The 65,252-nt window shown below is 30.0% G+C and overlaps 2 protein-coding genes across 2 annotated transcripts; both read right to left on the bottom strand.

Moving 5' to 3' along the window:
- Positions 1 to 24,154: 24,154 nt before the first annotated feature.
- On the bottom strand, positions 24,155 to 28,833 carry LOC117176960. The gene is made up of 2 exons (XM_033367381.1): positions 28,763 to 28,833; positions 24,155 to 24,884 (listed from the first exon to the last, which is right to left on the bottom strand). Exons 1-2 carry the CDS (start codon positions 28,815 to 28,817, stop codon positions 24,457 to 24,459), a joined length of 483 nt encoding a protein of 160 aa, XP_033223272.1. The 5' UTR covers positions 28,818 to 28,833; the 3' UTR covers positions 24,155 to 24,456.
- Positions 28,834 to 32,862: 4,029 nt separating this feature from the next.
- LOC117176913 lies at positions 32,863 to 39,005 on the bottom strand. Its single transcript, XM_033367302.1, has 2 exons — positions 38,913 to 39,005; positions 32,863 to 33,831 (listed from the first exon to the last, which is right to left on the bottom strand). Exons 1-2 carry the CDS (start codon positions 38,965 to 38,967, stop codon positions 33,401 to 33,403), a joined length of 486 nt encoding a protein of 161 aa, XP_033223193.1. The 5' UTR covers positions 38,968 to 39,005; the 3' UTR covers positions 32,863 to 33,400.
- Positions 39,006 to 65,252: the final 26,247 nt, after the last annotated feature.

Consider the following 65,252-nt stretch of genomic DNA (forward strand, 5'->3'; position numbering starts at 1 on the left):
GGATCTGGGCGAAAGATGGTAAGAAAGGAGAAATGATTTCGTAGCTCAGTGATTGATTTCAATTTTGACTATTACCCTAGGAAGAAACAGATGGGTTCATTTTTTTAGTAAAAAGGGGGGACGGTATGAAGTAAGTAAGCCTGACGCCTGACAGCTCTGTAATGCCAGCTGCTTCAGTGGAACCGTGCGGGCTGGAATGCTAACTTTCCAGCCATTGGAGGAGACAGATAAGGGTGTAGGATCATTGAAACAAACAGCGAGAGAATGGACGTTTTCAAAGATATTCAGAGATATTTTTTGCCTGTAGATACTGATGGTGGTGTAGCTTAGTGAAACCTGGGTTCAGCTCCCTAACAAGTAACGTTCTGGGCTAGTGCGCGCTTTTTTATAGTAAACACCGCGGGTGCATAGAGGAGTAGGGGCGCAGAGAGGGGATTTTTTATGAAGGCAGGTGAAAAATATTCTACAAACACACCGAGAAGTGTGCGTTATATGGTCGATCTGTTGCTCTTGCCATGTTCCCTCTCGATCCACTTATCAAGTCGGCTTATGAGTTTGGCTCTCCATCTGCTCATAGTGTCTTCCCTCCATTTAATTCTCCATTGCTACATGGTACAAGCTCTAGCTTGCTTCTTTGCTTCCAGTTTGCGTGCTTCTGCCTTCTTTTGATAAATGTACTTGCGCTTCCTCGCTTGGAAATAGATTGGTATTCTCCAGCTGCCATGAGTATACCTGGCTCCGATATTATGCGATAAGAGGAAGCTATCCTGAACGCTCCCAGCTTTTGTACATCTGTTATCCGCTTCCTATACTTTCCTATTCTGAGTACATGTGCCTGGATTTTAGCTCCACACAAAAAACTGGTGAAGTCACATACATGAATAGGCGGCGCTGGCTAGGTTTTGGACCTATCACGTTGGCGATAAGTCTGCTTAGGCTCGTGGTTACAGTTTAAAACCTTTTTCAGATGCTTTCTTTATCTGCTCCAAGAATTTGAGATTAGTGTCCATTAAAAAGCCAAGTTGTCTCACGGATATATTTGTGACGATCTCCTGATTTTCTTCCTGCAAAGAAATAACGGTGTCTATTGTTTTGTTGTTATTACGACATTCTTAGCCTTCTGGAGAGCCAGGCTGAGAAAATGTTCTGCCATCCATCCACAGATGCGCATCATCACCTGATGAAGTTTCCACTGGGCTACCTGTATATTTCAGAACGCAATAATCGCAGCGATGTCGTCTGCGTATTCCACCCGGGATGCATCCACTTCCATCTTTACACGAGGAGTGCTATCGTATGAGATTTTCCACAGATGCGGCCCTAGTATGGACCCTTGTGCTGCTCGCGCAGCTTTCGTTATCTCATACGCTGCTGCTGGTGTAGCTGATTGGAGGCGGAGCTTCCTAAATTTCTCTACTAACTTACTAGCAGTTTCGAGCATATATAGTGGTCTATATGCTAACGGGGAATTAAGGTCACCTTTTCCCTTGCTAATGAGTACCAGTCTCTGCGTCTTCTGTTTCTTTGGAAACAATTCTTCTTTCAGACAGCTGTTAAGCATATTCAAAAGCAGCTTTGGATGGCTATGCGTAAATTCCTTCAATGGTTCCGATAGTATTTAATTGGGGACTAGAGCTTTCTCACTTTGAAACAATCTAACAGACTCTTTAAGTACCTTCTCAGTAAAGAGAGAGATACTTCTGCGTTGTCAATTTCCACTGTATCCTGGTTTCTGATTTGGGGCGCGGGAAATAGCGTGTCCGCAATATGTGCTATATTTTTCTGGTGCGCGAGCGGTGGACAATGCTAAGGCTCTAAATTTACGTCTCACAATCTTGTAGCTTAGCCCCGAGGTTAGTTTTCAACTTCTTTGCAGAGGGTATTCGATCCAGATTTTTGCTTCGCTCAATAGTAGTTCGAAGATTTCTGCACTTTTCTGGAAAGTTATTGCCACTAATCCCCCCGTTGCAACAGAGATATCGGGTATAGATTCTCTGTAACCTGCTTGCCTAACTGTTGACGTTCTTTCGGTGTTCAGAACTACTAATACCCTCCTGGCCGTCATTTCCACAATTTTTTTCCCTCTTGAGTTTTGTTTTGACATACCGCATTCCAGAGCTCTTGCATTGAAGTCGCTAGCAACCATCACTTTTCCTTTCACATTCTAGATAAATTCTTCTAAATGGCACAGTTTATCCTGGAAGTCCTTTATGGATTCGTTTGAAGTAAAATAGCAGACATATGTGATGCCGTTTCACTTAACCCACACATATCCACATCCAAAGCCTCCTTTGTTGACTGGTGTTTTCATTAAATCTGAAGTGTAGATAGCAGCAGTGCCCAACTCGTCGGTGAACCATTTGGGATCACTCCTGTCTTGGTACTGCTCACTGCTTATCAGTATTTCCGCCTTCTTTTCATACCTCATATGTATAATAAGGTTTTGGGTCGTTTTGCTCCTGTTTAAGTTACCCTAAGGTACCTTAATCATTCTGTTCTCACATTTCCTTTAGCCTGGTTCAGGGCTTGTCTGAACGCTGCGCAGTCAGCTGATCCAGAAAAATATTACAGTTGTTCCGGCGTCTCTCTATCTGCGCGCATAAAAGGCACTTTGGGTCCGCAGTACACGCAATTCCTTTGCGTCCTCTTTGCCCGAATTTGAGGCAGACATATTTTCTATCCGCTCCTTTGTAGCTACCGGTCTGGTGGACAAATCTCAGACACCAGAATAATCTAAATATTTGGACCCTTTTCTTCCTGTAATCGTTTTAAGTTCTTGATTCAGAGCATCTTCTACTTCTTCTTTGGCAGTGTAGCTATCGAGGTCTCGGATCTCTAAGGTGTTTCTCGACGTTCTGTTATCTTCAGAAAATATCCGGACGTTGTGTAATATGTCTGACAAAACTGCAAGTATCCTCTAGCTTGACCTTTTTTCTTATGTCTCCCAGGACCTGCGCATATGTTTTGCCTCCTGTTGTTTTGATAAGCACTGCTCCTGGTTTTCTTTTTCCAGCCTTAGCTGCCTTTTCTGACTATTCATTGGTAATTTTTTTCCTTTCAACATTTTCTGTTTTCGTTTTCTTCTGCGTCTTTTTCCTTAGCCTTGATAAAATTTAAAGATAGTTGCCTACTGATTAAATAAGCGTCACCTGCGAGAGTGTTTTTTAATCTGACAACAAAATATTTTCGCTCTCTGCGAGCCGTGTATAACAAAATAGTCATTGTTATTCATCACGAATGGTTCGATATTATTATTTATTTGGTTATCTGTTAAACAGCTGCCCCCAAAAACATCTATTACCCTAGCAATTTAGCAATGATATCATATTTTACTATATAGTAATGGAATCAATCTCAAAGCACAGTGTCGAATTTGAATGCTGCTACAATAAAATCAGTGTAAAAATAGTAGCGTCACATTTATTAGAAACTAATTTTTTCTACATAAGTGTATTGGGAAAATAATTTTGATTTTGTAGTTACTGTTTAATAAAATAAGGATAAACAAATGAATTTAGTTTTATTGTTTTCCGCTCAGCAGAGCCTAATGAACTTGCTGTGCCAAGATGATACACTAGACGACGGTCCGTCCAGTACTGCCACTCGCCATTGGTAGTAGAACTACTGCCTTATGTTGCTCCTGCCAGGCCGACGGTTTCGATAGCCTCCTTGGTTGGTAGAACCTGACCGCCGGATGAGACGGTGTTCGTGCGTTGGCATTTACTAAACCCACCCGATAAAAACAGATATTTCGCGTTTAAATCGGATACTAAACTATGAATTTTGTTGAAATTCCGTGAACATTGCAGTTCACTTTTTCAGGGCTAAGCTGACACAGAGTTATCAGGTCACATTGTTTTTTATGTATACTCTCTACGATGTCTCGATTGGGTAAAGCGCCCCACTAATGGGACTGGTCGAAACCGTGTGTTACGAACTGCAGAAACCTGGTGAAACGATTACTAGAGAACGGTAATTTTTCAACATCACAATGCACGGCCTCATGTTGCGAAACCAGTCCAAAGCTATTTGGAAAACATTAAATGGGACATCCTACTCCACCCGCCGTATTCACCAGACTTGGCTCCATCAGGCTACCACTTATGTCGATCGATGCAGCACGGACATTCAAAGAAAAATTTCCAGTCTTACGAACAAGTGAGAATTTGGATCGATGAATTGTTGGCCTCGAAAAATGAACCGTTCTTTTGGGAAGGAATATCTAAATCAAAATTAATTCTGCATCATACAAATTATCTTATTTCGGAGGAAAGAATAAAACTTACCTAATTTGACCTTCACACTACCTCTGAAAAACTATTATAACTTTACTTTTTCCTATCGAGCAGCCTGAGATTTAACATTCCAAAATCCTGGAAAAAGAAATCAGCAGCAATTTAGAATCCACGATATAAGCGCTTCCACGCAAAAAAGCGAATGGCACACGACGTAGGACAGCCAACATTTTACGCCAAGCTGCAGTTCCCTCCAAAAACTTAACGAAACAACAAAACTAAAATTAAAGAAATCAGTCGAAATAAAGACATCATAATATTGGCTAAAGACAAAAGCAACGCAACAGTAATAATAAATAAATAAGACTATAACATAATGGACCTTTTAACTGACTATACATACAAAAAATTAGGAATGACCCCACAAAAACAATAGTCAGTAGAACAAAAACCCTTCTCAAAGACTTTCAACTTGAAAACCAAACAGTACCTGAATTAAAGCCTGCTAATTCCATCTTTCCAAGGCATTAAGGGCTTCCAAAATTCCACAAAAATAACATTCCACTCAGACCAATCGACATCGCAATAAACTCAGCAACATACAACCTAGCACGCTGCCTCGCTACAAAACTAAATCCTTTTACAGGAAACTTTATCACTCACGTATAAAACTCATTAGACTTTATCAGAAAGGTGTAACGGATTCACATTCAATCCCAAGACATCATAGTAAGTTTCGACATAGTACCTCTCTTTACTTAAGTGCCAAGCTCTGATACAATTCATGCTATTAAGCCTTTTACAAATTTCCCTTCCAAGCTCATACATTTGATAGAACAATGTCTCCAGAATACTTACATCTTAATAACTAATTCTACGAACAATCCTCAAGAGCAGTAATGGAATCCTTGATCTTACATTATAGCCAACATTTTAAACTTCACTTTTACCGGAATTTTGGTTCCGCTACGTTGATGACACTTTTGCAATCCTGCGTCATGTACTAGATAAACTTAATAAGTTTTCCGATTCCATCATTGGATTAAATCCTGATATCCAGTTCACCATAAAAGTTCAACAAAACGGAAAATTACCGATCTCAAAAACAATCGGTCATCAACAAACACAACATCCAGACTATATTTAAACCACCTTCGAAAATAGGACAACTACTGAATAAACCCAAGGACAGAAAGGCATCCTCAGTTATCCATGACTTATAAAATCCCGTGTTTTGTGGTGAAGTCTATATTGAAAAAACTTGAGCCAGCGTATAAAGGAACATGAGAGTAAAGTCAGGCTAAAGAATTTCACGCAATCAGCATTAGCTAAGCATTATATCTTTATTCGCAGTCGGTAAGGTGTATCGACATGATTTTGGTGTCAAAATATTAAGAAGAGCTCCCTCTTTCATGCTTTTTGATTTAACATTCAGTTTGCTTTCAATTCTCATCTTGTTACCACGTTACAAAAAATGAGTTCCATATACGCTTCGCGCTTCGAGGCTGTGTTCCTTTGTTCCCACCCAAAAGGTCCCAAATTAAAATTCTATGCATAAGAAACAATTTGTGTTGAAGAAACCACCAAAAAATAGAATTAGTGTTCAAATCTCGCAAAACTTATTTTTTCATATATGGGTTTCTTTGGGACCCTATAAAACAGATTTATGGGCTGATTTTTTTAAAGTCATATTTTATTCGTATTCTATTATTATAATAATATGTATTTAAATACATCGTCTTCTTTTTTAACTGTGTGTTTCAACGAAATTGATTGAATTGTGGAAATTTAAATAATATTATTAGTGGAACAGTTAAAAATATCAGAAAACTTTATTTAATTTAAAAAATTAAAATTTGAGTAAACACATTTTTTGTTGCAATTATGATTCTTTTATTCTTATTATAAAAAGAATTGTTAGTAACTTTTTTTTAAATTCATGTAGTTTTATTTGTTGATATTATGCCAGTTTTAAACAGCAAAAGATTTTATTATATAAACCTTTTAGTTTTCCCACGAATAATATCTATAAGGAGATCGAAATAATTTTCTAGTTACATAAAAAAGAGAAAAATAAGAGAAAAGTAGCAGGTTAATTTTGGTTGAATTTTTACCTTTTCTTACCTCTTTTTTTTTGTTTATTATCTATTTGTCTCTAATGAGACGAAAATGAGGTAGTTTAAAAATCGAATGTTAAATTGTTAATTATACTCATACTTAGATTCTCTTGCGTAAAATCATTAATAATAAAGTAGATTTCATTTGAATTAAAAAAAAATCGCACTTCTCATTGACAAAGTTTAAAAAAAAATTCAGAACTCTAATCGCAAACAAAGAAAAAGTCCAAGAAAAAGTTGAATTTTTTTGCCCAAAGAAAATATATTTTTGTATTTTTTTTTCATCGTCTTAATTTATTCACTTATCTGGAAAAATGAAATCATATTAGGATACCATTTCCCATGCATCAGTGAATAAATACGAACTAGTGGAACCACTCTCTCTTCGGACTGCCGCATAAGGCTTCGTCTGACCAAAGCCAGTCACCACCACTGGCGAAAGGTGGAGATGTTACCGTCTGAAACCGAATTCAGTTAAAAATAGTTTTAAGGTAGTTGCCATGCCAAAAGCCAGATATCTGAAAAAAAATTTTTTCTATGATTTTAATCCTTTAGTGTTAGAACGGGTCCAAGGGACCCAGACGTATTTTCCGCAGTGTATTTCTCAAAAAAATTGATCATTTGTTGCAAAATATTTATTATTCATAAATTAATTTACGTATCTACGTTTACAAATATCATTTTTTCGAGACTCTGGTCTTCAATTTAAGAAAAATAAATTCAAATAAGTCTATATAAACTGGAGATATTTTACCTTAAGGCTTGCGCGGGTCTGCTGCACCCGTTCTGGGTGAAACGGAAAATTTAGAAGTTCTAGCACTTAAGGCTCGATTTTTTCCTAAAAGTTTTAAATATATATTTATTTTATAAATTACCTTACCATAGACAGCTACAATCCTTTCTTAAGACATTTTTTTCTACCTCGCTTTTTTATGTTAAAGGTTTTACTTATATCGCATCTCCTGGCATAATATGGAAATTTTTTACCTTAAAAACTATACTAAAGCTCAATTATATCCGTTAATTTTTTCAGAGTTATCGTGCTTAGCGACGGATGGAAGGTGTCCCAAAACGTGGAATTCCGTTAAAAAACTACAGTGTGAAATTTGATAAAATACCAATACTTTCTCAACCGTAAATTTTGAAAAAGTAATAAACTATAAAAAATTTGTATCTCTTTTTTTGTAAAATTACGCTTCTTATTAAAAAGTGATTTGTACAAAATCTGTAGATGTCTTTTAGGTGCACAAAATTGTTGTTTCATTTTTTTTCTTAGCTTCTGTCGTTTTTAAAAAATTTAATTTCAAAAATTTTCAATGTTATTTCTTAAAACTTAATAAACAAGTATCCTATAAAAAAACGAATTGAGACAAATGTGTACCTCTCTCTTTGTTAAAGAACTTCAATAGTTTATGTCCGCTGTCCAAAAATTTAATTTTTTATTGCATTCTTTACGAATGAAAGAAAAACTACACACCCTTTCAAAAAGTAAGGAAAAACAAATTTGTAGATTATTTTTACTAGCACAGTTCTTATTTATTCATCTGTATTTTCGATTTTTCACAAAAAATTTTAAAACTTGTAACGATAATAATGTAAGGCTTTTAGAGAGCAACGTTTCTCTTCTCTTGCAGTTTGATTGATTTTTAAATATTGTGAGTGCTTTAACCGCGAAATTTTTTTTTTGAAATAAAAAAGTCATGTAAATAAAATGTAAATAAAATAAAATAGAAATGAAATGTAAATATAGAATGCATTTTTAGTATAAAATTATTACATTAGAATAAAGTCGAAAAAAGGAAATTACCATTATTTGAATTATGTGCATTGTTTTCAAAAAATTTCGCTTTTTTATTTTAAATCTCCATAAATTTGGACATACTTTTTTTTCATGTTTTTTTTTTTCATTTATGTTTTCTTTCATGACTTTTCTAGCCTTTATCGTCTTTCTTCGTAATGAGGCAAACAATTTGAAAGTTGGTTTAAAATTTACAAAATAAAGATGTTTTTTTTTGAAAAAATTAAGAGCCAATTTGTTGAAAATATCCACAATTATATTTAAACATTTTCAATTTTTTTAATTTTTACTCCGATAAAGAAAATATCTAGTAAGTTTGATGCTGGATAAATAATGTTTGTAACAAGGGGAATTTTTTTCCTCATAATCGAATTGTCTAATTTTTTCGGAAACAATGGCAGACATGAAAAAATGTTGAGATAAGAGTTTACACGTCTAAAAAAGTTCTAAGAAAAAATTTTTTGTAATGCAATATTTTTATGTATTATGTAATGTTTTTACAATGGTTTTGTGTAAAATTTAACTTTTTTGGTTTTTATCTAATCTCCGCGTTTTGAGATTCACTCAGTCAGAAAAAAACGATTTTAACAAAGGTGTTTGTCTGTCTGTCTGTAGTCTGTATTCTGTAGGCACGATAACTTTTGAAAATTTATCAGATTGGATTCTGCGTTTGCACAATTTTTCAAGGCCTAAAAAGAAAGAACAAGTTTGTCAACCTGCAATTTTGGATTAAAATTAAAAAAGTTAGCGCATTTTCAAAAATTTTTAACAAGATTATCACAACAACTTTTTTTAATTTGGTCAAAAAGTTGAAAATTCAAAATTTGATTGTTACCAAAAATTTTCGAAAGTTGATTAGGATGCGGTTGATTTTCCACAAATTATCATTTTTTGTGTGGGCTATTTCGTCTGCTTGACACTATTAAAATTGGTTTTCTCTCCGATGCCCTTGACATGCAGCATTTCTCAAATTTTTGAAGAATATCCATTCGAATCATAATTTAAACCAACATAGTGACTCAGTTTCCTTTCTCAAAATGGGCTTACGAAAACTAAATTTCTCAGAAGGACAAGCACGAGCTGTTTAATTAAGAAAACGACTACACTCTTTGTACGTACACCGAAGAAGCAGCAAAATATTTATCAGTTACACTCTTAACTGAATTCTTCAATAATACTGTGTTCAATTTTTCCTTTAATTGGAAAAATGAATATTATTTATTCTTTCATCATCGCCTTGTCTGTCATCTTTAATGCTATTGGTGAATATAAAAAAAAATTATATCTCTAATATCCATATCTTCGAATGAAATTTTCGACTTTCCACAAATAGCAATATATCCATTTAATCCACCTCTAATCCTCATTTGTTATATTTCTTTTGGCAATTAACAAACAAGTACATTTAAATAAATGAGAAATAAAATAGGCCCTTAATGAGAAAAAACATAGTCAAGGAAAAGTTTCTTTGATTCAATAAAATTTCTTTGGTTTAAGGAAATGTTCTTTTCTAATATTTTTTTTTCTTTCATTTGATAATCTTCATTTTGAAATTGAACGTCGAAGAAAACTAGCAAGCCAATGTTACATTTTAATTTTTTGAGAGTTTGAAATTAGTAAAAAATTGTTTAAAATACGAATAATAAATAAACAATTTAGTAAAGTAAACTAATAATAGGAAAAGACAATTACGAAAAAATTGAAAGATAAAATGAAATTATTAGACTACGAAAAATTAGTTAGTATATTTAATTTTTCAGCTACAAATATTAATTTAAAAGGAAAAGAAACCATTATTTTTAATATTTCAAGTTTTAGCAAAAGAAATGAATTTCTGACAAAAAAATAAATTTGAAGATTAATTTTCTAAAAAGAAATATATTCATCAAAATATCTACATGAATTTTTAATTAAATAAATGTTTTTATTATGTTCTATTACCTCAGTTTATTAATGTAATTAATTAAAATTAATTAATTAAATGTAATGTAATTAGGCAAGAAAAAGAGGATGTTTATTTAAAACAGTTGAAATAGATTAATTCTTTCAGCGGTAAGAAATATTGAAAAATTGTTTTAAAAAAATGTTTTCTTTTTTTTAAACATGAAAAATAAGCATGAAAACCAGAAAAAATAGTACAACGTATTATGAAAACTTTACATTCATTAACAGAAAATATTCCTAATTATTCATTTATTCACTTTATTGAACATTATTATTTAATAATTGAATAAATACTAATTTTTCGAAAATATTTTAATTTATTTAGGGCTGTAAATATCAATTATTAAAAAGGCTGTAGCAATAGAAAACATGAGAAATCGTTGAGTTAAACAAAGAACTAGACAGCTTCATAGATTTAACTTTGTTCAAAACAATGAGATTGCAATTTCTTAAAACTCACATAATATAAAAACAATTTAAAATTCGACAATAAAACATGATTATTTATGTCTTTTAGTATCAAATATTTCGACTGAAATGTATTGTTTCGACTTGAAAATTAGTTCTTTCATTTAAAATAAATTTTTTATCACAAAATTCAATTGCATTGTGTTCGAACATCAATCTTCTTTAGTTGAAAATTATACCATTTGTTAAAAAATATCTGTATTTTTTGTAATCTTTGTCTTTTGTGGTGGCTGATTGACTTTTTTTGGTAGAAAACTAATTTTCTTGGCTGGAAATTTATTGTTTAGGTCGGAAATAAATTTTTTTAAAATTAATTATTTCACTTTCAAATTTAACTAAATTTGTTGGCGAAATTTTTTTTAATTTATTTAAATGGTAAAAAATATATTTTTTTGGTTGAAAATTGAACTATTTCATTAAAAATTTATTTTATTTGATTTAAAATTATTTCTTTACCTAAAAATGAAGCTATTATATTTTTGACGTAAATTTATCCTTTTTAAATAATAATTTATCTATTTCGTTCAAAATTAGTCTTTCTTGGTAAACAGTTCATTTTTGTGGTAGAATTTTCGTTTATTTGGTAGAAACTTATTTTTTTAGAGTGAAAATTAATTTTTTTATTAAGAACATTCCATAAGAATCTGGGTCAACATTTTTTGATTGAAATTTCAATCCTTTGGTTGAAAATTATACTTTTTTGTGAAAAAATAATTATGTTAATTAAAAATTCAAACATTTCATTTTTGCTCAAGTTTTTTTAAAGATATTTAATATTTTGGTTGGAAATTCATATGCTTATTGGAAAATCTAACAATTTCTTTAGAAATTTATCTTATTTGGTAAAAAACTTATTTTGATAACTTAAAATAAAATTTTTAAAAATTTGTTGTTAAAAATTAATCTTGTTTAGTTGAAAATCTTCTATGTTCTTTAAAATTTATCTTTTTTGGTATAAAATTCATCATGTGGGTTTCAAGTTCCGCGTTTTTCTTGTTGACATTTTTTCTGTTAAACATCATGATTTTCATTTAAAATAAATTTATTTGGCTAAAATTTCAGCAATTTTGATGAAAATTCTTTTTTTTTATAGCTATAAATGATTTTTTTACTAAAAATATAGCTATTTCATTGTTGCTAGAGAATTGTACAAATTTTACTTTTTTAAATAAAATTCATAATTCGGTTTTGAAAAGCCAACTTAAATCTTTTTTTATTTTTGAATAAAAATGCACTTTTGCGTTTGAGAATTTAACAATTTTGTTGCAAAGTCATCCTTCTTGGTTGAAACTTCAACTATTTTGTGATATAGAAAATTGGCTTTTTGTTAAAAACTCGTACTTTGTATTTGACAAATCAAACGGAAATATTTTTTGGATGAAAATTTAATTTTTTTGTTTAAATTTTCTCTTTCACAAAATTCTGATTTTTTAGTTAAAAATTAAATGTTTGTTTAAAAAATCCGTTCTTTGGTGCGTGAGTAAGAGTTAAACTAACGTTTGGAAATTTGTTCTTCTGTATAAAGGTTCGTCTCTTTGGTTGAGAATTGAACTATTTTGTTAAATATTAATTTTTTTCTGAAAATTCACATTATTTGTTGAAAATTCAACTATTCCGTACTAAAATTATTTTTCGTTAAAAACTAATATTTCCGTGTTGAAAAGTAAAACTGAAATATTTTTTTAATGAAATTTCAATTATTGCGTTTAAAGATTCTCTTTTTGATTTAAAAATGTACTCGTATCAGCTTTAGTAGACATTTCATATTTGTCGATAAAAATGCAACAGTTTGATCAAAAGTAAATCTTATTTGCATGACAGGAAATTTAACTGCGTGGGTGGTAGTTAAAATAATTTTTTTAAAATGAAAGTTCGTCTCTTTAGTTCAGAATTGAAGTATTTTGTTAAATTTTTTTTTTTTTAATTTCACATTTTTTAGTTAAAAATTCAATGTTTGTGAAAAAAATTAGTTTTTTGACCCAAATCTTCAACAAGTTAGCTAATAATTTTTTCTTTCATGTTTTCAAAATTTTTATTTGTTTTAAATTCATATGTGTAATTACAAATACATCTCTTCGGATGAATGTGAAACTATTTTGTTGAAAATTATTATTTCTCAAATGCAAAATTTGATGTTTGAAAATTTGTTTTTCTGAATAAAGGTTCTTCTCTTTGATTGAGAATTGAACTATTTTATTTAATATTAAATTTTGTGCTTAAAATTTACAATTTTTTGTTTCAACTCTAAATTTTGTGTAAAAAATTCGTTTCTTGGCATGAAGGTTCAATAATTTAGGTGATCATTTATTCTTCCATGTTTGAAACATTTTCATATGTTGAAAATTCGTTTGTTTTTTCCTTTAAAATTTATCCTTTGTGAATGAGCTGTTATCTTTTTTAGTTGAAATACCAATTAGAGTTTTTTGATAAAAACTTAATTTCTTTATTGCAAATTCCAGTATTTGGTTAAACAGTTATCTCTTATGATAGAAATTTTTTTTTATAATTAAATAAAATAGAAAATTTCAAGTTGTATCTTGAATATTGCGGGCATTTGAATCTTAATGTTCAGGAAACGTGAGAAAATGGTCAAGAAAAAATAAGGGAATTTAAAAAAATGATTTTATCTTCCTGCAAAGAATGTATTATCATAATTAAATTTTTTTATTAATTTGAAGTCTTGTACCTTATTTTTTGTGGGAACAATAAATTACGTACATTATTATAACTTAATAATTTCGTTATTCATTAAATCTTATTAAACAATTTTTATTTTATTTCTGTTATTTATGAAAGGTTCCTATTCAGTCTTTCTAGTTAAAGTATTCTAAAAGTGGTAAAATTTTATATAAATTTTTTTTGCTCGTACAGGATTAAGTTGGCAGGGTGCAATGATCAGTCGACAGAAATCTAAGCCTGTTCATCCTATGGCTTGTGCAGAGGATCGCATTCCTCCTTCTTTTCGTGGTCCCCTCTCTTCGGACCGGTTTGTGTTTCCTGGTTACCGGCATCTAAAATACAAGATATTAAAAAGTGTAGGTAATCATTGGAAAATTACTGCAGTTAATATACCAGAAAACGTCGAATATGAAGTAGTAAAAAACCACTTTGATGAAATCCTTGGATTTATTGACGGCACTGGTTTGCATAGATTAGATGACCAGGGATTCCCCGCATCAATAATGAAGCCATTCCCGCACACTGTTAGAAGATTTAAAGGGAAAAAACTTGAATATTTGTTCAACAATGATCCACCTTTAGAACCAGAGTTGTAATCTGATGTTCACATGTTCAGGTGATTCCTAATAATTTCCTATGATCCTGGAAATCTAGTGCAATCCTGTGTAATTTCTTGTAGCCTTGAAAATCGTTAGTAATATTAATTAATAATAATACTGAAAATAATCTACGATTTTGAACAGCTAATAAGTTTTCCTGGATTGTAAATTTCTTCGTTTTATTATTTGAAGTTTATTGGCACATAAGTTTGAAAGAAAATAATATTTAAATTGTAATATATCAAGTTCTTCAGAATCACCTCTGAATTTTTGAAACTTTACAAAAAAATAAAATTAATAATTAAAAACTATATTGTCGATTAAATATATTTGACATCTTACTTGTTCTGTTTATTGATTGTTTTAGATAATAATAAGCCTTTAATCTTTTCATATTTTAATATTTGTTTCATGTTAAATAAGGAGTAATGAGAAAATTAAAGGTAGGCGAAGTATGGAAATTTATGAGAAATGAGAGAAGCGGAAGGGATGGGAAACGAGAGGTAGTAACGAGAAAGAAGGGTGAACAAGTTGGTGAAGTATGGGAATCGAAAGGTAAAATAAATAAGGGGAAATTGAGGCAGAATGAGTAGGAGTAAATGTAAGTTACAGGAAGTCGGGAAAATTATTAGAAATAAGGATGAGTAGAAAAATGCAGTTATGGCTAGGCAAAAGAGTAGGGAAAGGGCGATGTTAGAAAAGTAAACAGTTTTTTTTTGTTACGAGTAGAGAAAATTTCCCAAAAGAGACTTAGCTGAAGGCTGGGTAGGGTCTGATTTTTACCGTCTCTCTCCATCGAGGATGTTCTTTTTCCTTCGAACAAACTTATTCACCCATCTCTGGTAGCCGGCGTTAGGTGTCCACTTACATTCGTTTTCGGCTTTGCAGTTTTTCTTCTTAACAATCAAGGACGGACACCGTGATGCCAGGTTCTGGCAGACAGACGCCTTTTGCCCCTACTGACTGCACCGCCGGCAGCTTTTTCTACGATCTTCTCCTTTACGCTCTTAGGTTATAAGACCAAACTCGCAGCAACGGTAGCACCAGGTGTCAGCAGTCAATACTTTCACAAGGAAATTAACCCATCTCAACTTTAGTCTAGCCACTTTCTGCAATCTAGCTGCAGGCGCATCATCTAACTCTACGAAAGCCTGAATGCACTCCCTGATGCTCTTTTTAGTAAGGTTTATCTTTAGGGAGCTGATAATGTGTTACCCAAGTAATTCCTTTAGTGCTTTCCTCACATACTCAATCTCGGTCGTTTCAACGATAACTTTCTTAACACAGCTGGTGATGTCCTAGAAGCATACCAGCTCCACTCAGTATCTGAGCTTACTGCTGATTTCAAATATGTACTTTTTCCGTTTGTATTCAGATTTCAAGAGTTCCTCCATTTTAGTGACATCTTCAATCACTCGCTCTATGAAGGCTACTGCTTTTAACGACAAAACCGTGCTTTTTACTTCAGGACTTCTGCCTCGCCTCTTTCTCTCAGCCGAGTGCGTCACATGACGTAGTCGAAGTCATAGAGGAGATATCAAGCCCTACCGCAACGACAACGTGGCAACATTCTTAGGTAGGAAAAGTAAGAAATTTGAAAGAGGTTGAAGGATGAAGTTTAATGAAGGGACGTTCTTGAAATAATGGCGGCAATTGTTGCGAAAGTATATTTAACCAAATAATGCCTACTCTGACTTTTTTTATTTAAGGCATTAGTGCAAATTTGCGCTGCAAATTTGATAAATGCGTTGTGATGTCTAATACGGGCGGTAGGTCACCTGTGAAAGACCTGCAATACATGGTTTAGGGTTTCCGGGCCATCACATCAAGCCCTAAAAATCCTATCACTAAATCATCCTCGAGCGGTGCGCGACCTTGTTTTACCCAGCAGAAGGTTATTAAATGTCTGCCAAATATGAGCCTTGTAACATAATTTACCAAGAAGTGTTGGCAAGGTGTTCTGATCGAGTCGTTAAGACCAAGAACATCTACAGAACTGTAGTGATGTGTGGCCCAGAACTTGTACACATCTGCAAGTAAGCTAAGGTGATCGTCATCGTATATGAGCCTGTGGTTACATACGGCAATCTATCGCTCGAGAAATCGATTCATGTTACCAAGTTGCTCTTCGACTTTCAGACCTGCAAGTCTAATCTTTCGCAACTGTAGAACCATCTATTTTAGAAATGGAATGCCAAGCTCCCCTTCCCCCAATCTAGAAATGACTAGTGAAGGTCTGCCCATGGCACGTCGTGTGGCAAGTTGAGCCACCTTCTTATGGCAGATCTAATGGCCTTATTAGCTCTATTTAGGAAGCCAAGAAGAACATCCCCAAGTGTAAGTTGATGGTAAAGGTTAGGGATAAAACTGCACCTGAGCCTAAAAGCCGTCGTGTGGCTTTAATGACGCATTTGATTAATTCTGAAGATCAGTCGAAATCATAAGTAGAGCATTCATCTTGGCTCTGTCTGATTGAGTGAATCTAACTCCCAAAAAAATTCGATCTTCCTTTCTTCGGATGGGACGCAACCTCCTTCCATTTACCTCAAAGATGTATCTGGTGTCCGTATTAGTCTTTTCATCTTTTTCTGATAGTTGGAATCCGATTATAAAGCTTTTTTGTTATGAATCAACATTCTACAATGAGCGAGCAATTCATGAAATCGATCTATGAAAGACTGCTACTCTGCGGATGCACTAGACGATCTAATAGTGACCAAGAGAGAGGGCTCACAGACTGATGAAAAGGTTTTCGCAATATCAACTATTGCAAAATAGAGAGGCTTGTGAGACTGGTAGAGTTGCCTCATGTTCATGTCAAGCTAAAAGGCATTATCACTACAGCCATCCGTAACTCCGGATCCCCTCCGCCTGTCATCAATATTAATGCTAGTAGCTAATCTTTTTGAGAGGATACTAAGATATCCTCGCACTATCACCGATGGAATTGTTATAGATCAACATTTTCCATGTTTCTCCTCAAACCCTCTTTTAGGTATGAAAATCGCTTAAAGTCAAGTAAGAATTCAAACAGTTCTCCACACAACATAATCAGGTTTAACAAAAAAAGTAACATTCCACCCAGAAATCTTGCCATGTCTCTAACTGTCGAGCCTTTCATCCCTGCCGCCGTTTTTTCTTGATATATTTATTCGTTTAACCTCTTCAGTAGTGATCGGGGGCCGTAGGCCTTTTCTCTTTTTCTGCAGATTGTCAAACGTTTGTTTGTTAGCGGAAGCCTGAGTAAATACACTCACCCAAAAGATTCCATTGCCTCTCTTGGGGGCCGGATGAAGTTCGAATTGCTGTATAAGGTGTTATCTACACACTTCTGTCGATTAATCGTCCAACAACTTTAGGTCCTTGCATACTCACCTCTTCGTTGGTTCCTTCTGCGCATATAGATGGATGTCAATCTCGCTTAAATGGCTCTCGATCATTGAAGAAATTTAGCAATGAGTCAATTGCTTGCTTTTCTTCTGCCTCATCAGGCGGATCGAGAATAAGTGTTAGTCTTCCCTGGAGCGAAGAGTGTGCGATTCACGCGACCTTCTTTTATTTCTTCAATTATATTTGCCACCACCTACTGATATACATTCTTGTTTCTATGGATCCTTATAAATTCCTTTGTTCGATCAGTAAACTCGGCGAGGCATCTTACGTTAATATTAAATCAACGTATATCCCTTTCACTCTGCATCACCAGTTCTGCCTCTCTTTTTACTAACATTGCTGTTTCATTCGCCATTCATATTCTTTTAACTCTTTCGGTGTTAGTTCTTTCAACAAGAAATTCTTGGTGTATATGCCTTATATTCTATTCAAGGCCAAGCTGTGTTAAAAAAACTTGGTCACAACCTGGGAATTCAGAAGAGAATTTTATCGACCACAAGACTACTTATTTCACCAGATACAGCAGCATTGTTATTTTGTAGAAGGACATCCGCGAGCATCCTCTTACTTTTACTTCTTTTATGTACTGGATCAGTTGTATTTTAGCGGGTCGGACTGGCAACCTTTTTCACCATTAAGCCACGTTTAACTCCACCAATCCGGTGGAATTTAACTAACCCCGGAGGTCTGTACATTGACATTCGGAAGACTAGACCTATTGGCGATATTTCGATTTGAACAAACATGATTACTCGAAAAAAATTTTTAAGGCCATGTGACGAGAGGGTCACGTGACTCAACCCGGTCCTCAATTTTTCTTTCCCAAGTTTTGTCTAAATTAAATGAGGTATCGTTTTGAAAGTTTGGAAACTGAAATAGGAGGTTATAAAGTCAATATATCTGATTGGTTCCGGTAGAAATTTAAAAGAAAAAATTCTTTGGAGAAAATACAGTTAGATCGGTACTTTTCTTTCCCAACTTACGTCCACATGGAATGAGATATCGTGTTAAAAATTTAGCAAACTAAATAGTAGGCATGCAGCAATGTGTCTCTGGTCCTAAGTAATTAGAACTGCGTAAAAAGTTTTGTTTTTATATTTTGAAGAAATACCGTCCGTGTTGTAAAACCATGAAAGCAATTTTCAAAGTTAGAAGTCAAACTTCTGCTGCAAAGCCTAAATGTGCCCGTGGATAATCATTATTTTCATAAATAAACTTTTTTTCCAAATCTTTGCAAGGCCACAATCAATCCTTTAACATTGATTAACATTTCCCGAAAAAAATTTCCGCGTAATTAAAACTTTTATTTTTCAATGTGGGTGAAAAATATTGATCTCAGGACTGACTTGATCAGCGGTTATACTCGTTGCAAGGCCTAAACTTATTTTTTTAAACGCACGCATTTTTATAATATAACATTTTTTCCATAAATCGTAGAAAGAAAGCAAAAACCTTTTATTCAAGAGAACTTAAAGTTATAGTTTCACTATCCACAGAGCGTAAGCGATCTTCAATTTTTTCAGGTAGGTATTTTTCAAGTAGATAATAAGGATTCAAATTAAATTTGTATTCCTTTACCGCAAAATATACAAACACGTCGGCAATAGGCAGAAGTTATCGGGGCAGACCATTTCAATTCTTTTCTTCTTAATTACTATTAAATAATAATATATGAAAGACATTCAGACCCATTTATACTTAAAATGCATGCTTAGAAATCATTTTTACTTTTTTTTTAATTTAATAATTTAGAAAGTTTGAATTTTCCCGCGAAGAATGACGTCACAATGATATGGCCAATCTATGCGTTTGGCGAATAATGCCGGGAGCTGGAGCAATATTCAAACTTTAGTAAGAAAGAAAACATGTTTCTCATTCAATTAAACAATATTTCTTCTTGGTATATAATTATGAGTTAATAAAAAATCAAAATATCTTTTCATCTCATATAATGCTACATCCCCATTGTTTAAATTACCATAATGATCAAATGCACTAGTTGGCAATTTTTGGAGATACAACATTTATTTTTTCTATGCAATTAAATGTAAATATTCAACTAGTAAATTTTAAGGAACAAATTTACAACAGTAAACAATTTATTATTGCAAACAACAATTGTTGTGCTTTTTTCACGGAATTAATAGCCAGTAATTTAGCAATAACTTTTTGCCTTAATTAGTGAATGCATTATTTGGCTCTTTTTTAGCTTTTTTGGAAACAGCGGCATTTTACTTATAAATACAGAAAATGATAAAAATGTGTTAAAAATATTTTTGTGTGAAGAATAAATTGCTAACTGGCATCAAAATGTGCTTAAAAATTAGGAGTTACTTATTTATAGTGAATTGGGTCGAAAAAATCAAGTTTGTACTTATTAAAATAGCCAAATATTATACTTATGATTAATTTCCAAGTAATATGTGATCGATTCTGTAAAGAAAAACTTTGTTTATTTCATAAAAAATATCTGATATGGATATTTGTCCATAAAAATTGCTTCTCGAATAACAAATTATTCACAACTTTCATCGAATCAACTAGAACACTTTTTTTGTTCATAAACTGTTTAAATGTAGTGCGAATTGAGTGACAAATTAAGAATAAATTTTTCAACTTTTGCATTGCTTTTGGAAATCTTTTTTGGATTGTTTCTTTCAGTTTTCTAGGTATTTTTGATTCAAGCAAAGTATTTTTCAAAACCAATATACTTCAAAAGTTAAATTTTTTCATTTTTGTTATTAAAGAAACAAAAAATAAATAATTTTGTTTATTTGTCAAAAAAGTAACTTTATTGTCAAATATCAATAAAAAATTGAATTTGCAATGCAGATATAGAAATTTTGAATAATGCAATGCAGATATAGAAATTTTTTTATTTCAATTACGTGATGATTATAAAAATAATTTTTTTCAAATATCATTCAATAATAAAATTAATTTTTCGCTTATCAATTAATACATTCTTTTGAATCAAAAAGAAAGCCAAGAAATTAGATGAAATTTGTAAGAATTATAGGCGAAATTTAACGAATCTGGAAAAAATTTATAAAAAGTTCAACAAAATTAAGAAATGCAAATCCATTCCAAATAAATTTCTTGGACTCTTTGTTTCATATTTTGATATTCTTAGGTCACCATAAATTTAAAAAAAAAACTGTAGCAAGCGGTTTGGAAATTTTTTTGTTTTCGAAAATTTTATTCTCTAAATGAACTGCTTCTAGCCAATCCACTGAAATATTTTCTAGGATTTTAAAAGAATTTGAAAGGATTGAGTGAAATCTTTCGTTTCCTTTTTCAAACCCTTAAAAGTAAATTCGAACTTTGACATTCTAGAAGCGAAAATACTTTTAAAATGTTGTGTAAATCACGAAAATATTGAATATTTACTATCGATTTAAACCTATTATCAAGATAAGTAATGAAATCACGTTTCGAAACTGCGTAGAGTTTTCTTATAAAGTTTGTTCAGCTGTTCATTTAAATTGTGCTTAGCGAAGGTTCTAGAGAATTATAATCTATGTAATATTTATATTATAAAGTGATTTGAGAATATACTCAATTTTATGTTTTTAATATAATTTATGGCGTGCACCCATAATATTAAAACTATTTAATTAATTTATCATTTTTAATTAATTTGAATTTCAGTTTTACATTATTTATTTTCTTTAATTTCAATTTCATAAATTTTTGAACATATTTTTAATGAATGTTCTTTGTAAGTTAATTTAAGGATTAATTATATTGATGTAAATCCATTCTTGCATTCTTTAATATTTAAATACTTACATTTTCATTTTGTAATATTCAATAACATAGAATCTTTTACAAACGAAATAAAAGAACATTTCAGATACAAATAAAGAATTTTCAAATTTATTTATTTATTTATTTTTACAAAAAAAGTATTTTCTTTTATTAATAATGAATTTCTAACGAAATACTTAAATATTCAAAAAAATAATCAAATTTATAACATATTATTTGAATTTCCAACCGAATAATTTTAAAACCAAATGGATGTATTTTCAATAAATAAAGATTTTTCACTTAGGAAATAAATAACAATATATCTAAATTGTTGAACGTAATTATAACCCAAAAGGATCACTTTTAAATGAAATCGTTTAATTCTCAATTACATAGTTGAATTTTTTTCCAAAAACGATTTAATGAATCTGAAAAATGAGAAATTTGTTTTCGAAAAAAAGAAACAACTTTAGGAATAAATAGTTTCATTTTCTTCCAAAAAGGTTGCAGTTTGCTCTTCAAGATGAAAATATAAATTTTTTTACCAAATTCAAGTTTGTGCGAAACAATTGAATTTTCAATTTAAAAAAACGAATCTTTTCAAAAAAAGGACGAATTTAACAGAATACTCAAATTTGCTACCAAAAAGTGGTATTTTTATATAAGAAAGATACAATTTGTGCTAAAACAGAACAATTTATAATAAAAATAAATTTTTTTAAGTTTAATTTTTATCCAAGAAAGATTCCAGTTCATTTTTAAACACCAAGATTTAAATGTTAAGGAAAGAGCACATTTTTTACGGAATAGTTGATTTCTCTACCAGTTAGTAGAATTTATACTCAGAAAAGATGAAATTTTCTTTAAAGAGTTGAACTTTTAATTTAAAAAAATAGAAACGAGAGTTGAATTTTGAACAATAAAAATTTTTAATCTCTTTTCAACCAAAAATCTTGAATTTAAACAAAAAGTATATTTTCTGCTAAATGTTCGAATTTTTAACCAAAAAGTATGACCCTTTAACAAAATGGTTAAATTTTCGATAAAATAGTTGCATTTTGGTAAAAAAAAAAGAATAAAAATTCCACTAAAACAGGTGAAATTTTAAATCGAAAAGACAAATTTTTAAACAAAAAGTTGAGTTTTCATCCAGAAGAAAATATTCTAGTGAAGAGTTTAATTTTCAACAAACAGGTGCATTTTTATACTAGAAAAATGCCATATTTCTATTCCAAAAGGTGATCTTTTAAATCAAAAAGACAAATTTTTAGAAAAGTTTTGACCTGAAAAAGAGCTCCGTAACTAAGATAATCTTCAGACAACATTTTTTGTGAAATTGCAAAAAATTGCGTGAATTAGTACCACCCCCCCCTTCCGCAAAAAATCGTAGCAAAATGAATTGACCTCCCTCCCCTTGAACTATTACGTAATGTAAGTACCATCCCTGAGCAAAGTTTTTATTTTAAAGGTATTTACGTAATTTAAGGAATACATGAAATTCAAAGAATTCACGGAATTCAAGGAATTCACGGAATGCAAGGAATTTACGGAATTCATATAACGGCCGGTTTTAACGTATTTTATGGTATTCATGAATACAAGGAATTTACGAGATTCAAAGAAATAATAGAATTTCCAGAATGAAAGGAAATTACAGAATTCATGTGATTTATAGAATTCAAAGAATTTACGGGATTCACAGAATTCATGAAACTTACGGAATTTAAAGAATTTAATGAATTCACTGAAATCAAGGCATTCAGGGAATTAAAATATTGTATGAAATCAAAAAATTCACGAAAATCAAGAAATTCATGGAATTAATGGATTTTACTGGAATTCACGAATTTCATGGAATTTACAGAAATTATGGAATTCACGAAATTCAAACATTACACCGAAATCATGTAAATCACAGAATTAATGGATTTTGCGGAATTTATGGAATTATTCTAATTTACAGAATGAAGGCAATTCACGGAATTCAAGTAATTAGTGAAATTGAAGAAAATCGTGGAATTTAGGAAATTCGAGAAATTCATGGAAATCAATTCCGCGAATTCCTTGTGTTCCGATAATTCAATCAATTCTATAAATTAAATGTATTTTATGAATTCCGAAATATTAGTAAATTTCGGGATTTTTTCGAATTCCATGACTTCCGCGAATTTTCTAAATGCCATAATTTGTGAGAATTCCTTTGTTTTTATTAACTTCGCAAATTTCGCGAATTCCCTAAATTTCTAAAGTTTTTTGAATTCCATGGATGCTGCGAATTCCGTGATTTTTTTTAATTGCATAAATTCCACGAATTCCGTACATTTATTAAATTCGTTCATTTAGATGAATTCCGTGAATTCTGTAAATTTAATGAATTTGGTGAATTCTAGGTCTTTTTAATTTGATGTATCCCATCAATTATGTGATTTTCTTGTACACAATTTTTGGCTTACAGAGCCTCTAGTACATTGATTGGGATTCGGGATATATTTATTGCAATACCAGGTTTGCAATTTTTTCTTACGCTTGTGTAGTAGAACTATTTTTGAAGTATTGTAAAATTACAAAAATTCTGAACAGTGATCATCTTTTTCAAAAAATGGTTGGATATCATATTACTTAATTAATTAAATAGACTTAAAAAATGCGCTGAATATTACTTTAATTGTTATCTTTAAAATGTTAGTTGAATGGCAAAAAAATATAACTGACAAAAAATATATTAGCGTTAACTATTCATTTAGACTTGGTTTAGCTTTAAAATGTAGAAAAATTGGTATAACAGTGTATAAACTCGAACTCCAAAGATACGAGAAGTTCGACGATTGGGAACTGCAAAGATACAAGCGTAAAAGAGGCCCCCACTCCTGCGACGTTTAGGTTTCGAGGAAATTCGCGAGAACGCCAACAGACCTAGTACGCGCAGGCGCACGTGGAATTCAGGTCAACGCGCACACGCACACCTGATTATCAAATGGGACGCTAGAGTGAGAAAAATTCCGGTCGATCTTTTTAACTCGGGCAGCTCGTATCTGTGGAGCTCTCGTATATTTGCGGCTTGCATACTCAGGTTTTGCTGCACTAGATTTCAAAGTTTGTGCGGAAATTCAAGAGACTACAATGAATTGTAAAGGATTTTATAGGATTTTTTAAATTAAAGACTGAAACTAACTTTTCAAATAATATAATATATTGAACATCTTTTCACATTAGACTGTTATTGGATACGCTCTATTTTGACTTTTAATCCTTTGTTTAACAGAAATTTAAACAGTTCATAAACTTTCATCTGCACTAGCAGAAAATTTATTTACCAAGCCAAACATTTTTCGATTAGATAAAATTAGATAAAAATAATGATAATTATTATTCCAAATGATTATGGAGACTTCAAGAGATTTCGCAAGATCATCATCAATTTCGAGGAATTAAACGAGATGACTGAACTATATGGATAGGTGTGCAGCAGGTTACAGCGTTTGGTATCCTAATGGATGTTCAGATAAAAAGAGATTTTCGGATTCAGAAAGGATCCTCGTAGGGTGCGGAGGATTTGCACTGATTGTCGCAAGTTTCCCATCTAAATACATTCTTTCAAGATAAGTGTCCTTAATAAATCCAAAGATCCAGCCCGACTTGTTCTTTTGTACCTTGTATCGGACATTGAATGGTATAAGTTCCAAACTTTCGGCTATGATACTTCCATTGCTTGTGTGGTTTGTGGTCTCGATCGCGTAGTGTAGATTGCAACCAAGAGGAAACTCGAAATAGTCCTTTATAGTTAAGTGTCGCAAAGTTTGAAGAGGGTTGAATGCAGAATCTTCAATGTACCTTCCAGAAGAGTCACCAACCTTACTACTCAGCATAAGATCTCGTAGGCCGGACTGCGAACTCATTTCTGTGAAAGAAAACCAAAAACGATGCATTTCATTAAGTATAGTAGATTTCTTGACGATGGGCGAAACCGAACGAATGAAGACGAACGTGAAGTTAGCTAAACGAGAAAATGGCCATATGAAGGTTAGCAAATCAGAACTCACTTTACAAACCCTAACGTTTTAACGTCCCTTGCTACAAACCTAATCAAACCACTTTATGAAACCTAGAGTTTTCAAGTCTCTTAGTGCAAACCTAACCTAACCTAAATATTTTACAAAACATAGAGTGTCCAAAACTCTTATTAAAAATCCAACCTAACTCCTTTAAAAACCCTAGGGTTTGCAAGTGTCTTATTACAAACCTAACCAAACTAATTTACAAAGCCTAGAGTTTCCAAGTTTCCTATTGCAAGTAAAATCCAAATTATTTAAAAACCCAAAATTTGCCTTGTGTCTCATTGCAAACCTTACCTAACAAAAATAATTTACAAACCCTAGAGATTGCAAATCTCTTATTATGAACATAACCTATCTACTTTACAAACCCTAGAGCTTCCGTGTCTCTTAGTGAAAACCTAACCTAACATAACTACTTTATGAACCCTAAAGTTTTTCAGTATTCTATTACAAACCCAACCTCACCACGTGACAAACCCTAGAGTTTCCAAGTCTCTTATAACAAACCTAACCTAACTAGTTTAGAATCCTAAAGTTCCAAAGTAACTTATTACACATCAAAGCAAACTAATAGACAAACCCTAGAGTTTCCAAGTCTCTTATTACAAACCCAACCTAACACCAGTAATTTCTAAACACTAAAGTTTTCAAGTCTCTTCTTACCACACTAACCTAACCTAACTACTTTACAGATCCTTTATCTTCCGAACCTCTTAGTATAAACTTGAGCTAACTACTTTTCAAAATCTAGAATTTGCAAGTCTGTTACTACAAACTTAATCGAACTTATTTACAAACCCTGGAGTTTCAAAGTCTCTTATTACGAACCTAACCAAACATAAATACTTCACAAACCCTAGAGCTTGCATGCATCTTAATATAAACCTACCCTAACTTAACTACATTACAAATTATAGATTTGCCAAATCTTTTATCAAAAACCTAGCCTAACTATTTTAGGAACTCTAAAGTCCTTAGTTCTCTAATAACAAACCTAACCTAACTTTACTACATTACGAATTCTAGAGTTGCCAAGTCTTTTATCACAAACCCTACCTAACTACTTTACAAACCCTGAAGTTGATATTTCTCTTATAACAAACCTAACCAAACTAGTTTAGAATTCTAAAGTTACAAAGTAACTTATTGCATACAAAATCAAACTAATAGGCAAACCCTAGAGCTTTCAAGTCTCTTATTACAAACCTAAACTAAAACCAGTAATTTATCAACACTGGAGTTTCCAAGTATCTTATTACCAAACTAACCTAACCTAACTACTTTACAGACCCCTTAATTTCCGAACCTGTTGGTATAAACTTGAGCTTACTACTTTTCAAACCCTAGAGTTTCCAAGTCTTTTATTACACACCTAACTTAACTACTTTACAAATTAAAGATTTGCCAAGTCTTTCATCACAAACCTTACCTAACTTCTTTACAAACCCTGAGGTCCTTAGTTCTCTTATAAAAAACCTAACATAACTAGTTTTATTACTTACTTAACTTAACTACTTTACAAACCCTAGAAATTTTAACTATATTATTACAAAATAAATCAAACTAATTGACAAACCCTAGAGTTTCAAGTCTCTTAAAACAATCCTAACCTTACTACTCAACAAACCCTAGACTTTCCAAGTCTTTTGTTATAAACTTACCCTAACTAATAGACAAACTCTAGAGTTTTTAAGTCTCTTATTACAAACCTAGCCTAACTACTTAACAAACCCTGAAGTTTCCCAATATCTTATTGCGAATCAAATCAAAATAACTGACAAACCCTAGAGTTTCCATGCCTTTTATTACAAATATAACTTTAACTACATTAACAACCCTAGTGTTTTGAGGTCTCTTATTACAAACCTTACGTAACCACTTTACAAACGCTAATGTTTTCAAGCATCTTATTACAAACGCAAACATACTAATTGACAAACCCTAGCGTTTTGAGGCCTCTAATTTCAACTCTAACCTGAGTACTTTAGAAACTTTACGAACCCTAAAGTTTTCAACTATCTTATTAAAAAACAAACCAAACTGATTAGGAATCAGTAAAGTTTGAAAGTCCCTTATAACAGATCTAACTTAACCTAATTACTTCAAAACCTTATAGGTTTAAAGTAGGTTATTACAACCCAAATTAAACTAATTGACAAATCCTAGAAATCTTAGGTCTCTTGTCATAAAGCTAACCTAACACAAGTAATTTACATACCCTAGAGTTTCCAAGTCTCTTATTAACAAACTAAAATAACATAACTACTTTCTAAACCCTAGATCTTCCAAGCCTGTTAGTACAAACCTAACCAAACTACTTTCTAAACCCTAGATCTTCCAAGCCTCTTAGTACAAACCTAACCAAACTACTTCACAAACCCTAGAGTTTCCAAGTATTTTATTACAAACCTAACCTAACTATTTTATAAACACTAAAGTTTTTAAGGGTCTTATTACAAACCTAACCTAAGCACTTTACAAATCCCAAAGTTTTGAACTATCTTATTACAAACCAAACCAAACTAATTGACAAACCCTAGAGTTTCCAAGTCTCTTATTACAAACCCAACCCAACCTAACTAGTTTACAAACCCTAGATCTTCCAAGCCTCTTAGTATAAACCTAACATAACTACTTTACTAACTCTAGACTTTCCAAGTCTTTTATTACAAACCTAACTTCAATGCTTTAAAAAATTCTAGAGTTTTAAAGTTAAGTATGCATGCACGTTTCTATGTATGAATGCATGAATCTCTGTATGTGTCTGTGTATGTATACTTCTATGTCTCCCTGCATGTCTTTAAGTATTTAGGGGTTTCTGTATGGCTGTATGTATGTTTGTATGTATGTACGCATGTATTTATGTATGTAATATGTATGTATGTATGTATGAATTCTGTATGTATATATTTATGTATGTATGCATAACTGCATGCATGCATGTTTTGCATGCAGGTATGTCTGCTTGGTTATGGTTATAGTTATTGGTCATGGTTATGGTTATGATCTGTATGTGTTCATGTATATCTGAGCGTACGTAAGTATGTACGAGTATGTATGTATGCGCCCATATCTGCATGCAGCTATGTATGCATGTATCCATGAGTGCCTGTCTGATTGTATGTCTGGATGTGTGTGTGTCTGAATGCATGTCGGTATGTCTCTCTGTAGGTATGTCTGAATGTCTGCATGTCTGAATATATGTATTATTTTATTATTTTGCAGAAAATTAAACTATTTTTTCAAATCTTTTTTTCGGTCGCAAATTCTACTTTATGCAGAACAAGTAATTAGAAACTCGAAAAAACGCAAAATAAACGTGAAGTACATGTATATTCATCGGCCTTGTTCCTTTGGGGGGGGGGGGGGGGGGGGGGGGGGTGAAGAGAAAGCTATGGTTTTTTAAGATCGGTGGCACGGGTGCGTGTAAAAATATTCCAAAATTGATAACCTAATTCATGGATAAACCCCCAATTCTCTTTTAGATAAATTCTATTTGAAACATTAAGATTTTTTTGTTACCATATGGATAAAAATAGATAATGTAACCAATGCTGCGTAGGATAGAGATCCTAAGAACACACCTGAACAGAGTTTTGAATAGAATAGAAATTAGAATAAGATGCTCATTAAAGCGAAAAATGATTATTTGCAGAAAGCTAGTAAATTTACTTTCAGATATAGGTATTAGATATATATTTATAATTATTATAATATTCACCAATAGAATGCAAAATGATCACCAAGGTGGAGAACATGGCATACACGATCTTCATTTTGTCCACGTGGAGGAGAAACTGATTACAATGTTTGAAGGTTATATACTGTGGGCGTTATCTAAATGATTAAAGGCATCAAGCTTGGCCTGCTAAGATACGTGTATTTGCATTTTATGAGCCTGCTGCCGCAAAAAAAGTAATTAGCTGAATTCGTTAACACTGATATCTGATTTCAGAATTATGGTCTAGGAATTAGGATGACGCATTTTATTCTTGTGCACATTTGATTAAATTTTTCTGAAATTTTCAAAATAACTTCTGCTTCTAAATTACAAGAAATTTCAAAGATTTTATAAGATTTTAAAGGATTTTGAATATCAACCTGATAGCCCAAAAGTTTCTCGGAACATTCTTTAAATATTCCAATAGAAGGTTTTGGAAATTCCAAAAAATGTTTCAGGAAGGCTCTAGAAGTAGTTAAATATCCGCTACTTTTGCGTGAACCGATTATTTCCTTTGCATTTAAAAGCAAAATTTCCAAAAGAAAAAAAGAAATAGGACAAAATTTTAAGAAAATTTTGTTGCAAAAGTAATCCGATATCTTATATATATTTCGGGTTATGATACATGGAAAAATCCCCGCTTTTTTGGATTTTCAGCAAAGATTTCTAAGTTTTAAAATACACTGTGTATCTTTGGACCTAATAACTTCACGGGACAGTATTCCATACATGAGTGAAAGTAGATTCAGTTATCTGTAATTTAAAAAAAAAAGAAAAATATTCTACATTGAATAGATCATAAGTTGTGACCCCTCAAAGTTGTCCACTTTTGCCTGTTCTTACGAGCAAAAAAGTGGAGTTTAGATTTTTCAAAATAAATCATGTCAGGTTTAGTTTGCGTTGTTGACGTTAGACAATAATATAGATTCTGCAAAAATCTGCGTACATCTAAAAAAAAAAGAAGTCTTTTAGACCAATTATTTTGGAAATTGCAAAGTTTCAAAAATTGATTGAGATATGACCTTGAAAAGTGCACTTCTTCTATATAGATGCACTTGAGCGTACCGTGTTGTAAAACTACGGTTATATTTTAATAATTTAGTCCCAAATGAGTGTATTTCATTACTTTATTATGAATAATACATATTTTGCCATTAAAAATAATTAATTTTTTATAGATAAAGTTTTCTACCACCACTTTTGATTACTTTTAGGCCATTTTTAAAAGTATTTTCCTGGCAAAAAGCAATTTTAGTTTATTGAAAATGTGTCACGCGTTTTTTATTAGAAAAACAGAAAGTTGTTTAACAGTTTTTGTAACAATATTTTCTAATAATTAATTTTTCTGAATTTAATTCTGTAAATAGTACATAATATTCTGCGATAATTTTTCTGCTAAAAAAATGATGAAATAATTAATTAATGGGAAATAATGACATATTGAAAGTTATTCAAGAATTGAACAATTTTTAAATAAATTAATAAATGTATTCTTCATGATAAATGAATAATATATACTTATTTGGGAATTTTTTTCCAAATATGACCGTAGCTGTACTTTTGTGTGGAATCCAAAGGAAACGTGATATTTTCAAAGAAATAAATGCTGCGCTTTTAGTCAAAAATGAAAAAAAATGAAACCTGACCGTTCGCTAAAAATCCAGAAAAGGAAGATTTTTTAATTTATCATAACTTGAAACTTACAATGTTAAAAATGTACTTTAAAAAATTTTACTGAATGTATTGGAAGTTTATTTCCACGGTTGGATACATAGACACCTGTTTAATTGGAAAATAAGAAAAGTTAAATTATTTCTCAGGACACTTTTTCCAACAACAAAAATTTCTTGTGCAACCAAAATTCATGGAATTTGAGGATTTCAAGAATTTCGCGCAATTCAAGGTATTCGTAGAATTAGAGAATTCATGAAATTCACGCAATTCAAATAATGTACGAAATTAATGGAATTCATAGCAATAACAAAATTCTTCAAATTCTTAAAATTGACGAAATTTAACTAATCCCCGAAATTTAATAAATTCTCGGAACTCAAGGAATCCGAAAATTTAAAGGAATTTAAGTAATTCGCGAAATACAAGAAATTAATTGAAATAAAGAAATTCACCGAATTGACATAATTCACGGAATTCACGATACTCAAAGAATTCTCGAAATCCAAAAAAATTCACGAAATCCAAAGAGTTGACGAAATTCGCGGAACGCACGGAATTTTAGGAAATGATCCAATTCAATAAGTTCGTAGAATTCATAAAATTTCACGAATTATGTGAATACCTTGAATTTGATCAATTCAGTGAATTTCATCCATTCCGTAAATTTCTTGAATTCTGTGAATTTTATGAATTTTGTGAATTCCGTGAGTTCACTTTTCCATAAAATTGATCGAATTCCTCGAATTTCTGGAAATTCGTGAATTCCGCGAATTCCATAAATTCGGTGAAATACATCCCAAACATTTTTAAAAGTTCAAATATCTACTAAATTTCTTTTTTTTTAAATCAAGTATTTGGTTGCAAATTCAACTATTAAATTGAAAATTAAACTTTTGGTTTGTTGTTCAATTTTTGGACTTAAAATTCAACTTTGTTGTAGACACATTATTTTCCTTTGGCTTGAAAACTTAAAAATTTAAGACTTTTTTTCCTTCGCAGAAAAACTTTTTTGTTTGATAATTCATTTTTTTTTAATCGTCTTCTTTATTCAAATATTTATTCTTTTTGGTTGAAAATAAACTTTCATGCTGAGAATTCACGTGTTTTTATGAAAATTTTATCTTTTAGCTTGTAAATTTAACTGTTTACTTGCAGATGCAACTATTTTGTTAAATATTCATCTTATTTAGTCGAAAATTCGACTGTTCCGTTGAACACCTTTTTTGTACACAAAATTATTCTTTTAGAATTAAAAATACATTTTTTTTTGTGGGAAAGTCATCTTTCCTTATAAATTACCAGGTTATTATCGAGTTCAAAATTTAGCTGCACTCTGAAAATATCGTCTTTGTTGCTTAAAAAATCAGCTATTTGGTTGAAAGTTCAACCGTTTTGTTTAAGCTTGAACTATTGGGCTAAAAATCAACTTACTATATATGTTGAAAATTATTTTTTTTTTTTCGGTTTAAAAGTTATCCTATTTGTGGAAAATTAGACTTTTTGGCTTGTTGACTAAAAATTTGGCAGATTTTTTGTCTTTTCTTTGAGAAAAATCTTTCTTTGTTAACAATTTAAAAATTTTGTTGAAAATTCGTCTTTTTGGTTTAAAAATTCATATTTTAGTAAAAATTTGATCTTTTTGGATAAAAATTGTACTATTCAGTTGAAAATAAAATTTTTCATTTAAAAATCAACTATTTTTTAGAGAAACATTTTTTTAAAAACATTTGTCCCTCTTTTTAGAAGATCCCTACTTTTTATTGAAACATTATCTTTTTAGTAGCAAGTTCAATTAAAATAAAAATTAAGTTTTTCATGTTTCGTCGTTCACTTTCAGTGGTTAAACTCAGAACTAAAAAAATTGACAAATCACGTTTCTCATTATGACTATGTGAACGTTAAATTACGTAAAACTTTGTCATTTGTTATTGATATAAATTTATTTATTTTTTAGCGCTTAAATTTTTTATTGTTACATAAATAACTAATTATGTAATATTATTGATCAACAATGAAAGATTTGTATACTTATTTCCGAATTATCTTCAAAAACTCGTAAAAAATCAGTCCCATCATAAAATTGCTAGGAAACGATATTGTACTCGGGTTGAACCCGGGCCAGGCTTAGCGATCGAGTCAGGTCCTAGTCAGAATTCATGTTTCATTCTAGCTTGACCGAGACTTGATCAGCATGTCAGGGCCTAGGTTTACCAGACATGGGCCTACTCAAGCCGATTACAAAATTGGTACACGGTTTGGTTCAGCTGCACCTTGTAAAACAATTGTTTTAACAGTGCAGACCAGATTTCAAATGTCTTAAAAAAATGTAAGAGATTAAAAGGATTTTTGAAGGATGTGATAGAATTTTAATATTTAAAACTCAAAAAAGCTTTTCAAACAATATTGTTTATTGAACATCTGTTTACAGAACTCTGTTGTTGGTCACAAAGTTGTATTACCCGCTATATAGAGAAGACCTATTGGTTACCATTTTAATCCGAGTTTCACTATTAGAATTTTAGTATTTAATTTCAAATTTTGTGTTTAACAGAAATCTCAACAGTTCACAAATTTCCATCCATAATGACAGAAAACTTACGCAGGATCGCAATTAATTTCCAATGATACAGCGGGACCACGTCGAGTTAAACTGGAACTTCAAAAATACGAGAACCTCGGGAATCGGGAACTCCAAGAATACGAGCGTGAAAGGGGCTCCCACTCCCGCGACTTTTAGATTCCGGGGGTGAAGCGAGAGAGCGCACATAGGCCTACTACGCGCATGCGTACGGCGAATGCAATGCAGCTCGCATTCGTTGCGGGCCTGACTCTAATAGGGCAGGGACAGTAAAAAAAAAAGATGCTTGCTCCTTTGGCGTCAAGACCCTCGTATTTGTGGAGCGCTCGGATCTTTGAAGCTCGTATCATCAAAATTCGAGTGTGCATGGAAAAGTTTACATCAAATTACAAGGGCGTTAGACCATTTGGATAATCAATCAAAAAGCGAATTTCTGATTTAGTAAGGAACCTCGAACGGTGTGGAAATTTTGCACTAATTGTCGCAAGTTTTCCTTCTAAAAATAATCTTTCAAGATATTCGTCTTTAAGGAATCCAAAGATCCAATTGAACTCGTTTTTTTGTACCTTGTATCGGACGTTGAATGGTATAAGTTCTAAAGATTTGACTATGACTTCGCCATTTTGTGTGTAGTTGACGTATTCTGTAGCGTAGTAAAGATTGCAACCACGAGGGAACTCGAAAAAGTCTTTTGTGGTTAGGTGCTGCAAAGTCTGATGCGCTCTGCGTGGACTATCATCGATATTTTTTCCAGAAGAGTCGCCAATCTTACTACTCATCATAAGTTCGTCTCTTATGCTAGACTGCGAACTTAATTCTGTAAAGGAAAATAAGAATTGATGAATTTCAACACTGCAAATATATTTCAAGTAAAAAAAAGTGGAGAATAATGGGTTAATTAGCCGGATTGCAAAGGATTGCAAAAATTGCTCAAGATTGCAAAAGTATCAGTAAATTATAGGAAGTTCATAATTAGAAATGATTATTTATAGAAAAATCGACCAACTCTGCAAGCACATTCTCATCCCACGTTTAGCGCAGTGTTCCCAATTTTGAAAACATTTTTAACTCTGCTTGCATCGCGCCTTTATCCCTTATTGTTTATCGTTGGCGCGCTGATTTTAAATTGTGTAAATATTCAAATTTAATATTTATAATAAGTTATGATAGGGAATACCATACAAAGTAATTTATGAATCCTATAATGAGATTTTGGACTGCCAGATAAAAACGAATTCGTTTTTAATGAAAAAGACTTTATAAATTCTGAGTTCAGAGAAATAAATAATTTTTTTTCATCGCAATAAAATATCTCGTCGCTGTCAAATTAAGTGCCTCAATTCCAGAACGAGACGTAACTCTGTGAAGTTGAGGGGCGGTTGTCCCCCGGCAACTAAAAATCGAAATTTAAAAAATGAATTTTTATAGTAAAGTAGATAGAGCGTCTTTTTTATAAAGCGAAAAAGTTGTATCTATCATAGTTTTAGACATAACGATGATAACGATGTTTTTTCTGAAGTCGATTTATAATTAATTTTTGGTCTATCGCTTGTCACATCTACAGATTTTGGAATTTTTCTATGTAATTTGAAGATAATACCCTATAAGGTATCCTTAGAATGAGGATATAAGCCAAAAGTTTATATCATTCTTTATAACAAATTACAAAAAATTCTAAACCATTGCAAATTAAATTCCTTATAATCTTCGATCGATTCGTTTATCGAGTGAAGTTTGAGCAAATATAAACTTCCCGTGAAAAAGTTTTTTAAAAAACTATGAGGACATTTTTTGTGAAAAAATTTTTTTCAAAAACTGAATAAGTAAATAATTGCTAATGTAAAACTTAGAGCACGCGACTCGTAACAATCCATATCTATTAGACGGACGGAACTACTTGCAGTTCAGCTAGTGAATAAATAAAAATATAAACAAATGGATATCTGGAGTTATATCAGATGACGTTCAAATGTCAGTTTAACTTTTCTAGCATTTTAACAGTTGCGGTTTGTGTAAAATATAGCATTGTACTTCTTAATACCACACTATTCACACCGCTCCTCGAGTTAAATAATATTTCGTGAAATTCACAGTGGAAAAAATCCTTTTTTTAATGGAAAAAGAATCGAAGGATATTCTTCGTGCTTCTGAATGCACTAGATGTAAAGATAACTAGTCTCAAAATGTTAAGAACAAATGCAAAAGACCGTAAGTACAATGCCTGAATAATTCTTTATTAGTTTTAAAAATTAAATTATAAATTTTCAATTAAATTAGTTTTAAATTTAATAAATTCTATAGAAGTATTCTGTTAGAATACATATGATATAATCCTAACATGGATCTTATGGAAATTCTATAAATTTTTTTTAGAATTCATGGGCAGAAAAATGGACATAGATTCTAGTTCGAGATTTTATATATTATTCTGAACTTTTGCATCTTTCACCTGCGTTTTTTTTCGCGCGCTCTAAGTTTTTCATTCGCAGTTTCTCACCTATTCAGTTTTTTTAAAAAGAGTTTCACAGAAAAGTTGCTTCTAATTTTCTGAACAATTTCTCCACAGGAAGTTTATATTTGTCCAAACTTCGCTCGATAAACAAAGCGATAGAAAAATATAAAGAATCGAATTCGCAATGGCCCAGAAAACAATTTTTTATTTTGTCAAAAACAATGATATACACTTTTTGCTTATATCTTTATTCTAAGGATACCGTTGACACTATTGTCTCCAAATTTCATTAAAAAATTTAAAAAATTGTATTTGTGACGACGAACAAGAGAACAAAAAATAATTACAAATCGACTTAAGAAAAAACATCACTATCATGGTTATCTCGAAAACAATAATAGGTACAACTTTTTTGCTAAAAGAAAAAAGACATGCTACCTAATTTCCTATAACAATACGTCCCTAAATAATCAAATTTTTTCATTTGTATTTTTGCTTTGCAGGGGCCAACCTCCCCTCAACTTTACCGCAATATGTCCCATTCTGGATCGGGGCGCTTCATTTCTAAATTAAATTTATTTTTATTTCCGACATAACGATTTCAAAATAACTTTTCATACATTTTTTAATCATTATTTATCATGAATATTATTCAAATTTGAATATTTATATAATTTAAAATACGCGCGCTAACATCAATAAAGTTGCCGGCGCGACATAAGCGCAGTGGAAACAGTTTCTAAGTTTAGGAGCATTAGCTTGACGCGAGACAGGCTTCGATCAGAAGCTTGGGCGCGTCTAGGGCGCGCGACTCTCGGTTCTCGCGCTTCGCGCTCGATAATGACTTTACCTTACGCTTCGCGCTCGGTTTTTGTGTTACGCCCAAATTTGTGAGCAAACTTTTTAAAATTAAAAGAAAACAAATCGACAACACTAAGTTGGTGATTGTGAATTCTCTTTTGTTAAAACTCCTTTGCCGTTCACAAATGTGAACTTTTCTACACTATGTGCAACACTACCAAATGTATTTTTTTTGCATCTCAGGCTGGTACTGCATATTCATAAGCTGAAAAATAATGTACAAACTTTATTTTTCACTGTAACTCTAATGTTTTTTCCTTATTTTGCACTAATATTTATTCTTAACTACCAAGAGAAATGTAGCAATGCGCATTATGCAAATAAAGAAGCAATTTTTTTTATTAAACTTCTTAATACAACCCATGTCGTTTTTCCATAAGTTTAATTTGTTTATCTTTAATGCTATTTTCTAATAATTTTTATGCTTTTATTGTAGCTTATGTCGTTTTTCCAAAAAGTTTTTTCTTTATTTTGAATGTATTCTTCTAAACAAAGTTTATTACAATTTTGTATATATTTTTCGAATAAACTATTTTTTTTCATTAATGTGTTTTTTTACATGACATGACTTTCCAAAGATTTGATTTTTTAAATGTTAATGTTATTTTTCACGATTAAAACAAAAACTACGCTTCTGTCAAAACATGATTTTTAAAAAAATTTGTAGATCTTGTTGGTTGAACAAATGTTGCTTTTTTATTTTTTTCGTAGCTTGTGTCGCTTCCATACAAATTTAATTTTTTTATTTTTAACACTGTTTTTTATGGATGGGGCAAAAAATACGAGTCCTACCAAAAAGTGAATAATAACAAATTTGTAGATTTTTTTCCGCGCACAATTTTTATTCTTTCATCTTTTGTCGTGTCTTGCATACCTTGACGGAAAAATGGAATTTTTTTGTTTTTTTCCTTTAAAATTTCTTTAACTCTCTAGAACATAATTTGAGTTAAAATTATTCATTAAAGTTCTATAAAAGAATTGTAATCCCTAGAAGTCCCTTAAAACATTTTAAAATCTAATATTTTCATTTAAATCTTTTGAGATTGCTTAAACGTGTTTCAAGAAATTTCGCGAAGATCCTAGGATTTTGTTTCGTTTGTATTAAAAATCAATTTTTTGTAGAGATTGATAATTTTGGTTGCTCATTCATTTTTAAAGTAAAAAAATCTAACTATTTTTCTTTTTAAATTAAAAAGAGAACTATATTATTTGAGGTGTTTGGTATTTTTTCGAAAATTTATATTTATTTTTAATTCATCTGCATTGTAGAAAGGTCTTCTTTTAGCCAGAAAATTCAACAATTTAATTTAAAATTAAGTAGTTTAGTTCAGAATTCTCTTTTGGTAAAAAATTTAGAGATTAGGGTGGAAAATGCAATACTTTAGTGGAAAATTGAATTACTTGTTTTCAAGCAAAAAATTCTATTATTTTGTGGAAATTTCATGTATATTGCTGTAGATTAGAAAATCAGCTCATTGGTTTACAATTGGATCATCTTGTTAAAAATTTTTCTATTTATGTTGAATTAATTTCATAGAAAATCCGTTTCTTCTCGTTGACAATTATTTTTTAAACTGAAAATGTTACTCTTCTATTTTCAGTTGAAAACTTATTTTGTTGTTGAAAATTTAACATTTTGTTAAAAATTGAACAATTTCTGTAGAAAATTCAATTACTGGTTTAAAAATTAAAAAATTAACTGCCAGCTACAAAATTACCTCCTGCTTTCAAAATTTATAGGTACAATGGGAAAGTTCAATTTTTTTGTAGATCGTGAATCAATTTTGTGGAAAATTCTTTTCAATCAAAAAATAAATCGCCTTTTTCGAATCAGCTTATCGTCTATGGATGGAACTATTTTGTAAAAAATAATTTATTTTTGTCGAATTCAACTAGCAGAACATTCTTTTCTTTTTGTTGAAAATTAATTTTCAAACTGAAAATGTAACTTTCACATTTTTGCTGATAATTGAATTTATTTGAACTTTTCGATTGTTCGTTAAAAACTAATGTATTTTGTCGTTAGGAATTCAACTATTTCGTTTATTAATAATTTCTCTTCATTAAAAATTAAATTATTGATCAAAATATATCTTGGTACGTTCGATTGATGATTCATTTTTTTTTCGAAACTTTACCTGGTTTGTGGAGATTTTTATCCATTTGCATTGCAAGTTCCTAAATGAATGCATGAAATTCTAAATAAATAATAATAAATCATTTTGCAAAAAAAAACGTGATTTCCGTCTAGAGCCTTCGTCTTCGTCACTTTTAGTTGATGAAGGGGGATGGGGGTACGATCGTCCAAGAGAGATGTCGGGGGTGGGGATAAAGACGTCCCAAAATTGGTAAAGTAGTTTAGGCATGCCAGTCAAGTTTTTTTCAGATAAATTCCGGATATGCCGGAAATATTTTTTGTTTCCATATGGATCAAAATGGATGTTGTAACCAATGCTACGTAGCATGGCAATTGGGATAGGAAGCTCGTTAAAACAAATAATTCTTATTTGTAGAAAACTGGAAAATTTAACGGACATTACAGGTCTGTTACATACATTTATAATAATAATTATTATTATATTCACCCATAAAAATAAAGATGACTACCAAGGTAAAGACAAGGCCATAAACGATCTTCATTTTGTCCAAGTGCAGAAGAAACTGATAACAGGGTATGAGGGTTATATGCTATAGTCGTTATCTAAACGATCACATGCATTCAGCTTGTTCTTCTAAGCTACAGATATTTGTATTTTATGAATCTGTTACAAGGAAAAATATTCTTATCGGAATTCGCCAACATTTATTTTACAACTCAGAATTCTTTTGTCAGAATTATGGTGGCCCATGTAATTCGTTTGCAGATTTAATGAAATGCTTCTGGAACTTTCGAAACCATTTCTAATTTCAAAATTTCGCAGATTTCAAGCAATTATTATAGACTGCTACAATTTCCAGAGGACAAAAGTTTTCTTGAACATTGCTACACTTTTCCTGAACTTTTCTAAACTTTGTCTAAACTTTCCTAAACTTTGCCTCAACTTTTCCTGAACTTTCCTGAGTTTTCCCGAAATTCCAAAATATGTTCCAGGAATGTTCTAGAAGTAGTTGAATGTCCGCGTTTCTAGAAAGGTAGTCAATAGAGGTTCGAGATATGTTCTTGGATTAATTTTTTAACTGATATTTTATCTTTTTCGCTTGATGAAAAAACTATTAATATTATTTAAAAAAATTTGTTATCTTATTATTATTTTTACTATTGTGTTTTGAAAATTTACTTTGATTTTATTAAAAATTATTTTTTTTTTAATCTAACCACTCCATTTTTAGTCTGTTTTAAGTGAGAATTTAAATATTTCTTTTAAATCCGTGTAATTTTTGGTAGAAGAATTCTCTTATTATTTAAAACTTCATCTTTTTAGTTAACAATTTATTTCTGAGTTTGAAAATTCGTTTCTTTTGGATATTAAATTTATCTTTTATGTTAAACATTGATTTATCTGCTTAAAAATTAATTTCTTTTAGTAGAAGTTTTATCACTTTCAAAATAAATTCACTTTTAATATTTCATTTAGTTGAAAATCGTTGTTTTTTTGGTTTTGTTTTTTGATAGGGAAAATTCATCTTTTGGGTTGACAAATTCACTATTTGATCAAAATTGTATATTTGGGTTGAAAATTCATCACTGTGATTACAAATTAATTTCTTCCGTTCAAAACTCGTTTTGGTCAGTTCGAAATCAATTTTTTAACTGAAAATGTAGCTTTTCCATTTTTGCATGAAAATTAAAATTTTTAGTTAAAAATTAATTAATTTGGTTAAAAACATATTTTTTTGTTTGTTTAACAATTACCTTCTTAACTGCCTTTTGAAACATTCTACTTTGGATTGATAAATTTATCTTTTGTAAACTTATCTTCATGTCCAAAAAATTATTTTCTGATTATATAAATCTATTTTTTTTAAAATGCTTTTTTTCAGCTGTACATTTTTTTGGCAAACATTCCAACCATTCTGACTTAGGTTACCAGTTGATCTTCTTTAGATCTAAATTCGTCTTTATTTTAGTTAAAATTTTATTTTTATGGCACTTTTCCTAAACTTTCTTGAACTTTCTTAAGCTTTGTCTGAACTTGTCCTGAACTTTTCTAAACTTTTCTAAAGTTTGTCTGAACTTTCCTAAACTTTGCCTCAACTTTTCCTGAACTTTCCTGAGTTTTCCCGAAATTTCAAAAAATTTTCCAGGAATGTTCTAGAAGTAGTTGAATGTCCGCGTTTCTAGAAAGATAGTTAATAGAGGTTCAAAATATGTTCTTGGATAATTCTATTCATCAAATCAATTTAGTTTATATAATTTGAAAAAGTTCAGGAACATTCAACGAACTTTTCTTAGGAACTTGCCTGGATCCGTGGACATTTACCTACTTCCGGGAAAGTTTCTAGAACATTTTTGGGAATACTCCGAACCTTATATGGAAATATTCCTGAACTGTTCCGGGAACCTTTGTGCTATCCGCGCACATAAAATTATTAATGTTCCAATATATCTCAAGAAATGTCTCATCAAAATGTCGAAATTAGATGAGAATTTTAATGCTCTGAAAATTCAAAAATATGTACTTTTGTACGTCACATCTTATTATCAGGAAATGTTGCTAAAGCGCGTATTAAAACTGCGAAGAGGTGACTCACAAAGTTTGCTCAACTACACAATAAAATGTTGTAAAGAGAGAATTCTAGAAAATTACAACCTAGGTACTACTGATTTTATAAAATTATTTGAGAATCTCAATGAAAATTACGATTAATGAGACACGTGTCTAGAAAACGAATTCCTTTCTTTCTTTCTTCGATGATATATTATTTGGATAATTTATCATGTTAACCATAATTTTATAATAAATTAAATTAATGTTAACTGATAAGATGAACATTAATTGTTTAATTAACTATTTTTTATAAATCTGAATTTGGGGTTTATATAATTCATTTCGCTTGATTTCAATTTTTTATAATTTTGTCAGAACAATTCTTAATGAATAAAAATGTCTTTGAGGATACATTCTATAGTTGTAAATCAATTTTCATATTGCAATTGCATCATAGGATTATTAAGAATTTATTCACAGTTTTTTAAGATTGTGTGGTTAGTGATAAGATATATTTCTTCAATTGCGCAAAATCTGTTTATTCTCCGTCACTGGTTTGAACGTGAAAGAAGACAAATAATGACTAAAACCGATCTGAGCGTCACATCTTTTAGTAATTAGAAATACAAAAATTTCTCTAAAAAAATATAGTAAATTTTCATTAATATTTATTTACCTATTTTTTATTGATAGTATTTTTACTCTTGTTCTAGGAGTTTTTGAAGACAACAATTTAAATTAATTAGATTTAAAAAATTTTTATCTTCAAATGTTCGCAGAATGTTAGGGAAACCCAGAAATTTAAAAATAAAAGAAACATGAGGTAAAATTCAGTAAATTCCTTCAGGGAAATTTTTGCTTTTTTATTTGTTTATAAAAGAAAAACACTTTTTTAAAATGAGCCTAATCGCTGAATGTTAAAAATTTCACCAAGTTTGATTTCCAAGTTTTAAAAACAATTAGTTATATTTTTATCATTTTTAATTATGCTAGTATTCAATTTGGAATGCGTAATTCGGAAATATTTTACTTTAAAAAAATTCAAACTCTAAATTCAAATTTTAAGGATTACATTGTTAATTTAAAGAATTTTGAAATGCTGTTTAAAGAGTCGAATAATTAAAAATTATATGCGTTTGAAGTTGAACATTTTGGATAAAAAACATTTTTATTTTATTAATTGTAAATACAATTAACAAATTTGTTTAAATGGATCTTGCCTTTAGATTATAAAAAGTGAACAATAATTGATTCGACAAGACAATTTTAAATCCGTTCAAAACTTAAGAATTACCAGATATTGACATTAAAAGTTAAATTGTTTTAATGCCAAAGTTTTAGTCATTAAAAATGTAAACGACCAATTGTAACTTCACTAACTATTTTGAACATTAAAATAGCTTCATAATAATATATTGGTACTTAAAATTTGTCTAAAATATTCAATTTTAACCCATTGAATTTGAAATTTTTTAATTGAGGAAAACAGCAATTATTAAATATTTCGCATTTTTGGACTGTTTATTTAAGACCAGTCAATTAAACACAAATTTTTGCAAGTAAACAATTTGAAACTCAATTTTTTGACATAGAAAGTCTTTGGATCGTTGAAATGAAGATTTTCCAGATTTAAAATAAAAAATGAAGAAGCTTTTGAAGAATTGTGAAAGGCTTCACAAAGATACAAAAATTTGTTCTTAAGATATCTGGAAAAATCGAAAATGATTTTTCATTTTGAATAATTATTTTAAAGAATATTTCAAAAAAATTTTAAAGTTTTCCAAAACTTTTAGTAAGGAATCTTGAATGTTTAAAAGAACTTTTTTTTGGTTGCAGGATTTTCCGAAAATTGTAGGAAAAATACTATAGAAACCTTTCAAAATAAATCCAATTTTTTCTACCATTTTTAGAACATTCTGCAAATTCAACAAATTTAATTCAAAATATCCCAGATTCTCTTTTTAAAATTTTATAAATCTCTTAAGATATTTTTAACATACTCTTGAAATAATGATTCAAAATAAAAAATCATTTTGAATTTCTCTAGAAATCTTAAGAATTTATTTTTATTTATTTGAAGCCTTTTACAATTCTTGAAAAGCTTTTCAATTTTTTATTTTATATCTGCAAAAAACTACATTTTGTTTTAAATCAGGGTGTGGCTATTTGCACCAACATTTTAGTAAGAATGGACGATTTTTTTGTGAATACATTTTGTTTAAATTATTTGAAATCATTTCAAATTTGACATTAATTTTTATCTTTTCAAAATATAAAATTACTAAAGTTCTTGCTTACACATAATAATTAGGAATTTTTTTGTAACTTTTTAAGGATGTTTAAAATATTCTAAATAAAAATTATTCAATTTAAAATTAAAAAAGTAGTCAGTTGAAAAATTTAAGCTTTTAATGCTTCTAGATTATCTTCAGAAATAACGGAAATTCTTAATGTGTCTTTAAAATAGATGACTTTATGAATAAAAATTTTTTTTAAATTGATTTCTGTTGTGAAAAAAGATTTCCTGCTTCGCTCCGCTGGGAATCGAACGATAGAACTTTCAATTTCAGGTCGGATACTTTTCCCTTAAGCTACTAGCGAGATCGTAAAGAAAATTATATTTCGTTTAAAATTATTTTCCCTGGTTGAAAATTAATTATTTTGAATTTAAAATTAAAAATTATTATCATATTATTAATTGATTTATTCAAAATCAAATTTTTTGTGGAAAAAGATCTTCTTCACACCGCTGGGAATCTAATAACATAACTTCCGATTGCGGGTCCAAAAATAGATCAAAAGAAGAATCCTTTTTAAAAAAAAAAATTTTTCTTGTGAAAGTGTAACTGTTTTATTCTTTGTCGAGAATTTATCTTTTTTCATAAAAATCTTATCTTCTTAGATGAAAATACTATTATTCCTTGTATTAGTTTTTATTGTTTTTCTATTACTATAACTACTTTTATTTTTTAAATCTTCTTTGATTTTATTGAAAATGAGCTTCTTTTCTTTTGGTTAAAAATGTATTTTTTCTGATATTTTAACCATTCTAACTTTGGTCAACAGTTGTTCTTCTTTAGATTAAAATTTCTATTCAATTCAGTAAAAATTTGATTTCTTTGGTAGAAAATTGATTTTTTTCATCAGAAAAAATTAGAAAAAACGTTTAAACTAAAGCTATGAATTAAAAATTGTTTTAATTAACTTTTTTTGTTTTTTAAAGGTCTCGTTTGCTTCACTGGGAATCGAACCACATAACGTACGATTGCTAGTCGGGTGATTTTCCCTTAAGCTACTCGAGACATCGAAAGAAAAATCCTTTTTTAGAAAGACACGCAGTAAATAACACAGTTTCTTTGAAAAGTTTGACTTATGAATTTGGAAAAATTATGCGTTTTTTCTAAAAAAGGATTTTATTTTAAATCCCGCTAGTAGCTTAGGGGAAAAGCAGCCGGCCAGCAATGGAAAGTTATGTGGTTCCGTTCGCATCGGAGCAACGGATATCTTTTTCCAGAAAAATTTAATTAGTGCTCTTGGTTTTGAAATTAATTTTTTAATTGATATTTCATCTTTTTCGCTGAATGAAAAAACTATTAATATTATTAAAAAATTTTATTATCTTATTATTATTTTTAATATTGTGTTTTGAAAATTTACATTGATTTTATTAAAAATTATTTTTTTAAATCTAACCACTCCATTTTTAATCTGTTTTAAGTGAGAATTTTCTTATTTGTTTAAAATCCGTGAAATTTTGGTAGAAGAGTTCTATTATTATATAGAACTTCATCTTTTTAATTAAAAATTTATTTCTTACTTTGAGAATTCGTTTTTTTTTGCAAATTTTATTTTATCAACTGAACATTAAACTATTTTATTTTTGATAATAAATTTATCTTTTCAGTTAAACATTGATGTATCTGGTTAAAAATTAATTTCTTTTAGTAGAAGTTTCATCACTTTCAAAAGAAATTAAACTTTTAGTATTTCATTTAGTTGAAAATCGTTGTTTTTTTTTGTTTGGTTTCTTGATAGAGAAAATTCATCTTTTGGATTGACAAATCCATAATTTGTTCAAAAATTAATATTTGGGTTAAAAATTCATCACTCTGATGACAAATTAATTTCTTCCGTTCAAAACTCGTTTTTGTAAACTTATATTCATGTCCAAAAAATTATTTTTTGAATAAAATAATTTTATTTCGTTGAAAATGCTTTTTTTCGGCTGTACATTTTTGTGGCAAACACTTTAACCATTCTGACTTAGGTTACCAGTTGATCTTCTTTCGATTAAAACACGTCTTCGTTTCAGGTCAAAATTTTATTTTTTGACAGGAAATTCATCTTCTTGACTAGAGAAGACCAGAAAAATTGTTTAAAGTATATATAAAAACCATTTTTTTGCATTAACGTTTCAAATTTGTAGCTTTGAATTAAAAAATTTTGTTCCTTAATTTTTTATAGAAAAGATCTTCTTCCTTGCTTCGACCGGGAATCGAACCACGGAACTTAGGATTGCTGGTCGGATACTTTTCCTTTAAGCTACTCGAGGCATCAAGAGAAGAATCCGTTTTCAGAAAGACACGAGTTATTTTCCGAGGTGTTACAAGGAGAAGATATTTTCAGAAAAAAATTAATTAAAAATATTTTTAAATATTGCTCCATCTAGTCTGAAAATAAGTCAAGAATTTCTGTTATTCTCTATAGATAATACAGATTATTTTAAAAAAATGTGACTTGTAACACCTCGAAAAATAATGCGCGTATTTCTGAAAAAGTATTCTATATTTGATCCCTCTAGTAGCTTGAGGGAAAAGCAACCGACCGGCAATCGGATGTTCACTGGTTCGATTCCCAGCGAAGCGAAAAAGATCTTTTTTTGGAAATTTTTTTTTTTTTAATTCTTTTCAAATGAATAAGTAGATTCGGAAATTTTTATGTGAAATATTTGGAATACGCTTTAACAAATATCCTATATTGAAAATCATACAAAATAAAAATGTTGGTTTAACTATTAATAGCCAAGGATTAATGTACAAGGAAGAATCAAAGAATTGGTCAAGTCTCAAGTTTTATTATTTCTGGACAAAAAAAATTATCTGCAGTAAATAAGTAAAATTTAACCAAGTGGATGATCTACCAAATAGGTTTTTTCATGATCAGTAAGGTGTCTAGGTTCGTATGGTCTTTCCTTTCTGACCGTCGCAAGTTGACCGTTCCAAAAAATTCTTTTAAGGTGACCATGCTCGTAAAATCCAAAAATAAAACCCTCTCGGTTTAATAGCACCTGATATCGTACGTTTGGTGGTATCAATTCCAAAACAGTTCCTGAAAATCTTGCATCGTCTGCTCTTCCTGTGTTTTGTGCAATATAGTGAAAATGGAATTCAGCAGGAAACTCGAAATAGCCCAGGTCAAGTGGAACCCGCAAAGTATCAGGAATGTCGTACCTTTCTGAAGGCCCACCAAGATCTGTCATGCCTTTCATAACATTTACATGACTTTGTCCTCGAACCTGCAAACTTAATTCTGCAAGAGGAAATGAGCATTTATCAAATTTTGAATAAGGATTTGAAAAATCGTATTTTCTATCTTTATTAATTATAATTACTTTATTTAAATTTCGCAGAAATATGCACCGCTCTAAATTGGAAAGGGCGCTAAATTTAAATTATAAAATAAGCCAAAGTAAGTGAAAACTTATCACTCATATTAAAAAGTGCATTAGTCAGATGGTTTTCCCCTTAAGCTACTGCAGAGATTGGATGGAGCTATGAATGCATTTTTGCGCAACAAAAATGAAATTTCGGACCGAGAAAATTGTTTTTTACCATAAATGAAAATTTCTGACTAACAAATATGAATCTTAAAAGAATAGAAAAGATACCTTTTGATTTGAATATTAATTTTTTTATTGAAAAGGTAATAATTGATGAAGTATAATAGCAGATATACCAAAAAAAAGATGAAATTTCATTATAAAATAAATAACTGAGAAACGAAAAAGACAAATTAAATTTTTCTAACAGAAAATCTCCTTCGATTCGCTGGAATTCGAAACAAAACAAACAAACAAAAAATTTTATTACATTTTTTGAGAAAAAATATATGCGACTTGTAACACCTGGCAAAATAATGCATGCATTTTTGGAAAAAAATTCTTGTTTTGATTTCCCTGGTAGCTTAAGGGAAAATCACTGGATCGGCAATTAAAACTTATGTAGTTCGATTTCCAAATAAATTTTCAATTCAATTGAAATAAAATTTCAATTGAAATTAACATGAATTTTCATCTAAAATATATCTACTTTCAACCGTGGTTAGAATAGTTAAGCTAGTATTAAAGTAAATATTCAATGAACAAAAAAATTTCAAAAGATGTTAGTTGAATTTTTCATGCAAAAATAATAATTTTTAACAAAGTAGTTACATTTTCAACCAAAGAGACGTATTTTCAACTAAAAATATAAATCTTTAATAAAAATAAATTATTTTTAACAAATTTATTAATCCAAATCTAGCAAACAAAATATTTAAGTACTTAAGCAAAGAAACATTGTTTTTGCGAAAAAAGTTACATTTTTATAAAAAAACGGAAAGTTCTACTAGAAAAGATGAATTTTTAAATTAATGAGATTAATTTTCGAACTAATAGTTGAATTTTCCGTTAAAAAAAAATTACTTGTATTTTCACTATAAAAATATTAATTTCTTAAACCAACAATTGAGTTTTGAACATAATAAGTGCATTTTTAACCTAACTATATTAATTCCCCCAAAAAATGTCATAGTTTCGATTCTAATAAAAAAAGATGAATTACTCAATGATTTTTTTAGTTCTTTTTTTTTAATTAAAAATTTTTCTGTCTTAAGAGACATTCGATATTATTTGAATAAAAATGCAACTATTTGATAAAAAAATTCCACTATTCTCCTAAAAAGTCATACTTTTGGTTGAACATTATTATTTTTTGGTTGAGAACTATTTTGCTTCAAAGGTTTGGTTGAATGATATTGTTAAATTTTAAAAAACATTTATATCTTCAGTTGAAAATTCATCTCTCTGGTTCACGGTTCAGCTATTTTGTTGAAAATTATTATTTCCAATGAACGTTACACTACATTTTTGAAAATTAATTTTTTTGCTTCTAAATAAAGTTTATATTTTGGATTAAAGGTTCAAAAATTCAGATAAAATTTTCTTTCTTTCTTGAGTGAACAATCTTTATTTGTTGAAAATTCTACTTTTTAATTTCAAAATTATTTTTTATACATAAAATGGCAATTAGCTATTTCCCTAAAAATGGTTAGTCACATATTGTTACATTGTAAAAAGAAAAAAAAATTCACACAAGAAAAGTGTTATTTTTAAATAAATCATTACATTTTTTACAAAAAAAAAATAATATTATCAACATATTATCAAATATCTGATATAATAAAAACAATATTGTTTAATTCGAAAAATTGTTATTTTAAATTTTATAAACTAGAAGATTTATTTATCTATGGACATTTGAAAATTAAACCATGAAGGAAAAAACAAAATTTCAAATCCTTTTAAATTTAAAATAAAAAAATAGTTTTTATTTTAATTGTTACTAATCGAAATTGCTGGGGAAAAATCCAAGATTCAAATTTTAAGCCAAAGGGCGCGAAATAATGGAAGAAATTTCCAAGAAAAACTATTGTATTTAAAATTTTCTACAAAATTTTTTCAAGGTATTTTGCGTACAACTGGCCACTTTGGTTCATTTTGGTTTTATTTAAAAAAATATTACTCATAAAAAAATCGAATTTTAAGATAAACGACGTGAAATACAGGGAAAATTTGTTGATCATATTTAAAAGAAACTTTCACTGTTTAATCTTTGTTTGACATTTTTTTAAATTTGAGAATTCAATAATTTGGTTCAAAATTAAACTTTTCAGAAAAATATTTTTTTTCTGTTATTCTGTGTCGTTGCATATTTATTTACTTAGTTAAAAATTTGACAAAATTATATTTAGATTTTAGTGTATCCTTTATAAAACCCGTTATTATTAAATTAGTGATATTATACTTCGTATGTAAAAATTTAAATTTTTTGGTTAATTAGCAATTAAGTAAAAATTAATTCCGGAAGTAAAAAATCTCACCAAGTTTTTAAAATTTTATTGACTTTGATATATTTTCCAAGATTCAATAATTCTTTCGATTCAATAAATTTGAAATTTACCTTTGTTTAAAATTACTTTAAATTTTGATTTAACAAACTATGTTGATTGTGCTTATAATAATTTTTTACATGTTAAATGTTTTCTCAACGTGGATTCTTTTGCTTATTTTTCTCATCTAATTTATTTAATTGAATAGGAGAATTAAATTAAATAATTAATTACAAATAACAAGATCAAAACCAGATAATAATAAATGAGCTTTTAATTAATAATATTAATTAATTTTATAATTAAAACTGTGGTCTTTAATTGATCATTATATACTGCGTTTGTTATCTCATAAATCATAACCAACTAGCATGTCCTTCCGAGATATTTATTTTTTATTACGAAGTCACTAAGAAAAAAAATTATTTACTGAATTCATTGAAATTGATATGTTGTCATACTTTATAAACCTTTTATCTTTTATGACAACTAAATATTGCCCAAATTTTATCTTGCCTAATGTTTATTCTAGTAAAAAATAATTTACTATAATTTTCATTTATCGAAACTGTCAATTTGGCTTATTTTCATTCTATCGGATTACTTTTTACAATAATGATTATATTTACGAATTTTAAATATTTGTTAATTCCAAATTACCGTTTGACGTAATTGTTATTTTTCTGAATCACCTTTTCAGATCATTCAAATATTTTTAAAAATTCATTCAGAATAATTTTTATTTTATTAAATAACAATTTGTCTCAATTTTATTTTTGTGCTTTATTCTAATTTTTATTTTCCCCAATTTTTGAGAGAAAAAAACGTCTTTCAAATTTTAATTTTCTAAGTCTTCAAATTTCGTGTTGCCGAAATTAGTAAAATATTATTCTGAAGGAAAAAAAAACTTTTTTCGGTGTTTGAAAAGTGAACATTTTAACCTTATTCGAAATTTGAATTTTTGAGTAATTTACTATTTTCGTGAATTCGAAATTCAAATCATCAAAATTTTCAAATTGTAAAGCTAAAAAACATTTATTTAGAAAATTAAAAATTATGTAATTTTGATAATTGAAATTCAAAGTTTTTTTTCAATTTGGCAGATTTAGAATCAAAAACTGGACTTTTTATCTTAAAAATCGTCAAAATGTAAGTTTTTTATTTACACATCAATAAAATTAAAAATGCGATATTTTGTGAAATTTAAACAAACAACAATTTACTATTTCTGGGACTTTGCAAATAATGCAATTTACTATATTCACGAATTTTCAAATTCGGGTTTTAAAATCTCGAGAATTTAAATTTTCGGTAGGTTTATTTTCTTTATAATAAATTAAAGGAACTGTTTCTTTGACATCATTTTTTTTTATTTACACAGAAATAACTTTATAATGAAGAAAATAATTTTAAATTTTGGAAACATTTTCTTTGCAGTAATAAAACGATTTCTTTGAAACAAAGAAATTTCTTTTAATAAAACGAAAAACTCTATTTAAGAAAGAAATTTTAATTGACTTGGGAGCTTATTAATATTTTCCCTAAATTAAAAGCATCTTTTTCTGAGTACGGATACAAAAAATTGCTAATAATTGAGTTTGATTGATGTTAATAATAAAATAATCAAAATCTTCGCGAACGACCCCAATAATTTGAATAATAATTATAATTATAATGATTATATTTACCTATAGAATTAAAGATCACCAGCAAGTTGAATATCAGAAGAAAAACGATCTTCATTTTTTTCAAGTAAAAAAAAAACACTTATTACAGATTTATTGACAAACTTGGTCAGAGTCGAGATAGTCAATATTCTGGTGCTTTATTGGGATACATGTATACTTCAGTCGTCATCGGACAGATTTATAACCATATTTTTTACGTTTTGTAGAGAATCTTCCAGACTTTACCAAACATTGATGAGTAATAGAAAAACTGACGCAAATTTAGAAAATTCTGTAGATTTTCAGTATCAAGTCTGAACAATATCTGTCCTTGAAAAACGAACTTCAAACATTTATTATTTTTCGATAGCTAATCAGCTCCAAGGTTTAACCAAACCAGACTAAATTTAGAATTTTTTTCTTGACCAGCTTATCAGCGCAAAACCTGAACCAAAGGTTGTTTACCTAGCTAAACTTTGAACATTTGTTCTTCTTGGATAGCTCAGCAGCGTTAGTAGTAGGCTACACCAGTCCTTCTAGACCTTTCAAATCAAACTTAGAATATTTTTTTTTCTTTGCTAGCTGATGAGCACCAAATATGAACCAGACCTAACCTTTTAGGTTAAACCTTAATCATTTTTTTCTTAGATAGCTAAGCAGTGTTGTTCCTGGACAAGACAAGGCTTATTCCACAAGAAGGTCTAGATAATGTCAAATATAGATACCTCTGGTGCCAAACCTGTACCAGATTTAATTTTCTAAATTGGAAAAGCAAGATAGTCAGACCTGAGCCAGATTTATAAAGTTTCATGATTTTCAAGGAGCTTTGTTCTTTGCTCATGAAACTACCCCAGACAAGGGAAGTAGAACCGGGATCGCAAAAATATAAATGATAGATATCTTGTTGACTACTCACTTAAAGCACTTTTAAGTTGGCATTATGACATTATACGCATTATGACATTATGCGCGAGAATTATCAGATAAGATAATGAATCTTTTTTTTGAAGCGGCACTTTTCTGACAGAAACTGGGAGATGCATGGAGAAGCGCGTTGGTCAGCAAGAAACTTGGTTATCCCTTACACACCCCTTCTTCTGTATTTTTCTCTTTTTGTCATATAACACTTGTATTCTGTCAAAAATTTGCTGCTTGATTGCCGACAGTTTTTACTTGCTCAGTTCATGCAAGATTCTTTTGGTCTTTTAGTTCATCTTGGATCTTTGCCTCCCCTTTAAATCAGCTAAAGTTCTCGTCCCAACATAAACTGTAGAATTAATGGTCTAAAGTGCGGACTTTTCCCAAATATCCTTACAAAGAAAGGAATCTACGTCAGCATGACCTTGGGACTTGGAAGATACCTTGATCCTGAAAATAGAACTTGGGGCTTGGAATGCACCTAGATACTAGATATCCTTTGCTGGTTTTTCCTTCGAAAGCACCTCTACAAAATTGTCCGCGACAACTTTTGTCCACAAGATTTTTTTTTGTGATATTGAAATAAGTTAGCTAAGAAAGTTTACTATCGTCAATAGCTTAATGTCCATGGTATTGATGAAACCTGACAAATGGTCTTATTGCAATGATTTAAACCCTATTTTCACTATTTTCATCTGCATTCTTCCCATTTTTAGAAGTTGTCTAGACTTTCCTAAACATCGTAATGTGATCAACTCTTTACAGTGTATTATACCTTTAGATATCTTCCAATATTTTGCTTGTTCCTCCAAGCTCCATTTTCAATAGCAAGCTTAGACAAAGCACACGAAGTTTAGCAGTATGTTCAAGGTCTGTTGACTGCTTTTATAGTCCTATTTTTAATAAGCATATCTGCTTTCACGTTACCATCAATAATCTAACATCCAGGAACCCGGCGGAAGTTGACCCAGTTTTCAACGAAAACTTCGAGAAGCTCTTGTAGGCGACTTCAGACAAGTCTGAATCTATGATTTTCCAATTGAAGAGTTCTCAAAGCAGTCTAATTATAGAAGTATATTGAAATGTGGTAGTTAACAAACACACGTTTACAAACCTCCTCTAGGCAAGTCTTAATGGTCACGACTTCAGCTTAAAACATGGTAAAAAGTTTGCTCAGTGTGATTGTTATCATTTCGTTATATTTTATCCCAAGTACTCCTGCTTAAGAGCCAAGGACATTTTTAAATCCGTATGTATATTAGACAAGTCCTCTGGTTCTAAATAAATTTCTTCTGCTCTTTTACTCATGGCAGCCCTCCCTTTTCAGGAAGGTCACCTTAAGGGTCTTTGTGAGCTACTTTTTTCAGAATTTTATCAGAATCCATGCAAAGGATTTTATCCTTTGACAAAACGCTCTTTATTAAATTATGCTAATCAAGAAAAACTTTATTTCTGTGACCCTGTCTCATAAAAATTCGCTGAGCCTTTGCCACAGTGTCTGCCTAATTGGAAGCTGCAGTGCATTTTCCGGACAAAAGACCCTTTTGTGGGATATTCAGCTGTTTCATTGAACTAAACAAGCTGGTTGTTGGCAGCCAGATCAAGGTAATTTAGGGCCTAGGATGACTACAAATTATGTATCTGATATGCAAAGTCCAAATTAATCGTAAAAATTAACAATTGTGTTTTGTCTGAGTTAAGACGTATGCTACAGTAGTTGCACAAATCCCCAACAACGTTCAAAGGATTTTGCATGAGTTTGACTACATTTCACTTATGTTTTCCTATTTGCCAGGATAAAATGTCCATCTACATACCCTTTTATATGAAAACCTGATTTATTTAACCTACAAATCAAATCCTTAATGACGAGTTCCACTAATTAAACACTAAAACTTATCCCTGCAGAAACCTTCTGCATACCATAGAGCGCATTCACCTATTAATATTGGTACCTGCAACACGTTCCTGAGCAGAATTGGGTTTAGATTTCATAGAGGTGTTACTGAGGTCGCCTTCTGTGTCCAGAATATGCTGTTATCGCTTTATTTCCTGATCGTTTCGGCTTATTTGTCTTTCTGCAAGTCAGACTGATTACTATGAAGGGGTTTATCTGGTCATTTTCATGGACCTCTATCCTACGTCGTCAGAGTGGTTTGGCCTAATAGCCCCTACGTTAAACAAGTATCTAATCTTTAACTTGTATCACCTATTGAATAAATCAATCCCCTCGGTTGACATGAGCAGTTTTTTTTTAAATCGCTAGAGTTTTAGAGTATTAGCTCCATTTTGAATGCACCGAGAAGTCCTTATTATGAAGTTCCTTTTAGCTGATGGTACTTTGTTGATATATCTTGCTACTCTAATCATGTACAAATTAAAGTTTTTAATTTCTCCAAATTTATTAAATAGGCTTTTAGCCTCTTTATTCATAGCCTGAAGCCGATAATTCTACCAAGGGGCATTCATGATTGTCAATTGACCGTTTTCACTACAGCCATAGTCTGATTGCCACCATCTGATTGATTAATCTTATCCACCTAGGCATAATTCCCATCACTTGTGAAGATTCTTCCTATATTTATTTAAGTCAGTTGCTCTTAGTATTCTGTGCATAACCGTTTAAGATTTGTCAGCTGCTAGTGAGAATCAGATATGCCTGTTCTCTGATAGGGATGTCTCGGGCGATATATACCAGTCCCCAAATGCTTCGATATTAGATTTAGAACACAAGGTCAGATCAATAACCTCATGACATCTTGTTTTCACAAAGGTCATAGTATTTTCGCGGTTTGATGTTGTTGAAATGATACTTAAAATGTAAACTAGAAGTAATCTAAAAAATGTCAAAGATGATTCCAAAATACTTGATGGATGTGAAGAATTTAAAATTCTTGCCACAGAAATTAGGGTTTTTTCATACCATCTTTCGTAATCTAAAAAAGTACGCCTATTTTTGATGTTCTTGTTGTTCCATATTGAATGATGTGCATTGAAGTTTCATGAAATGATCAGTGGCCATTCTCTTGAACTGAAGTGCTTCACCAAACGTATCTACTTCTCTGATGACGGTGGGTTTAGAAAATCCGATAGCAAGTCTGCTGAGAAAATTCCTAGGAGCTCACGTCTTTATCTTTTTTGGTGCTCGATTTTAATCGCTACCAGGTACAAAGTACCAGTACAAAGCGTATGTAAATAAATATAAATAATATCCCTGTTGATATAACTTACTGTCCTAGGTTTTTACAAGTTCTTTTATAAAACATGTAACTACATGTTGCGCTCATATTCAACATTTTTGCCTTCTTACAACAAGCATTGTCAATCAGAGCAAAAGCCGTATGTTCCACTGTAACAAGTCTGCTTAAAATAGCTAAAGCAGATTGGCAGTAATGAAAAATAATCTCAAGAGACTTCAACTCCGAGGATTTTACGCTGCTCATTTAAAAATCCACGTTATCCATTTATTGTTTCAAAGGCATCTGATTCTTCATTGTCCTGGTTGGCTCTTTTGCTTTAGCAAGGATTCTCATCTAGATACTTCTTAATCTCAGATACAATTTGCAGACGACTTCGTTTATGCTTTCGGCGACTGAAGGTTCCATACTTAAGACTAACTGTGTTACACTGGAATATTTATTGGTCTTTATAATTATCCACTCCTTTTATCTTAAAGTAGGGCTCTGGACGGCTAATCTTTTAAGGACAGATGATGGTATCTAGTAAGTTCCAAGTAATAATGCTGTGAAGTTTTCATGCTTCTCTAATCAGATAACCATAAGCAAGTGGTTTTTAAAACAGCTGTCCTCAAAACACGGGATAATGTTAATAGATTTCTACCCTGGTTACCATAGTCTCTAGAGATTATTCAATAGCTACTGCTTTTTTTTAGTTGAGCTTCTCTTGCAAGAATACATTACGTACAATAGCTTATTTTAGGTGGCTTTGCAATATGAGGCTGTATGAATCACCAGGATCAACAAACTTGCCACTCCTAGCATGCCTGTCTTGAGTAGAAGATCTGCCATCAGACCAGGAACGTTTGATCTTCCCGGGTCAAGGTCGTTCTACGTCTTGAAACAGAAGCGGCTAGTAAGTTTAACTTCTTCTGGTAGAATTAGAACATTTATTTTTCCCGGAACCTTTTCAGGATCTAACCAAGTCAGTCCCTGTAGTCTCTTTTATGGGTCTAATAAAAGTCCAATTCGTAGCTATACCACACCAGTTGTTAGACGCCATACAGGGACGTGGTTAATTTAAATCTCATTTAAACCTATCATTGATTTTCATCTTCTCTAGAGAAGAACTATTCATGCGGGTTGTTATTGGACACTCCCCTCCATGTATTTTTCTTTAGTTGTGTTTGCAAGATTCATGTTATTCCGGCGAGCAGGTCGGCAACTGAAGTTTCCATCTCCACAGAACACCACTTCTAGGGATAAGGCCATTTACATTGCGAGTTTACTTGTTATTCCAAGATTACAATTTAAAATTAACATTTAAGAAAACAAAATTTAAGCTTGGAGATGAAATTTTTTGAGCAAGAATACTCAAGCAGTGGCATGCCTAATTAGAAATTATCAAGATAAATCTATTGCAGGTAGTTTCTATGTAAAAGAAATCGGTAATAATAATCATCCTGATATTTCCTGATATTTCTGATTTTTATAAAAAAAATAAAAAATCAAATTTTTTTTTGACCTTTATCAACCATTGTCATGTATATTCTTATCTTTTAATTTCAATAGGGAAACTTTGTAAAGCACAAATCACAAATTTGGGGATGTCATCTTCTGGTTTAGAAAGTATTGATAATGCTGATGACTCACTACTATAGTTTGTTCAAATTCCAATAATTATGTTTTGGAAATTCTAGAAACATTTTTGACAAGTGAGAAGCTTTAGTTATATCATCTGCAGATTTAGCTCGCATTGATAACGTTAATGATTTAAAAACACATTTCACTATAATTCTACTCCCGATCAATCGAAGATTCTAGAAATCAGAATGACTCGTTTTTTTATCTAATACAGTCACACAGTCGGGCAAAAAAACGCCTGTGGACAAATTTATTTTTAGAAGAAAATTATTACCAAATTTTAGTTTTTTTTTTAAAGCTTATAAAATTTCGCATCGATTTCTAATGGTCCGTTTTTAAACATGGTTTATTTTTCTGTTTACCTAATAACACAAATGTAAAAAAATAATTTGGGTTCGGAAGTATACCGGTTAAAAAAATGCTTGCATTCAATAAAAAAAACCTGGAAAAATGAAAGCAACTATTTAAAAAGGATGTTAAATAGCAATGCAAATGTTAACAAATGTATTGAATTTATTATAAACAAATAAGTGAATCAAACTGGTTTTGTGGGAATTGGCGGCGATTTGTCACTTGATTCGCAATATATTTGAAAAATTCATGGACAAAAGAGTTTTTCAGTTAAAATAATAAAATTTAATAAATTATTTTTTTATTTTAAAAGCAATTATTATAAACAATGATCCATTTTATATATTTTTAAGGGAATAAATAAAGTTTTTTGATGGAATCGATCATATATTACTAGGAAATAAAACCTTAGTATAATATTCGGCCACCAAATAAAAATTGATAATTTTGTACACTAACTTAATTAACAAATACACTATTTGGCTATCTCTGGAGGTACAAACTTGATTTTTCCGAAGCAAGTATATCTAAATAACTAACTTCTATACTTTTAGGATTATTTTAGGTCATTAAACAATTTATTATGGTTATTTATCGTTTAAATAAATTTTTATCATTTAATATATTTATAAATATCATACCGGTTTTCAGAGAATAGAGAGCCAGTTATTTAGCAATAATCATATGCTATGAATCACTAACATTCGATAATTTTGTGACCAACCGTGATTAAAAAATTCATTTTTTTGGCTATTTTTGAAAAATAAGCTTGCTTTTTTTTGTAATCAACTGTTAGTAACACATTTTTGAACTTTTTGTGATAGATCAATAACGATCAACTATTGTTTTGATACATCGATTTTTATCCAATTATTGCAAGGAATAAGTGATAAGTAAATTTTATTATATTTCACAAAAAAAAATCATTTTAGTTTACAAATGTATTAGCTGAAACTAATTTTTTTACTACATATTTAATGAAAACAAAAATAGTGAGTCGTTATCGAACTATTAAAAAAAGTTAAGAAATTTGTTACTTACACTTGATAATCCAAAAAAAAAATTAAATGCTGGAGAATAGTCAAATAATGCATTTGTTAATTACGTCTGATTTAAAAATAATTAAATGTTGTCGTTTTATAGCGAAAAATTTTCGCTAAATAACTGGCTTTTAATTCCATAAAAAAGCGGCATTTTATTTATAAATAAATAAAATGATTAAAATTTGCTTAAACAATTTTTGTTTACAATAATAAGTTATCTGCGCCATAAAAATACAATACAATGTATTGAAAATAAATTGACAGGTATTTGTTCAGTAAATTACAATTTCAAAAAATTGAGGAATAACAGTGACTTGATATTTGTGAACACTCAACTTATTGGTAAGAGATTAAACTTTTAAATAATAATATCTGCATTTTTCGCAATATAAAAAATATGTCGTCAAATGAGATTTTACAATTTTCTTCTTATTAATAATTAATACATTAATATCCGATCTTTTGTTAAACAGAAAGTTTAACATTTCACAGGCTTTTATCAATACACTCACAAAATGCACGCACCAAATGAAAAAATTCAAGAATAGGTAAAATTGACAAAAATGACAATATTTTAAAAATAATAACAAGGAAACTGAATGCATCTAGTTTTTTAATGAAGGTACTTCAATTTGTTTATACGGAAGTTAAAATTTCCAAAATTTTAAAATTATAAGTTTGAAGGAAATAAAATTCTATTATTTCTTATTTAGAGCATTCAAAATTAAACAAGTGAAAAAAAATTAAAAGCTAAAAATTATTTAAATTATATTGATTAAAATTTTGCATTCGCATGTTAAAAATAAATTTGCAGGTTTTGAGGTCGAAGCTTCGTAATCTTCTTAATAAAATAATAATAATTAAACATTAAAATTCATAAGAAATATTTTTATAAGATCCAGAAATAATTTCTCGGTTATTTTCACGGTTAAAGATTTTGAAATATATACCTTGAAAATTAAAGTATTTAAAAAAAAGTTAAAAATGAAAACTTATTTTAAATGCGAAATATCGAATATTATAGCATTTCTGCAACGAAAATTGATCGTTGAATATTGAACGAATTCATTATTTTAAATAAACCTAAATGGTTTCTAAATTACTGTTTCCCTCGTTGTTAATTTCACTATTTAAATTCAACCATTTTAATTTGAACTACAAAATCAAAATGAACGAAAGGAAAAACGTGGATATCAGGCGTTTAACACGAAAATTAAAAAATCTTTAAGTATAATCGTAAATATATAAATAATTATTTATTATTATTATTATTGTCGATAGTGTCAATACTTTACCTAGAGAAAGTTGGCGGCCGCATCCCATTTTATTAAAATACCTCGCAGTTGCTTAGGCCAGACCTTTGGCCAGGTGAGAGGAAAACTACAGAAAACCTCTTCCCGAGTCCAGCTGGTTTTCTTACTTTTGATTTTTAATTCAGAAATTAGACATTATCGAGTGTACATAGTCATAATCGAAATTGAAACTTCGAACTGGATATTTATTAAATGCAAAGAAACACGAAGTGGGCGTAAATTACAAAACGACACCCATCCGAGTGCTAGCCGCGTTTGAAAGCGCCAAGATACTAACAAGTTTTCCTAAACATTACATTGAAAGGTTTGGTGAATTTTTCAAATGTAACAGAAAGGTGCCCGGAAGTTGGTAAATCTTTAGGTCTCCAGGAATGTTTCCACGCAAGTTTCGGAAATTATTTCCGAGGAATTAAAGTAAGTGAATTAAATGAATTCATATAAAGCAAAAAATTTTTTCAAAATTTTAAGAACTTTTCTGGTTACGCGGTCATTTACTCAATTCCGGGAACTTCCCTGAAAATTTTGTCGGAATCCAGATGTTTTCTTAGTATACGTTTTTTGTTCTTCCGGTTTACCATGTGGATATCTTTGCAAATAGATTTTTTCTACAAGAGTTAGGTTCCTAGGTAGAAGGGGGTTACTTTTATTAACTGTCACAACTCTTCCCTTGAAAAATAATCTTTTTAGATGACCTTCGAGAATAAAACCAAACATGTCACGTTTCATATTTTGTTGTACGCGAAATCGGTAATTTGTTCTTATCTTTAACAAATGATGATCTAAAACATATCCATCTTTTTCGTTTATTCTATTCATTACAGTGTAGTAAAGATTTGCTGAGGCGGGAAATTTGAAGTAGCCATTTTCATATAACTTCCCAATAGACTCAGGTATCTCACAGGGGGCTTCAGGAGATTTGCCATTTACATCAAGCATGTGACCTTCTCGGCCAGACTGCGAACTTAATTCTGCAAGTTAAAATAAAACTTCATAAATTGTAGAACCTAAAATATGTAGGCGTCTGCATGAAAAGGAAACATAAGAAAAAATCTAATTTAAAAGATATTTGCGTTTTTCTTATTTGTGGTAAAAATTATTATTTTTTTGTTCGAGTGGAATAAAATGAATTCGCGAAAGCTCAATCATTTCTAGTTAAGTCTCAGTGGTTGAAATAGCAAGTTGTTTTATCACTGGTTTAATCAGCGAAGTTCACTGGTCACTCAGTATGAGTAGACATCTCTTCATGTTTGTTATTGTCCATCACCTTGATAAGTATGACATCACTGGTTGAATCTATCATTTGGCGTCACTTGTATATTCAATAAAGTCATTTAAGTTGAGTCACTAAATGATTCATCCAGTCAATTTCGGAAAATCACTGGTTTATCAGTGATTATTTTAAATACTGGTTCAACAAATGGCTATTTCACGTTTTCATTTTAAGAGAGTACTCCCCAAGTTTAGAAGTGTTTTTCTTCGCAGACGCTTTTTCGAAGTTCCAACTGGTAGAAAGAGCAAGTAGTTCGATCACTGGTTTCATTCAGTGAAGTTCAATAGTCACTCAGTACGAACAGACATCTGATCGTACTTGTTATGGTCCATCAACTGGCTAAGTAAGACATCACTGATTAAATCAATCATCTAACGTCACCGGTCTATTCAGTCACGTTGTTTTATTTTAGTCACTCACTGGTATACTCAGTCAATATCGCCAAGTCGCTGATTCACTAGTGATCATTTTAAATACTGATTTAACCAGTTACAATTTTACTTGTATAGTTTTGAAGTGCAGTCGATCAGTTTAGAAATGCTTTTTCACGGTAAACGTTTTTTGGAAGTTCTAAATTGTTGAAACAGCCAGTTATTTGATCACTGGTGTAATCAGTGAGATTCACTGGCGGCTCGAGACCAGTAGAAATCAAGTCATGCTTTTTAAGGCTTATCAACTGGTCAAGTATGACATCACTGGTTGATTCTATCATTTGGCGTCACTGGTAATCTGAGTTACGTTGTTTAAGTTGATTCACTTATTGGTTCACGCAGTAAATATAAAAAAATCACTGGTTCACTAGTGACAATTTAAAATCCTGATTCAACCAGTGACAATTCAACTTGTTCAGTTTAAGTGTGCGGTCAGTTTAGAAGTACTTTTCTTGTAAAACGGTTATCTGAAATTCCAACTCGTTGAAACAGTCAGTAGTTCAACCACTGGTTGCATTTAATAAAATTCAATAGTCGCTCAGTACGAGTAGACATCTGGACGTACTTGTTGACGTCTATCAACTGGCTAAATAAGACATCACTGATTAAATCAATCATCTAACGTCACTGTTGTATTTGATAATGTTGTTTCATTTAAGTCAGTCACTGGCAAACGCAGTCAATATCAGAAAGTCACTGATTCATTATTGATAATTTGAAATACTGATTCAACCAGTGACAATTTTACTTGTACAATTTAAGAGTGCAGTCAATCTGTTAAGCAGGGTTCTCTTACAGTAAACGTTGTTTGGAAGCTCTAAATTATTGAAATAGCCATTAGTTGCATCACTGGTATAATCAGTGAGTTTCACTGGTCTCTTAGGACCAGTAGACATCTAGTCGTGCTTCCTATAGTCCATCAGATAGTTAAGTATTACATCACTGGTTTATTCTATCAGTTGGCGTTACTGGTATACTGAGTAACGTTGTTTTAGTTAAGTCACTTACTGGTTTATCCAGTAAATATCAGTAAATCACTGGTTAATTAGTGATAATTTAAACTACTGACTCAACAAGTGACAACTCCACTCTGTCAGTTTAAGAATGCAGTCAGGAGTACTTTTTTTTGCAAACTTTTATCTGAAGTTCCAACTGGTTAAAACAGCCAGTAGTTCAATTACTCGTTTAATCAGTAAGGTTCACTGGTCACTTCAGTACAGTTAGAAATCTGGTCGTGTTTGGTATCGTCTATAATCGGGTTAAGTATGACATCACTTGTTTAATCTACTATTTAGCATCATTAGCATATTCAGTAACGTTGTTTAAGTTACGTTTTTCGTTGAAAATTTGGTTTATCTTTTAGGGTTAAAATCAATGTGTTCAACTAGGAATTTAACTATTTAATTTTTACCTTAAAATTTTTTTTTCTTAACCGTAAATTCAGCTACTCCATTTTTGGGGCGAAATTGATCTATTTTAATTGAAAGTTCAATTTTGTATTTGAAATATTAACAATCACTTTTTTTCTACATTCCTTTTTTGGTTTGAAAAGTTAACTATATTGCTAAAAACTTAGTTCTTTTTCTGGGTTTAAAATCAATTTTGTCTACTAAAAATTTAACTATGTATTTTCTTGTTATTTTTTTTAACTGTAAATTTACCTACTCAATTATTGTACTAAAATTGATCCCTGTTAGTGAAAAATTTAACAATTTGGTTGAGGATTCAACAGTTTGGTTCAAATAAATATTTTTTTTTGTTAAAATATTAACTATTATGTTTTTCGTAAAAAATTTGGCGTGTTTTTTGGCTCTACCATGTATTTTCAACAGGAAATTTACCTATTACATTTCTTTCTAAAAATTGTATCTCAACTGGAAATTCAACCATTCCATTTTTAGAGGAAAAATTTATCCATTTTATTTGGAAATTTAATTTTTAATTCGATACATGAAATATTACATTTTTTTTAATTTCTTTTTTGGTTTGAAAAGATAAATATTGTTATTTTAATTCGGCATTTCTTCTGGGTACAAAATTAATTTTTTAACTACAAACTTAGCTATTTAATTTCTTGTTGAAAATGATTGTTTAAAACTGTAAATCCATCTATTTCACTTTTAAGAAAAGATTGATCTCTTTTAGTTAAAAATTCAACGATTTATTTAAACAAATTTTTTTTTGTCCGCATATAAACTATTACATTTATCGTTAAAAATTAATTTCTGGTCTTGAAAATTTCACCATTTTCCTGAAATTCGGTTTTTCTTTTTGGTTCAAAATTAATTTTTTAACTGATTTTTAATGCCATCTTTATTTTAAACTTTGCATTTATCTGTTCCTTTTTTGAGCGAAGATTCATCTCTTGTAGTTGAAAATTTAAAGATTTGTTTACAATTCAATAGTTTGCTTAAAAAATAATATTTTGCGGTTAAAATAGTAAATTTTGCTTTTTTTGTTGAAAATTGCTTTATTAGTTAAAAACTTTAACTACTTTGTTCCAAATTAGGTTTTTTTTGGTTTAAAATTAATTTTTTAAACTGCGAATATAATTATTAAATTTGTGTTAAATATTCCAGTTTTCAAACTGTAAATTCAACTATTCCATTTCTGGGCAAAAATTGGTCCCTTTTGGTTAGAAATTCTATAATTTGGTTATAGAATTTGCTGAAAATTCGTTTTTAACAGTAAAAATTTATTAATTTAACTGAAAATTTTATAAAGTATTTTATTTCTAATCGACAATTTTTTCTTTCGACCAAAAATGCTTGTATTTTGTTTAAAAGTCTTCTTGTAGAGTAGAAAATTCATTTTTGAACAAAAATTCAAGCATTCTATTTTTAGCTCGAAATAAAATTATTTGGTCATACATTGTTGCATTATTTCAAAATTATACTCAGAAGAAAATTATTCTTTTTGCTTTAGAAATTATATTTTTGCTTGAAAATTCAACTATCTTTTTGATTTGACAACTTTGTTTAAAATTTCTCTTTTTCTTTGAAAACAGATATTTTTGGTCGGAAATTCAATTACTTAGTTTAAATAATTTAATTTTTATTGTCTTTGTCTAATTGTCTGAAATAAATATCTTTTCCAGTATTTTTATTCCAAAATTGTGAAAAAAATTCAAATTTATCATATCCTAATAAAAAAAATATATTAAATTCTAACAAGAAAAATATATTAAATGCTGGAAAATAGTCAAATAATGCATTTGTTGATTATACCTGATTAAAAAATAATCAAATGTTGTCGTTTCATAGCGAAAAATCATTGCTCAATAACTAGCTTTTAAATCCATGAAAAAGCGCCATTTTATTTATAAATAAAAAAAAAGATTCAAATTTGCTTAGACTATTGTTGTTTACAATAATAAATTATCTACGCCATAAAAATGTTCTTCAACTGTGAAAACATAATTATTTACACTTAACTGCATCAAAAAAATCAAGTTTATACTTTAGTAGTAAAAATAGAGCCAAATAGTGCGTTTGTTAATCAAAAAAAAGATTCCATTGCAAAGAAATTTAGGCAACAATTACCATATATTTTCGCATACATTTTTAAATTAAATTAACAAATATTCAAATTAATTCAATTTTTTACTATCATTTTTATTTATTTATATATATATTTTTTTTCATGTCGAACTACGAATTTAACTATTAAATTTGTGTTAATTATTTCAGTTTTCAAACTGTAAATTCAACATTTCATTTCTGGGCAAAAATTGATCCCTTTCGGTCAGTAATTTTGTTTTATTTTGCATAGTTTGACCGCAAAATGAAATTTTTTATTTTTCATATTTTTCTGTCTGATCAGAATTTGAATTTTTTACCAATCTGGAGATTTGATGAGAACCAAAAAAATTATATTTGACATACAACCAATAACTTCCCATTTGGATAAGAATGGGAAAAAATATGCACTGAGAATCTAAAAAAAATAATTATTCAAAATTTAAATTAGAACAATAATTTGAAAAAAATTGAATATTGAATTAAAGTTTTTAAATTTATAATAATTGTATTATTGTATTTTTAATAAATAAACAACTTTGGTTAAAAACAATTTTTTCAAATTGTTTAAATTTAGAAATTTTCTAGTTTCAAAAATTTGAAAATGTCTGATATTTTTTAATTTGGACATTATCTGTAGCGAATTTTATTATTTAAAAGTTTTTATATTCATTAATATTATAAAATTGCATGACTTTCATTAATCAGACATTTTTAAATTCGGTATTTTCATATTTCGACAATTTTAAAATTACGGAAATTTCGATCATTTTGTTTTTTAAATTTTTCAGTTGCCT

This window comes from Belonocnema kinseyi, chromosome 7, assembly GCF_010883055.1.
Source record: "Belonocnema kinseyi isolate 2016_QV_RU_SX_M_011 chromosome 7, B_treatae_v1, whole genome shotgun sequence".
NCBI classification, from domain to species: Eukaryota; Metazoa; Arthropoda; class Insecta; order Hymenoptera; family Cynipidae; genus Belonocnema; species Belonocnema kinseyi.

Excerpts from the sequence above, each read along its gene's own strand:
- LOC117176960 (XM_033367381.1), bottom strand. The coding sequence starts at position 28,817 with ATGAAGATCGTGTATGCCATGTTCTCCACCTTGGTGATCATTTTGCAT. Across the intron at positions 24,885-28,762 it reads GATCATTTTGCATTCTATTG|AAATGAGTTCGCAGTCCGGC; the intron begins GTGAATATTATA and ends TTTCTTTCACAG.
- LOC117176913 (XM_033367302.1), bottom strand. The coding sequence starts at position 38,967 with ATGAAGATCGTTTATGGCCTTGTCTTTACCTTGGTAGTCATCTTTATT. Across the intron at positions 33,832-38,912 it reads AGTCATCTTTATTTTTATGG|AATTAAGTTCGCAGTCTAGC; the intron begins GTGAATATAATA and ends TTTCCTTTACAG.